This window comes from Echiichthys vipera (genome assembly GCF_963691815.1).
Source record: "Echiichthys vipera genome assembly, chromosome: 15".
NCBI lineage: Eukaryota > Metazoa > Chordata > Actinopteri > Perciformes > Trachinidae > Echiichthys > Echiichthys vipera.
The window spans coordinates 13412253-13484341 of NC_139840.1; positions in this window are offsets into that span (position 1 = coordinate 13412253).

The following is a 72089-nucleotide window of genomic DNA, read 5'->3' on the forward strand; positions in this document are numbered from 1 at the left end:
GAAGACTGGAACCTGGACAGCCCTTCACACCTCCTAAATGCAGCAGGAGGCTAAGCTTTCTCCTCCACTTCATTTTTACCTCTTCAGCACCCCCCTGGAGATCAGCATAATGCTCTCTTTCATCTGTGCATCACAAATTTTATGAAATATTTTGCAAACTTTATCAAGAAGGTGTTGAAAAAAGAAACTCTTTCGGGTCCCACTTCCGACCCATCATAAAAACCTGCAGAGTTTCAACACCATTTTAGCACCTTGAATTTTGGTCACAAGCAACTTTTCATTTCAGAACAGAACCGACTGTGTTTGCCTCAAAGTCATTGGAAACAGAAGGCCTGTTTGATGGTGTTTGGTGATTGATATAAATGGCCATTTGTGGGGCTTTTCACTGTACAGAGCTTGTTGTGAGGCCGGGCCACTCTGGGAGCAGCACGCCTTGGTCATGTGATTCTTGACAAGATGGAGGTGGAATAAGCTGATGAGAGAGAAGAAGGGTGGTTGAGGGGGGGGTGAAGACAGAGAGAAAATACTGAAAAAGAGACCAATCAGCTGTGGTTTGCTACTGAGACAAATTGGTAGATTGGAGGTTGTGTTTAGTCAAGTCACTTAATCGAAGACAACAGGGCTGATAGATCCATCCATCATCGCCTGGAGAGACAATACACACAGCGTTGTATCACACATAATTTTCTGGATAATTTAAAGAGGAAAACAGTTTAGCTATGTCCTTTAAGTTGCAGTGTGTAAGAGCTGGACTGATTAGTTTTTGTATGGGATGGTTTTGACTTTGACTTTGACTGTGTGTGTGTGTGTGTGTGTGTGTGTGTGTGTGTGTGTGTGTGTGTGTGTGTGTGTGTGTGTGTGTGTGTGTGTGTGTGTGTGTGTGTGTGTGTGTGTGTGTGTGTGTGTGTGTGTGTGTGTTGTACTTGACAGATTGTGCAACTTTAAATTTAGCTTCAGGTTCAATGACGCCACGTAGGTTTCCAAAAATCCCAGTCATGGGTGGCAAGTTAACATGCAGAGGCACAGTTCCTGCTTTGCATTGGTTGTGTCATTATCTAAGAGATGGAAAGACAAAAATGTCTGTCACAATATCGATGTGCTTATCTCTGCTACAGAGAAAAACAGTTTAATGTGCTGATGTGACCATATAACATTTCAAGAAATATATTTTTCAAAGAGAAATTATAAATATTTTCTGGTATACAGAGATATATTGCGAGTTGCTGAATTGAAAAGATGATAAGTCTGACTTAGCTGGGATTGTGGGGAATAAAATGAAGATATTGCATGTGGGATAAAGAGAATATGTTTTAACAAGGGCACCAGGGGGTTAATGAGGTACTGAGGTACTGTACTGTGCGATAAATACTTTTCTCTTTAAATCAGATTCAATTGCAAGCACATTTAAATGTGAAGAGAACTTAACATTAGATGGTGAATGATCCTATGTGGCAGCTGTTCCCTTTCATTTCCATTTTATCAATATTGATATAAATAGCAAAAGTAAGAACAACAAACAGGCTGCGAGGGGCTCTACTGACAATGATTGGTGAGGGAAAGTGCCACACCTTGCTCCTTGGCAGCGGGCCATTGCCTTATCAGGCTTGATGAATTACACTGACACCCAAGCTATCTTAATGACTGCGTCTATCTACCCATCTCCCCTCTCCTTCCTCTCCCTTTTTCCAGCCCTTGGCCTTGCTCCTGCATCCTCCCACTGTTAAAATAGCCAGAGCTGAATTCTGTCGTTACATGTGAGTGTGCGTGTGTTTGTTTTTACTAAATGGGAGTGTTACTAAGCCGTCTTATAATTTGCAGTGAAGTGTGATTTAAGAGCATAAGACGTTATCTTTTATTGACAGTGAATGTCAGCAGCGGTCGATGACTAATGACAAGTGAGGAGGAAAATATGGCATGTTGTCTGAGAAACAAATGCGATACAAATACACACCTGTCGTAACTTGAAGCACACTATGAAGGGCACATAGTGTCTATTTATAGAATATTCATTACCTTTAGTACTGTTTTTTCATCCTTGATGAGTAAACCTGGCATTCCTGTGGGTTGTGTTGAAATTAGATGAAGGTTAAATAGACACCACAGAGTAAGTAAGTATCTCGCTGTGTGACCTGATCTTTGGTGGTGAGCAGTTGGCATCCTGGAGTCTCATTTCCTGGTTTTTAAGAGGGCATCCTTCCTTCTTTAAGTCCAACTTCCTCTGCTCTATAACACCCATTGTGCAAAGCATTGCTTCGCAGGTTCTCCCAGATAATTGCGTATTAGAAGGTGCTTCAAGTGGCCCTTGGACTTCGGCTTTAATTTGTTTAGGACAAATGGCCTCTAAAGGCAGCCGTTCTCACCACCTGTCCCGAGACACATTGGGCCCTCATTTTAAAGGACAAATCTCACATTAAGTCATCAGTCAAAGAAAACTTGTGTCCTTGTTGGGATGGTTTGTTGATGTTTACTTTGGTATCCTCTCCTCGAAATGGACAAAAATGGATGATGCCTTACTGATAGAAGACCTGGACTGTTGTTGCCACGTTGGTGAACACAAATATTATTTAACTGATTGTCACAAGGCCATCATGTTCCAGGAATTAGAAAATCACGTGATTAAAAGAACAACTTTGCGCGTGGGAGAAATGTCATAGATTTAATTTACATATATAGAGCTTTACTACCTAATGGCAAAATGTGGAAAGTATATAGTAGGGAAGTTGATGGTACTTGATGTGTGGGACAAAAGAAACGTTTTGTTTTTCTCCTAATATTTCATTGATGAGAATTTAGGCATAACACATCGCCCTAAATTGTAACATTTAAGCATGAAAACAGCTTGGTCGACAAAATATTTTTGACATACCAGATAACATGAAACTATAGTTAAGAGGTAAGATCCACACCACAGGAAATACAATTAATTTCTCTTGCAGTAGTCCTATATATCTTATTATCTTATAACTCAAGGTTCTATTTTGTGTTCTTTTTAATGACTTTTTCAAGCAATAAGTGCCTCAGAATGGCAGAAAAAATTGCTTCACTACGAGAAGAAAATTCCTTAGTTCTGCAATGGTTTGCAATGTTTTATAAGAACATTTTAATGGCACAGCTGTTCAAATGCAGACAGAGCAGTGTCTTCACTACAAGAATGTTTCTCTATGTTGTAGATGTTTGTTCACATGAGTAATGTTGTAAGCAATACTGCAAGCAGGTCTATGTTTTGAACCAAGGCCAGTAGAGAAACAAAGTTTTCTATAATTCAAACTTTTTAACTATTTACTACTACAGCATACACTTTATCCATGTGGTACAAAAATGACTGATTGGAATTCATATAAGCACTCAGTACTAGCTTGAATCAATGTCAATATTTTTTACAGTGTACAGTCGAATAGCTTATAACAGCTTCCTCACTGTCATTAGCTGAAACCAAGATGAATGTTTGAGACGGTTAGGGGAGCGGGCTGGGAACCTTATCCCACTGTTCTAATATTTCTACCCACAGTTGAACCTCAGCCCCAGTCTGCCATTGGCTGTCTCACATGAACACCAATTAGGCGTGATGCAGGACAGAAATAAAGGCCGGTGCACTTTGCTACGAGGAACATTTGTTTTTTCATGTCTTCTCGACGTCAGAGCGGGTAACCGGTGTGCGGTCCAAGTATTCTGGTCGTAATAGTAGCTCAGTGTTCCGGGAACTCTGGGATAAAAAGTGAAAAAACAAGGCGGTGAGGTTTTCTGGGTAATAACTCCATCTTTCTGTATTGCAGTGCAAGAGGGAGGAGGAGCATCTCTCTCTCTCTCTCTCTCTCTCTCTCTCTCTCTCTCTCTCTCTCTCTCTCTCTCTCTCTCTCTCATATTTTTTGTTCTGGCAGGTTCCATAGCCTCCTGTCCATGGAAAGCACACTCTGCACATTCTGCAGACAAGGGTCTTCGGGGAGGAAATAGAGAGGAAATTGTGCAGAAAGTGTAAAGAAAAAAAAAGTGAGTCTCTCCTTCTCTCTTTCTCTGCCTCTCTGTGGCTCACTTCACACAAAGAACGACTCCTTGTTTTCAGATCACTTCTAATTACTTATATTTATCCTCAGGGGGCAAGTTAAGGCAAGAAACAACAACATACATTATGATTCATAGAAATATTATACATTTGATTGTTTATCGTCATGTTTGTTTTTCTAAAACAACTAATTATTCATATATCTTTTAATTACTGTGGTTTTCTTCAGTGTGAAACTGCACTGCCAAATGTCTGTCCTCCTTGACTTCTCTAACAAGATAACATTCAATTAACATTCTCTGCACTGGTGCACTGGTGTTAATGCATGATCAGAATTTTAAAATGTTATACAACGCAAATTCAGCAAGACTAGATCTCTGACCTTTTGCTAACTCCTGGAAAATGATGTTGATTTTCTTTATAATCCCTGGCTTCGGGAAGAATGTTGGGGACAAGAGGAACAGGAAGCTTTAGCAGCTTTTCAAGATCTTGGCAGATCTCATCCTCTACCCCCTGTAGCCAAATAATGGCAAAGCTCATCTTGCACACACAGTTTGTCACTTTTACACTCTGACACATTTGTTTCGAGGAGGGCTGGGGGAGTCTGTATGCATTTGTGTATATGCAGAGGAGGTCATGGGAGTATTTCTGCATGTCAGTCAGTGTTTTGTTGCAGCAGAGTGGAGATTTAAAATGGGCGAAGGAGGGTGGTATATAAATATTAAACAGAAAACTTAAATTCTGGTTACATCTCAAACTGAGCCCTCAAGACACACTGAGATTTCAGGCTACAAACCCAAGAACTATACTCCCAAAAGAGTCCCTTCTGTCAGCTGGCCCTGAGACTTACTGATCAAATAACACACACCACTGTTCAACTTCAGACCAGCACTGCTTTCCAACCACTAATCAGAGTCAGCCAAGTTATTAAGTTAACAAAAGATGCCTATCTGGAACATTGGAGAAATCAACCCAAAACTCAAAACATACTCAATTGTTATCTGGCCCTAAACCATGAATATAAATTGGCAGAGTATGTCTTTACTGTCAGAGACACAAAGCAGAGACAGATCCTGACCAAATACAGACACAGTGACCACAGTCTAGCCATATAGCGAAAGGACGACACAAAAAGAGGAATGAGTTTTTGGTCCCTGCACGACAGGTGAGGTAGAGACAGAGAGGCACTTCCTCTTGTGAATGTGTGAATAATATAGTAAGGTCAGAGTGTAAATTTGATTCCTTAATGCCTAATTTCACTCAATTATACTTAGCTGCACAATATACATTATTATCTTGTTCTTTCTCAATTTAAAGGCTAGTTTAGTTTAGGGGCTGAGGTTTCAGATGAAGGGTTTGTAAATCTTCTCAGAGGAGCTCATTTGTGCCATGCGGTCAAACTTTTGGTAAGTTGGTCACTAACCTCCACCACATGCTGTCACCTGAATGTGAAGTTACGATGCGGTTTCATTAGGACACCTCCCCCGGCGTCCAATAGGTGGTGCTGTCTTTGAGAAAAATAGACAGCATTTGATCATGTAACATCCTTGGTAACAAACTAAAATACTTTCCCCCTTGGCATTATTTTCAATATATGCCATCCCAACTTTTTCCTCTGACAGTATATTGAATTTGAATCTGTGCATACTTCCTTATCCAAACTCAAGTAATGCATTGACATTAAGAGAGGTTGCCTCCCTCTGAAATTCAGAAGCATACAGTTCTTTAAGGGTTAGATACAGTAGAGGACCTCTGGCCTTCACTCCGTCCGTGATGAATGGTGTTCAAGCAGATGCATCTGCCAATCAGCCCAAGATGAATTTAGGTCACTTCCTTTTCATGCCATGCCGAACTAGAAATAGAACTATGGCCAAACAATCCCCTTGTAATCAAACACTGAGGATGGGATTTCAGAAAAGGTTACTCAATTTTTGTCTGTCACATACAAGTGTGCCACACTTTCAGGACTAATATGTAGGAAAAAATGTTTTTTACTGTCTATGTTTGTTGTCACCTTATGAAGATGATATGACAGTCAGTAGCATTGTGTGTTGCCACTGTGAAGTTAAAAAATGTTGTCACTCTGGATCTAAGGTTAATAAAGCAAAGACAGAGGGGAAAACACTTCAAAGGAACTTCTAAGTAGTTTTGGCAGCGGGGTGCCTTGCCACAAAGACCATATTTGGGATGAATGAAAAGGAGCATGTCACCGGAGGGAAATGTGGTCACGCATGTTCAATGTATCAAAAGAAAAGAACTGATAAATAAATGGAGGACGGAAAGGTTGTAAACTTCACAGCCTGAGCCAAAGAAGGAAGAGACCCCCGCAGTCTGTGATTATTTAACCACAAAGCAGTTTCTGTAGCGGGCTGCATCCTCATAATAAAATCACACAAACACACACTCGGATGTACACGCAGCTCCACAGAGAGAACCTCGTGCTCAATAACTGGATCACATCTGACTCAAACAATGTGGGAGTTAAACTGTGGCGTTCAAGATTAGGCTGCCTTTGATCATGATGATATCTGATCTACACAATGTTGTTCTGAAAAAATTAATTCTGTAAAAGACATTATATTCAGATGACAGCTCACAATTTATAGCATAACTGTTTAGTATGCAGGTACAGACACATATATGTAAGTACATGGATAGAAGGCAATATATTAAGGAATACAGGGTGACAACTTTGTGTTTAAGTATTCAGTGCCTATTCAATAATTACGCTAATTATTTTACAGTGTATTTGCAATTAAACTAGCTATGATATCAATGTATCAATGTTTCCACCGCCCTCAGTATTAGTACAGTATATAAAGCTTTTTTTGCAATATGCCCCCCACCCCAATTTGTCTTCATTTCCACTGGATGTAAACGCATGCACGGTACTTGAGAGTTGTACCTGGGTCAATACAAATGTTTTCTTGAAAAGACACACCTTATCTAACGTTCTTACCAAAAGCATTGTGTATCCCAGAGGCCTGAAAAACATGTTGCATGCAGTTTCTTCTTCACAAAAACATTTGCATAGCCAGATTTTTGGAATATTTTCAAACCTGCATTGTTTACTTCTCTGTTTACGTACGCTGGCACGTTACTGTTTCGTGGCCTTTTGTTACTGCCACCAACTGTCAATCAGTGGAAGAGTGGCAAACTATGAGCAGGAAATTCTTATTGTGCACGATATTTGTTGATCCCGAGACATAATCAAAAGAAGGACTTGTCAAAACATTGCTCCATATAGCCTCAAAATTGTTGAAAAACTCCACTGGGTGCCTTCAAATTTAGCTTTCAAAATGAAAGTTTGTATATGCTTGCCTCATTTGCTCTGAGATCAGAGGGGAAAACTTAATTGGACAATGCTGCTTCAAGGGAGCCCCCCCCCCCCCCCGGTCAAAAATGTCCATGCCAAATGCCCTATAACAAGCATGGATTAATCTGCATGTTGTGCGTTGACTTTGTTGGGCCTGACAGTTCTGGTAATGGAGCGTACAAATGGTCCAGATTCCACTACAGGTAGAAAACCCGAGGCCAGGAACCTTTCAGAAACTCAGCTGATTACAAAAAAGGAGACCACTTCCACCGATGGCTTGGTAAAATAAACAAATATGCCATTGAAACCCATCAGTTGTAATAATAGAGTCGGGGGGCACATTATTTTCTCTCTTCAAAGGCGAAAAACCGAATGAGGGAGAGAGAGAGAGAGAGAGAGAGAGAGAGAGAGAGAGAGAGAGAGACTACCAAAGGGTAGCAAAGACTGAGTTGTTTTACATGTCAACAACAGGGCCGTTCGTCTCAGAAGGTGAGCAAATCTGGAGTCTGTGGTCGAATATTCAAGAACGGGAGGAGTCGAGAGCTGTGTTAGAATTTGAGAAGTGTTAATCAGGGAGAGGATGTGGGCCTTCTGGCCTGTAACTGATTACCACCAAATGTGCCAGCAGCAGCAACAGCTGGGCGCTACAACAGTGTGAGGGCTGGAGGAGGTGGAGGAGGGTAAGACATCACGGAGAGGGTTAAAGGACAAAAAGAGCATGAAGGGACTTTCCAGAATAATTCAGATACGGCCTCGTACTTCACGTGCCGAGGCTGACCAGAGGAATTTAGCTTGTTTCTTCAGTATCTCTATGACATATTATGTGTTCAAGACAAAAAGGGTTGATTGCTAATTGTGCTGTTGGGAATAACTGACTATTTAACTTACTTGTATTCCTCTTACTCCATTATCTGTGGTTGTCCCCCGCAGGTGCCCCATCATGTGCCTCTAACAGAGTTTGTCAGTTCATTAATACCAGCTGCAGTAGAAGAATGCTGTTTTCTCCTCCTGGATGATAGGTCCTGACAGTGAGAGTGAGCCGGCGACTATTAAGAGATAATCAAGGTTTTTCTCTATATATTCTTTTTTAAATCTGAGCTCAGCACATCACTCACTTCTTCCTGCCAAGTTTAAGTACATAACTCACCATTGTAACATATCTGATGAATTATGTATCTCTCTGTCACACTCTATGTCTCTCTTGCTGTTGCCAGTTTTACTCCCTTTGGTTTGTCAGATATGATTTTACATAGTCCTGCTGCACAGCCATTTAAAGGCCAGTGATTTTAACAAGACAATAAAAACGGAAAGCAGGTTATATTTGGTTTCTCATGTGTGTCTTTGGTGACCTCATTTACTGTAGCAGCTACAGTGCATTGCTGGATGAGACTGACAATGAAAATGACATCGGTCAAAACAGCATATGTTATAAGATTTTCCTGACAAGCACCTTCTCATGCTTGTGTTTATATCTCTTTCCCTACCAACAGTCAATGTTGGTTTCTTTTAACCATGACCACAACCAGTGGCGGACTCAGGCTGTCTGAGGGGTAGGGGTAAAAATAAATAAATAAATGAAAAGAGAGGCACCCAGCACACAGGAAGTGAGTTTTCTGGCATGTAGGCTAGCCTGTATAGCACTGCATCATGTTTTCTAAATTTTAAGGCCACCCTAGAGGACAGTTTATCAGGTTTTATCTACCACAGGGGCATCCAAGAGGTCACCTTTGTAGAATTTTTTTTCCTCTTTTCAAGGGACAAGTCTTTGTTTGTCAATATGAGTCTTCCCTGTTAGACATTCTCCCTTTTCCCCCCTATTTTGAATAGTGTAGCCTTAAAACATTTTTACACTCTCAATATTATCAGCTGATATTATCAGTATTAAAGAACAGTATTTTGCTGATATGACACTGAAAAACAGTAAAAGTTCTTAACTGTAGAATATTCTGCTCTGTGCATATCTGGGTCATTGATAACCCAATTTAAGTGATATCAAAAAGTTAGTGTCCTCTACAAAATAAAAGCACAACGAAATTTCCAGTATAACACATGAAACAACATTTTCAACGGTAATGAATTAATGTACAGGCGTGTGGTTTGCGGACATTTAACATGTGAAACATCATACTTCAAATGTTTAAACATGAATTTTGCATGCACCCTTTTCATACTGTAAGGAATGTGTTTATGTTAGAAACTGAGGATCGTATTATTGTTATTAGTTTTTTTGTTTTTTTTAAACTTTGAAATATAAATATTTGCCGCAAAAGCCTGCCTCCAATCAGGGAACTGTAACTTATATTGAACTAAAGAAATGTGATATAAGGCATATCCCATTTTTTTTATTTAGGTCAGTAAAAAAGAAATATATTGTGCAATAATGTAGAATGAATTGTTTTTTTTCATTCATTCGAGTATTGTAAAAAATAACTCATTCCCCTGTTGTCTTAAAACTGGATTTTGAAACGCAGAATAGTGGGAGTGCTCCTAAGCTATTTATGTATTTGTATATCTCACTAAATTATAAAAAGACCCTTATAACACAAGTTCTACTTATTTATAAATGTGGTGTTAACATAAACTGCAGGGAGCCCAAAGGACCGTCTGTGACCTCGTAAAGATCAATGTGAGGGTTTCACAGCAAGAGAAGGAAATGTAACAATGTAACAATATGATTGTTTTGCACTTCCTCTAACATGAAAGCCACACAGAAAGAGACAAGTCTATTCTGAGCCATAAAAGGCTCATTTCTTGTTTTATTTTAAACTTGTTTATTTCTGTAAGGAATATTTAGAATATTTTTAGACTAAATGAAAAGTGCCCTGGGCTTGAAAAGGGGTAATTTTCTTGAGTAGGTGCCTGAAACAAGCACACACACACACAGCATCACACATTACAACTGTCTGCGCGTCACATAATGGACTATATCACAACATCCGGCTTTGTAATTTGCTCCCATAAAGCCACCACCAGAACACCTCCACCTGTGAAATGATCCAACATACGATAAGGTGTGATCTTCATGTGCTGTGGTTCATTTTATCATGGCTGCCTGAGGCCAGGTGAATGTTTCCTTCCCTCAGTCTTTCCTGTTCTTCTTAAAAGCCAGGCAGGTGAGGCAGGCAGAGCCCACTTAAGATAAGTGGATTACATAGCTTGAATCGTAAGCCTTGCAGTGACCGTGTCAGTCTGCCGTACAGACACACTTGGCATGTTTTTGTACTTCACAGTAAAGCAGGGAAGATTATTGCATGAGTTCCAACAGAGCATTTTTACAAATTCAACAAAAACTGGGAATCACACTGCTTCCTGAGCAAATGTCACTTTGTCACCTGTCACTTTATATCACTTTATATCATCACTACATCACTTTATTTAGATGTATTGTAACTTACTTCAGTAAGAAATGCTGCTACACTTTACTGTACTTTACTGTAACTTAGTTCTGTCAGAAATGCTGCTACATTTTTAACACTGTTATCACTTATCACTCCTTATCACTTATTTAGTTTGTTCTGATCTTATTTCAATTTGCTGCTAAACTGCACGGTGCATCTTGTTGTATATTGTATATACCTACGTTTAACCACAATGTCCGCTGCACTCTGTCACATTTAGTTATTGTTTGATTTATTTTATGTTAGCTTTATTTTGAATTGATTTATGTTAGCTTATTGCTACTCTGATCCTTTCCCATCTTTATACTGAAACTTTTGCACAATAATTTCCCTCGAGATAAATAAAACTTCTTGAATCTTGAATTGAATCTTTTATAACAAGGCCTTTGGAAATCAAAAATGAACTGAGAGGGCCCCGTCTGGTGATTCCAGGCTAGTAATGCATAATTCTGAAAAGATTACAAATACTTTATTCCTCTTTCATGTTTTTTTCCCATGAGTTTTTGTGCAAACTTTATTTTTTTGCCACTGGGGGGCAGCTCAACAAGCTGTCAACATAGTTGTTACAGCTAACATGTTAGCAAACAGATGTCTTTTTACACATACAGCCAACCTGCTCTGATCGAGATGCTCTGGGAATGAGAACAGGTCTGATCCAGCAGATACAGATACAGAGCAAGATTAGCGTCCACCTGGAGTCATGTTTCTTGACATCTCACATTTATTATTCACTTTTGTTTTAGCTTAGCTTTGGTCTTCATCTACTCCTCTTCTTTGGTGGGTTAATGCTCCACTATGTTCTTCTTTGTCTGCTGCTCGATGCTGGACGGTACAATGTTTTTTCAGAGAAATCAGCTGTCTGCTGTGGACACTGAAGAGTGAACCAAAGAAGTAACAAACACAAAAAATAAACAAAAAAGACACTAAAACACACCATGTCGGTATCCCTTACACATACACATATCCATTTGATCCATTGTTAATACAGAGATATTGATCATAATGACTTTAATGAACATACTAAACCATGCTTGCGTAAAGAGAGCACAACTGGAGTGAGTTGTCAGCGCCATTGAAAGCGAAGGAGATGGAAGAACAGGGAAACAAGTGAAGTTTGTTTTGGGAAAGTGAAAGTGACCTCTTCAAACTCTCCGTCCAGAATAATAATTTTCACCGCCACAAGAAAAGCTACATAATTTTAAGGAATGCTCCGGCTTCTCCTAAGTACTGGTCGATTTATCCTGTCATTAAGCTGTGATCCCCTGATGCCTCTCTACAAGTGATAAAGTGAGGAAAAGAAGAAGTCTGTTGAGTGAAACATGTAAAGACAGTACAGGGGGAATAAAGACAAACAATCACTTCCACATCAAAACTGACAGAGCAAATGGAGCTCAGTTTACACAGATATCATATTCAACTGATTTTCACATTCCTGTCTTCCAAACTTCTCCACTGACAGAAATGAAGCAATTTAAACTCAGAAGCCAAACTGAACTAGTTTGTCGATGTAATCTGCAATGAATGTTGTTGAGCGCTGTCTACACAATACCGAGCGCTGCAGTGGCTTCATAAATTAGTACGAACAGTGTGTGCTGTTTTTGCTATATAAGGCTCTCAGCGAGTAATCATTGAAAAAGCATGTTCCTTTAGTCACAACCTGGGAATTTGGAGATTTTCACAAGACTCTGCACAAAGTCACAGGGCAGGCACCAGTTAGACTGACACATGGGTGGACTGAGCAATCAGACAGAATGAAGGCCGTCCTTTATACAGCTATTTGCCTCGGTTTGCCATCTGTTCCTGTATGTCCAATTTATTCAGTATTGAGAGAACCCTGTAATGTAATGAATGACAATAAGAGGTGGGTTGACAAGGTGGATTGAGATCAAAATGAAGGCTGAGATGGGTGTTCAAAGATGGGTGTGGTTGGAGCAAGGGCAGCAGAAACAGGGAGTAGGAAGTAAGTAAGAGTAAGTAAGAGTACTTTATATGTATTTCTCTTTTATGACAATGAAATGCTATAACACCATGTGATTTTACCTTGTTATACAGTAACACAAAACTTTGTTATTACTATTATACCAAATGTATCTTTAAACCAAAAAATATCTCCTTATGACATACTGACTGACGTGAAAAGACAAGCAAACCCATTTAATATGATTTATTTTCTATAAAATTATATTTACTCTGGGCTTCATATTCTTGTTTGTGTAAGACATGTTTTATCAGTTCTGCTCATGCCATACCTTGCATTTTTCTTTTAAATTATCTTATGATTATGTGAGCTGTAAATGTATAGCCTGTATGATCAAGTATAATACTGAAGTTACTCGCTTAAAGTTAATGTTTTAATACCGTCTCTGACTTCCACTTGTATTATAAAGTAACGGTAATTTCACTTGAGGACATTATTTGACTTCTTCACCTGTGCAAATGAAGCTTAAAATGTGTAATCCATATATACATCTCGACCATCTCAGATCCTCCCTTCATGATCAGTGAAGACGTGTCATCTTTTTAATTACAAATCAAAATTCAAACGTGCATTAACAAAAATCAAACTGCAAAACCTGTCTCAGACTTCCCTTTTATGTAATAAAAAAATATATGAATGGCATGCACGCTGCCTCCCACACGTGGGTGTTGTCCTTCATTCCCGTAATACATATAAAAAAAGGGTAGAATATGCTTTTTTTTACATCTCAGTCCTGAATTCTCTCTGGTGGCCGAGGAACCCCCATATATCCCCCCAAAAAAGTTAAAAAGCCTCTCGCTCAGCTGGGTTCTCCCTTTGTACGGCGAATGTTCAAAGTATTACACTGTCACTAATCATCCATGTTACAACATTTTGAGCAGCGAGGGCTCTCACTCTGACTCCACCAAACCATTATGGTGCCACAGGGTTGAAGGAATAGTCCACTTTGATCTCCTCAGAGGAGAGCTATGGAGACATCCTTCAGCCTCTCTCTGCTCCCCCCCTCTCTGCTCTCCTCCCCCTCACTCCCTCTGGTGAGAGACTTTAAACAGTAGGCTGGAGGCTGTTATTTTCGGAGAGCTTAGGGGCGAGGGGGCGAGTGAAGAATAATATCTTGTACTCCAGGGCCCGGACGGCTCCCCCAGCCCATCAAACGAGTAACAAATGCAGTTACAGACCCATAAAGAATAAAGGGAGGGGAGAGAAGAAGAACGAGAGGGCAACATTTTTCTGACACAGTTTTACGGCTCTGCTTATTACAAGGAGCAGCATAAGCTCTCCCTCCTCTCCTCGCTCAGCTCAGCTAACCGCCTCCTTTATCAGTCATATCTACACATTCCTGCAAGGATGGAGGGGTGCAGGACTGAGGGATGAACTTGGTGAAAGAGTTGAGAGTGGGCTGCCAACGTAAAGGAGAGTGGATTAATAGAATTGGTTTTTTTTTTCGTTTTATAAAACTGAAATTAAGTTTTAGGATTGGGTGTAGATTTTTTAATCTTATATTTGATTTAAATGTAATCTCAATCCTTTTGTGTGGTATTTCAGTGTGTCATCTTTTATCATTTTTAATAGACATCAGTCACTTCAATTAGAATGCATGGTTGTGTATATTTAATTATAATAACACAGGGAGGGAACTCATTTTTATGCCATCATTTTCTGTATTACACAAAAGGTTATAGTATGCTCATATCCAGATAAAAGCATACAATTTATCATTTACATGACCTATAACATACACTATAAAATATTGATGGGATGGACTGAAAATATAATCATAAAACTGCATGTTATTACAGTTCACTTGAACTTTAACGTGCACTTAGTGAATGAAAAATGTTATAACTTTATAAGAGTACATTACAATTTGTAAGTCAAACATTTTTGTTGGTACTTTTTTATTTTATTTTATTTTAATTTTATTGGAATTTAAACATCACATGAGGAATGCTGCTGCTTATGTGTTTTTATACTGTTATCCATAATTTGTAATTCTCATGCTTTTATTTATTGACTGATGTAATTTAAATTTTTGTGTTTTTATCTGATCTCAGCACTTTGGTCAATATTTTGTCATTTTTTAAATGTGCTTTTTAAATATATTGACTACATGTTAGGATACAGACGTGTTTTCCAAACTCTTCAGCAATGTCTGAATCTGAATAGAACAACGGTATACACACGTGTCTTGACTATAATGACACTTTGAGTTGACATTACTGGTACTTCTTATACATTTGCAGTTTTACAGACTTTTGTACGTAAGTGAAAGACGGTGGCTGTGTCTGAAATCACTCCCTACTATATTTACTATATGTGCACTGCTTTCTTCTAACAATCCCACAGTGGAATTACTCGCATTTTATTGATTAGAAAATTAACATTTTGCAGATTTACATACAATAGATCCTAATGAATCAATAAGTGCCTAAAATATCTACTTACTGTTACTTTGTCAACTGGAAGTCCTATTAAATAGGGAGTAGTGAATGAGAAAACAAGGGGGGATTTCAGGCACATTGCATGTACTGAACCCTTGATTTGAACATTTTACCAGTAATAGCAAAAAATTATAGTGATTAAGTTACTTCATGTGTTTTCCAGTAATTATCAGTTTTCTCTATTTTAACATTGCTCGGTAATAATATTTGCTTAACTGCCTTGCTGAATGGAGCTTGGTTAACATGCCTGCGGCAGCAACTTCCATACGCCAGCTGATGGCTCAAATCCTATGCTTCTGTTGTGGTCACATTTCAGAGCAGTGGCTTTAGATGATTGATTTTCACATATTTTTCTACAATTCAGATTATTTAAGGAAGACGTGTTTCAGTAGCCCACACATTGTTTGAATTTCCCTGGCCTCTCGATCAGGTAAGAGACATATAAGCCAAACCACAAGCTGTTTTTGAATCTTAATCAAGTCGCTTTTGTGCCTAAACTTAAATGTTACCTTTTGTTGCCTAAACTTACCTGCCACGGTCACCTACTCGCAGTTTCACAGTGTTAAATGGAATGTCATATAATGTAAGGTATCATATGAACCAGTTTCCGTCATAATTTTTAAGATATAATACGAATTGTTGTGCCTTACTTTCTAATAAGATATAATTTGAAACTGTTGATGAGAAAACGTTGACATCATATACTCAGTAAACTTGGCGGTACTTTCTATTCTGGTGTTATTAAGCCAAATTGTACTTTTTCATAGTCCTTTTCTTACCCCCTGACATTATAGCTATCTGCTGAATAACTGAGGGAATGGTAAAAAAAGAAAAGAAAGGTTTTTACACTGTCTACATTTGAATATAATAGGAGTGACAGAGAAACCCAATAATGGTTATTCTGATACACTATGAATGTTTGAATTAAATTATCATTTTACATTTTCTGCACAACTCTCCGTCTTTATGTCAGCTCATTTCTTCTCTCAGCAGTCTAATGAACTACAGTTCACTGACCAGTGAGATGCGGCTGATTTATTCAGAGCCGGATAGGCTCTGGTCCCTCTCCATTTCTCTGAGGGCAGCAGGGAGGATGGCTGGACATCTCATCCTGTCTCACTCAATTAAAGTGAACCGCCGCCCCACACTTTACCTCCCCGTCTCACACATTTCACTGCGCTACTTAGGACAGACTTAAATCACCAAACTAAAACAGTAGAGTACAATTAACCTATTGTGTATTTACAGAGAATGAAACAATGTTTTTACTTTTGAGTTACAGGCCTGTTCAGGCAACAAGTACAAATACATTTCATACATGTGTCCTATACATGTGCTGTATATTAATGAACACAAAAGCACATTAATTGGTCAAACCTCTATGTAAAATTTCAAGAGGCAACTTACTTAAAAGGAATAGTTTAGCTTTTTGATAATACCAGAATAAGAAGATTGATACTGCTTTCTCTACATATGAAGCTATCATTATAGTAGCCAGTTAGCTTTGAATAAATACTGTAAACGGAGACAGAGGCGCTGTCCAAAGGTCACAAAAGGTTTGTAAATAGCATGTTGAACTTTGTGTGTTTAATCTGTACAAAAAACAAAGTTTATCGGGGGGGGGGGGGGGGGGGGGTTATGTACCATACTATCTTTAGTAGATATGAGATCGTACCCACCGAACCCTAACATGATCATACAGTACAGACATCAATGCAGATACCTTAGTAAGTAAGGAGATGTAACCCTAACCCTGTCTTTTATCCTAACCCTGACCATAATCCTTCATAGCAAATGTTAGCTTTCTTGGCTGGGCACAGTAACTTCCTTGACTCTTGTTGTGTCCATGTTACCAGGTAACCAATGTAGATTCTTTGGATTTTGTTTCATTTGGACAGAGCCATGCTAACCGTTTCCCCCTGCTTCCACTCTTTATGCTAAACTATCAGTATAAGTGCTATATAAGTGCTTCACTAAAAATATTGAACAAGCCCTTTAAAGATGAGTGTGCTGTGGGTACAGGCCAACCAGGGTGATGGCATGGACATGCTCTGTGAAGTGTCAAAATGGTAAGAGTTCGGAGTTCTCATGAATGGAGATGGCGTCAGCGCTAACACATATTAAACCTCTAATCCCAAAGTCAACTGATGCTTTGAGGAGATAATACCAAGGAGGCGATTAGGTTTCATATTCTTTGTTGGCTAAATGAACCACTAACACCGGTGCATGACGATGGCGACATGAGATGTGTCAGACTATAGTATAGTGGTGAGCTTGCAGGAGATAACATTTCCACTATTGAGTCAGTAAAGATCATACACTACCTCCCCCCACGTCAATCTCCTCCATGACTACCCCACTAATTAAAGGTGACCTGGAAAACCTGGAAAAGTGATTTCAGCATTTTTAAGGAATTTTCGGGTGGGTGCATCATTGATTATGTATGTTATGATAAGAATCTGCTGATGAACCAGGATAGCCATGAGAATAACAGCCTCCCTGCTCCTGTGGTATCTCCTCTCAGCCGTGAGTGGGGGGTGGGGGGTAGGAGGTGGGGGTGCGGTCTAGTGAGGGCCTGGGACCTCTCACTCATCTCCCAGCCATCCTCTCTGCTTGTGGATGTTATCATGATGTGGACATCTCTTTACCTGTGAAATATTATCGCCTTTCTTGTCTCCACAAGTGCTCTTTCAACAAGGCCTAATAGTTCTCTTGTTTCACTCATGGATGCCATGGCTTGCCTGTTATTTATACCTATGACTGTCTCTCTCTCTTTACATGTATGCATCTGTTACCAACTCCTAGCCCTACCTCCACCCAACACACAGCTATGCTTTGGGAAGGATCCAGCTCCCCCATTTACTGTCAGTGCTAGTCTTTTGTAAAGCGGCTGGCAAGCAGCGAGTAGATGAGGAAACCCTAAACCGTTTATTAGAAGCACTTTGCACCCTTTAAGCAGAGTGGAGCCACTGTAAATAACGGCAATAGCAGACCAGCCTGGATCCGACCAGCCTGATAACTCAAGGGATTTTGAGAGGAGTCACGCTTGTATGTGCATTGCAGGGTAAACAATTTCTAACCACAATACTTAGATATAAAGTGTGGTCAAAGTAATGAAACTCTCTGAAAACCAATGAATTACATTTTTTTTGGCAAAACTGTATTTCTTTTTTGTTAGTTTGTTTCTGAAAAAGGAAGATGCAACGCATTGGTATTTCAAGATAACATGGGCTTCATATTTTTGCACTTTATGCTACAACAAGAAAAACAGTTTAGTCAGATAACATGAACCACTTTATTTGGATGCTAATGGAAAAGTGATAATTGTTCATCATTGCAAATAAAACTGTGCACAAACAATATATGGTAAGTATAAGTCAAGGTTAAACCAGAAAAGCGGTCTGTAAACTGTGAATAATAACTTCATCATTCACCACTGTTTTCTCTTCCAAATATGTTTCATTGTTTAACACTTGTGTTCTTCATCTTTCAAAACATACCTGGCAGGTGATTGGATGAACCATCTGTCTATCACAGACTGCTAGTCAGTCGGGTGAAGAGTGAAAACATCTTTTCCATTGATAAAAGCATTCAGTACCGTCTCATGCTCTTCTCTTAGTGAAGAAAAACAGCATCTTTTCATACTGTGGCATCTAACCTCTTTAGGAACCTTTAAAGGAACAGGCGCTTCTTGTGCTGCAGCTATTTTCCAGAAAGAGGAAACACAGTGGAGCTTTACCCTGAAGACCAAACCAAGTACATCACTGTCAATTTGACCATGTCCGTTTATCCATCCAGCACACCCCCATATCGGGCAGTAGTGGTACATTTCCAATCTGCTATTTAACTACACTGGAGATCAAAATTAGAGAAAAAAGTATTAATACTTGATTAATTCTGAAATATTGTTATTTTTTAATTATTAATTATTTAATTATATTTTTTTCAAGAATTTCATAGAATATCTGCTTTGGCTATACCACTGCATGTTTTTTCTTTAAATAACCAAGGCACTTCAAAAAAACCTTTATTTCGTGAAAAATAAAACGGTGAGCAAAATTAGAGTAACCACTGTGTCAGACGAGAATATTTAAACAATGTTTTCTTTGGGCTACAGGATTCAAAATTGAATAGGAAGTGTAGAGGCCCTTGCTTTGAATGACTTCAGCACATCTGCGCCCACAGGACATCACTAGTTTCTCACTCTGCTCTGGTTTGATCTAGATCAATTCTTCTTCAGTTTCTTCCACAGTTCAGTAACAGTAGTGGGTTTCTTAGACATTACTTTGTTGCCAAGTATTTTCCGGAGATTCTCTATGGGGTTCAGATCTGGACTCTGGGCTGGCCTTTTCATTGTTTCGATATTCTTAGCTTCAAGGAACTGCGTAACCCATTTTGCAGTGTGACAGGGGACATTGTCTTGTAAGAAATTTGCAGCTGATTGGAAGACATTTGCAGTAAAGGGCGAGGTAGAGAAACTAGTGATGTCCTGTGGGTGCAGATGTGCTGAAGAAATTCAAAGAAAGGGCCTCTACACTTCCTATTTATTTTTTAATCCTGTAGCCCTGAGAAAACATTGTTTAAATATTCTCTTCTGACACAGTGGTTAATACAAAATAAAGGTTTTGGTTATTTTAAAAAAAACATGCTAGTACAGCATTGGTATAGCCACAGCTGATATTCTATCAAATTCTGAACAATACAAAAATAAATTTTTCAGAATGAATCAAGTTTTAATATTTACTTAGTCTTATTTTGATCTCCAGTGTAAAAGGGAGAGTAAAAAGTTCTTCTATTATTTTAGTGTGGTGAGCAATCATTTTAATAAACCCTCTGAACAAGCGTATCTAATGTATCCATATTAATCTGAACAAATTAATTCACACATTAAACATTTACTATCATTTATTATAAGGTGCATTTATCACTCCCAGACAAACTGTGTCCCAGCATGAAGATTAGGAGAAGTCAATACAGCACAACTTTAACTTTAAGCGCATATATGTCTCAATCTGAGAAATACAAGTCTAGAGGGAAAGTATTCTATGAAAAGTGAGGATATTATTACTGCCCAGCTGGGGCCACTCTGCTAAGAGTCACCTACCTGTGGCCTCAGTGGTACTTTACAGCACTTAGCTTGTAGGGCTGAGGTAACAACTATGACATCATTGTCTCCAGAAATTCTGGGGAGGTATGGTGCCACACAGTTACCAGACTTCATAGCCCACATTAGTAGGAAATTACTTCATCCTTGCAGTTTTGCACGGAGCCTGTTTACCAGTTTTACCCATGGGAGGTGGTCAGCATGGGGCTGGCACATTTGAGACATTTAATTAAGGTAAAGGACACCTCTATAGGATTTTGTGAGCTCTCCCAGGTTTCTACACCTGTATTTTTGTTGCAACACCTGGTTGCTATAGGAACGATAAATGTGTAGCACACATTAGGGAAATGCTTTGTATAAACAGGGTTAAGAGGCACATATACAAAACAGGTTTTCGTTATTTTGTAGCACTAAGGGACTTTTTTGTCAATCCTGGTCTGGCCTTTAGAAAATAGTACAACTCTAAGGGAGAAAAACAGATAAATCAACATTTCTAATTATCAGTGCAAATGACTACTATTATTATTATTATATCTATATCTATTCTATAGGGGTATGGAGACAAGCTGAGGGCTATAAGGGAAGCAAAAAAAAAAAAAACCCACCAGCAGCCAGCAGAGAAAAGGAGACATTACACCAGTGTTTTTAATCACTTTGAGCACTGTAATTGCACAGAAGGGAACACGCTGCAAAAAGCAAAGGTTTTGAGTAACTGCATTGATTTACAATGGGCATTTTAACATACTGACTATTCAAATGCATGAAGGGTATTTGCTTCAGTTATATTTTGCATAGAAATTTTGATGCAAAATGGCATTATTTGTGCATAACTGGTCACATTTAGGCTTTTTAATCTTTTTTGTTTTTTTTACATTCCTGTCTTGTTTCCAGTATGTACGTTTACATTGAAATTGTGGGATATTAAAATGAAATTGACATCAAAGAACACCAATGGTCCTTTACTGTGTGACTACCTGAAGTTCAGTAGTGTTGCTTTTTGGCAGAGTAAAAAAAGCAAACGATCTGCCAAACAAAATATTGTCATTATTTGTCTTTATTCCAGCAGGACTCATATGCAAATGTGAATTCAGGGCATTGCTGTTTAAAAGCTCAATGCTCAGTCAATGTTTTACACAGATTTAGACAAAGAAGACCAGGGACACACAATTGCAAAAAATGAATAATGTGTAATTAATTTTGACATGTAGCCTATACTGAAAAAAAATGCGTATTAATATAATATCCCCTGTTGTGTGTGTTGAGTTCTGCTCATGATATAAAGCAGCAACAGATCACAGCTCCGTTTCTGTATCTGGAGGATATAAAACACATGTTTATTCTACATTAGCCTCCATCATTAGATCAATTAATATTTAACGGACATTCCATCTGGATGACTACTTGCTGCATGTATCTGATATATAAAATGTCATAATTTGATTTTTACCTTTTTAGAATAAAAATGCTATTGTTTCCATCCACTCTCATGGTCTTAAATGAAGTGAAATATAAATGACTTAAATGCATCTGTTTTAATCTTGCAATGCACATTTTGATAAGCCTTTTCAAATAAGTTACGTAACACTGAAGAAAATTAAATCAATTTTTTTTTAAATTGATCAATATTTAAATCTACAACAATAACAATACTAATAATGTTGTAAATAATTGCCAGTGAAGTATCACAGCTGATATAATGTTGAGCAATGATCAGTGAAATCCAGTGGGAAGAAGAAAATACTGCAGCTTATCAAAAGGACAAAGAATGATGTTGCAATAATCAACAATAAAGACAGTCCTTTACAGCATCACAGCTTTTGGACATAATAAAAATATAATATTACTCATTTATTTAAGAGTACACAAGCTTCCATTAAAGTGCTGATGTTTTAGTCTTTATTACAATGAATAACAACATGTCTCATTAGTTCTGGTATCGTTAATGGCACAGTCACCTACTCACAGGACAGTTTGTCTTCCTACGCATTTGTTTAGACCTTCGGCTGGTTTTAGCGGCCTGAGCGTGCAGATCTGTTTTGCTGGTTCGAGACAGCCATGGGCTTTTGAGATTGAGATTTGAGATTTTTGGTCTAGTAAGAAATAGGGGAGTTCAGCGGTTGGGCGGCATGGTTGTTTTCTGGCCTGTGGGTAAGCTTTAGGAGCTTGAGATCCAGGGTGGTCTTACAGGCCTACAGCAATATAGACTGATTTACTCACCACCCAGCACCCGCCTCATAAAGCCATTTGTGTTACTCTACATTTTCCGTTGATAAACTTAAATTCCATCATATTTTCTTTGGCCACGAGCCCTACGGCTGATACTGACCTTATACAAATGTGTTGTGTAGTTGGATGAGGATCATGGAAGTGAGAATGCGTAGCTTTGACTTTTCATGATGAGGCCTCTGGACTTTCTCTCACGATAGGTTCCGGGAATATTTGATGTGAGGGCTTTTAAATCTTGTCTCTGATTTCATTCCTTCTGAAATATTTTAATTTTCATCTGCTGCAAAAGACCTTGTTTGGGTTAATTAAATCAAGAAAATAATCACAGTGTAACAGATAAGTCCTTTGGAAGAATATCTAAAACGGCAGGATCTGAAGCGCTCTGAGCCACTACAGTCAGAGGTTATAGACAAATAAAGTCTAGTACAGAACAGCTCATAAACACACACCGACACACACAATCTCCCATCCCTCACAAGTGAACATACAGTACACGCCCACTTTTAACCACCCAGTGGGAATGTGTTTTTCTAGATCATTTGAAGCCGAAATATTTGAGCTGCATGAGTCCTCTTATGAAGTTCTGCCAAGAGGGAGTGCAGAACTGCTGAGACCCTCAGACAACAACTCCAAAATTCCCAGAATTCAGCAGGGCCAAAAACACCCACTTTTGTTCCAGATAGTAATGCTGCACAGGAAGCGAAAACCTGGCCAGACAAATAGAATGTGTACGTCACAGTGTGTCAGATACTAAAGCCATTATCTTTAAGAAGTCAATGCTTATGTTTTAATGTTCTTAATGTTGTTCTTATAATAGGATTGTATTTGTTTTCCCATTCCCTTTTCGTTCTTTACTTATTAGTCTTAAATTCTAAGTCTTTTTATATTCTATATATTTGTTATTATCAACAAATCCCATTAAAGAACAATACTGAGTTGATCCTACTAATATGTATTGTCAATGTAGTCAAATGGGCACTGTAATGTATTTTGAGTTGATCCCACGTACTGCAAAAAGTACTGTGCTGTAATTTGTGCATTTTCCCTGTATTTTTTCATCTGCATTCTATGTCATAAAAGCAGGGGAAGTAGAATAAGACAGGAAGGTTTGGGTGGTGGATAGATCCCAATCAGAGGACTTTCACCTGGGTGAACAGGGCTTGTTTCCCGTTGCAGTTCACGTCCCGGACATACTAAGTCAAAGTTGTTTTAATACCCTACCTTTCATAGGCTAAAACTGCTCACATAATGGTAGTTTTGGTACCTAAACCTAACCAACACCAAAAGCAACCAATATGGCCTACTTCTGGCTCGTTGCCGTCCAACACAGTCTCGTTGGGTTTGTACGTTTAAGGAGACCTTTTTAGTCAGTAACTAACGCCAAAGGCCCTTGAGCAAGTGTCTGTTTTTGACGTGTTGGATGTGAGACTGTGTTGCGCCGTCACACGGTTGATTTTTGTTCACCATTTCATGAGATATTGTACGAATTGCTGTGCTATCTTACAGAGTTGTTGACGAGAATACGTTGCTGTTGTAAATACTCACTGGCACACCAAAAAATACACTATTTACTCCTTTTTGAATGGTATGCTAAAAACTAAAGTGTCCAGATGCTTCATTTTTTAGATGGTACTATATATTCACGATACGTTTTTATAAGTAAACGTCCATAATTGGCCCTGGGGCTGAGTAACACAAACAGGCTAATGGGAGTCAGAAGAATTGCGAGATGAATAACATTGTTTGTTTTTGTCTTTTGATGGTATTTATTGACAATTACAAAAATAAAGACCACTTACAGTAGCTCTCAATTACACTATGTGTGTTTGTGTGGCTGTTTAGCCACAATCAATCAAACGCCATGAGATCAGTAAGCTATGTGATAGAATGTATTCACCATAAAGCAGAAGACCTGTACTTCTTTAGTGATTAACAGTGGGAACTTAAACTGTTGACATGTAATATTACAAATCGCCATATAATGTTAGATCAACTGAAAATTCCACCAAAAATGACCCTTTTGTTTTTTGTTAGTTATAGCATTTCTGTCTCAAAGGTTTCACGGTAAATAAAAATCTGTGTCTGTTTTTATGGTTGATGGTCGTATTGGTCAGCGTTACGGCTGAGGGTTTGGATCTTCATATGGCCAAGCATCATTTCATTTCATCTTTCCTCAGTCTCTCATAGCAGGCTTGGAATCAACCCAATGAGCTCCCCAGATATAACAAATAGCTAGGGCAATATACAAAGCAGACCTGTTTCTTAGTGACCAAGCATAAAAACAATGCTGCTTTTTTATTTCTGTAATGGATATTCCACACCAATATTTTATATTTACAATCAATAAATGCACGGTATGCTGCAGTGTCACATATACAAGAGATGAATGCACCTTTGTTCAGAATGACAGCTTGGGAATTCCTAAACTGTGACTCCCACAGTAGTTTAGAGTATCGTTTTTGCCGCTTGTTCCCTTCTGTGCAATTACAGTGCTCAAAGTGATTGAAAAACACTGGTGTAATGTCTCCTGTTTCAGGGCTGCCTTTACGCTGAACAGTAAATCTGTCTTAGCCATTGGTCCATTTAACCAGATAAGGAGTTATTCCAGGCCTCACACAAGTCTGATGTCAGAGCCACTAATGACTTTGCTGGCTTTCTGTGTTTTTATGGACATATTATAGGAAATAAACTGTTAAATGAGCCCACAAAGCACTGATATTTATAGGTTGGTAAAGACTGAAAATATTGTATTGGTATAGCTTGGACACATGTGACCCTCACTTTTTGCAAGGTGCAAAAGTGCTCAAATCATACATCTTTGAGTATGAGAATGACTTTTCCTAGAACTGATCGCTTCATAATATTTAGACTTCACTTAGGATGACCCTTATAAAGTCTATTTTACTGTATGGATCCATACAGTGGGTCAGGTTTTAGTTATACTTATTTTGGTAAAAATCTTTATAAAGCCCTTTAGATATGGTTTCCATAGTAGTGTTACAATTATTCCATCCGAATCTCCAAGCTGTACATCACTTGTGGCTTCTTGACTGTTGAAAACATTTGGCTTATCATAGTTTATTGTAGTTTTCAGGTCACACATCTATTTAAGGGTCAAGGGTATCTTATTTTTCTGTCTTTTCACTAAATTCATATTGGTTCCCTAAGCCAAGATGCCTATTTTTCCCATTCATCCTACAGTCAGGAGAGGGGAGAAGCTCAACAGTGAAACAGTGCTGTGTGAAACCTGAGCTACGTTTAAGCTGTCGCGCAATAAACCCTGGACTGTAAAGTGAAAGCCTCCCATGTTGATGGGCAGTTAAAACACGTGGGGTCTCAAATCTTTACTGTCAATGTGACTTTGGTTTCTAACCCAGCACCGAGATTGCAGCAGAGTAGGACGGATAAAATCCATTTGCTGTAGTAGTAATTGTTTACGTGATTGCTTCTGTTCATCATTGTACATATAGATGGGATTTTCTATTATTTTCCAGGTCTTTCCGACCATTATTGTTCAGAGGGTTTCAGTGCCTGAGCAAAAGCATCAAGCGATTGGTGCATTGGGTTGTCATCTGGAAGTAAGCCATTGGGGTGTTTCAGGCAGAAATAGGCCATGTCATTGTTTTTTTCCAAGGAGGCCTCCCTCACTGAAAAGTGCTTTTCTCAGCACCGGCCTGTCTGGCTGCGCTTCCTGTCCCTCAGCTCTCCCATTCACGTTGTTATTAGGCCCACCAAATGGCCCTGGTTCACCGGTGGTCTCCCCTAATAACTGCCACTGATGGACAGGTCTCGCTGCTTGTGGCCTTGGGCTTAACTAGACATCCAGCAAGCAGGCCAAGCGCACTTCACTGTAACATACACAATAAAATGCTTAACTGCTGTAACATGAGCACGGAATGAAATAGATTGTAATGACTTAAAACACATCTAATTAAGAGAAAATATTGTAGGGCCACCAGTTGCTTTGGGATACTGAGATTGGTTTCCTTAACTGCGCTGTTGAGGGACGTCGGGGAAGAAAGGGTAATCTGATCTGCAGAGTTAATCTGGATAAGTAAAGACATGTTTACACCACAAACGAGGTCTGAATATTCTCCAGTGCACTCTACTGAATTAGAGTTTCAGTGGTATAATGACTTGTATATGCTTTTTAAATGTGATTTACACGATTCCTCAAGCATGTAAAATGACCTAAACAGAAATATGATCTTGGTAATTTTGACGGGAACAGACCAACTATTTGTGTAGCCTATTCCAAATGGACACCAGATACTATGAGTGTGCTAATGACAATAGTGATGACAGTGCAGATAATCATAATGATTGTAGGGATGATTATGGTGATGATGATGATGATTATGGTGATGATGATGATCATGATCATGATGATGATCATGATCATGAAAGTGTAGATAATGATGAAGACAGTGGTGATGACAATGATAATAAAGATAATGATTAGTGGAAAAAAAGTGTATTCCCAATTGACTGTGCATATGCAGTTTACAATGCTAATGGGAGATTTGCTACTCAAAATGTACAGTCATTTAGTAGTAGGCAAATTAATAAAGAGTTTTGCTAGCAGATTTGATCAGTTGAGCTAGCTATCGTAACCTAAAGCCAAAGTCATAACCTTTCAATATGCACATGGTGGCAACACACTGTACATGCTATAATACTAAAAGACTGTAGCTAAAGTGTCATCATCATCTTCCCCCGCTGATAGCTTATTTAGAAGACATAGGAGGAGCATTGTTTTTTTTTGTTTTTTTAAATGTACGCTTGAATGTAACAGTATGCTTTCAATTTGATAACCCAACAGAAAAGGAGGAGGACTTACTTTCTTGGTATTATTAGCTTCGGTGTAAACTTTCCCAAATCCAATACAGAGCAGGACAGAGATGCAAACCTTAGTCCAAATTCTGATGGCATACATTCAGAAAATACTACACTGTGGACATGCAGTTTGGGGTTTGGTACCTTGCTAGAGGGCACCTTGGCAATGCCCGTAGGTTAACTGGCACCTTTCTAGCTGCCAGCCCACACACCATACTTGGTCCGTACAGAGACTTGATCTAAGGACCCTCCGGTACCAAAGCCAAGTCCCCTCGGACTGAGCTACCCAAGGCAGACACTGTTAACAGACACTGCTCCTAACTCTTTTGCGCTCATTTCTGTTTTTGGAAAGAATCAAAACAGAAACCTAAATCTAAATATGCTATAATTGGACAATCACTGTTCGGGGGGGAGCTGTTTAGTGAATGGTCAATTTCATGATTAATGGACTAATTAATATAGGTTTGTGAGTCCAGGCAGTCTCACAATATTTGCTCCAACACTCTCAGGGTTTCATGATACATTTTATATAATCCCTAAAATTTCCCTTAAGGGTTTTTTAAGTCTCAGTTTGTTGCTGGCCCTTAGAGCTGCTCCTGTCTGTAATTCCACAAATCCCCTCAATCTAAACAAGGATATTTGAGTAAAAGATTAAACAAAACAAAAAAGTCCCTCTCTTTTTTGGCATTTTCTATTTATAAAAGCACATTCCTTGTAATATTAGCGATTATATGTCTATGAAAAGAGGTCTTGCTTTAAAATATGTTCTTAGGGGGTGGCAGGCTGAATTCTGCATTTCCCATGGGCGCACTGAAAGTGGCCGTCTCTTGCCGATGTGAGGGAAGGGGAAAGGGAGGGAGATATGAGTCTGCGGTACTCAAAAGCCCCAGCGTCGACCTCACAAACAGCCCAGGCTCATTCCGCTCTTGGCAAGAGCGTAAACTCTGCTGCTCTGTTTCCCCTCTGGCAACCGTGAAGTGCTGGCGGGAAGATTCGGGACAACATGAACCCTCTTAGCTTTGAGGCCAAATTTTCAATGCAACAATTCAGGTTGTGGCCACTGGGTTGTAGTTTCTTCTTTCATTTGTGACCTCCTCAGATTCTGACACTGAAGGCTATATCCTTAACCAGTCAGACATAATCGCTTTGTTGTAGCAGTGCTGCAGAAACTGAAAGAGGCTGGCAGTAACATGTCTGGGCTCTCATGTGAGGGTATTTCCTGTTTCCCATGAATCCTTAGTTCACTCTCCAACCAGCCTATGGCCCGCTGTTTAAATTCTTTAGAGGCTATATCGCATTAAAACAGCTTGACAATTTTTCATGAAAAAGTAGCACTTTCTGTTCAGTTCACTTTAGAAACCTACTTTCATCTCAAAAACATGTTACCTTCAAATTTAGCTTTCTTATGACCACTCCAATTTGAGTATAAAAATAAGCTTTGTTTCTACCAGTGGTGTGCCCGGGAGTGACACATGCCATCAATCTGATTGGCCACCCCATTATCCTAAACTATGACAAGCTATCTGCACAGTTACAGGAGGGGCCTAAGTCTTATTGATTTGAACATATAGGTACTTCATAGCATGACTATATTTTTTATGTGCCCTACTTATTGGAAGTTAATTTTCTTTTTGAGGACTCGAAATGGACCGGAACAGAAGTTAGAGGCGAAGATGCATTACTTTTTCGCAGATCACCTGTCTCACTGTGTTGTGAAGATATAGTGACACTTTCAGCAAATTGGAGAAAAAAAACATTTTTTTTTCTTCATAGGACAATGCCCACTTCAGCTCAAAGAATAAAGTATAGAAACTTAATTTTACATTTGCATGTTGCCAGCCTCAAGTGGCCTGCGATTTTTCCTTTTTTTTCATCCCTGGAGGTTTCCGCTTCTTTTAAACACAGGGAGGTATGTAACTGCAATATACTGTTATATTAGTAATTAAAGTTCATACTGTATGAGTAGCGGCGACATAAATGGTAATTGAATGTTATTATTTGTTTGTACACCACTGATCTCTGCATCATCTTAGATTATTACATTAAAAATCACTTTGCATATTGGAGTCGTTTTGTTCAGTTCAAGATTTGTAGTCAATGACTTGCTCTGCTGATTGTCTGACTGTCTTCAATTTAATAAATTATGTTGTTGATTTAAGCTATTAGCTTACTTAGTTCATTAATAGAGTAATTTGGACCTATACAAGTACTGTTTATAAGGTTGATAGCTCACATGAATAAAGAGGCTGCATATGTGACTTTAGTAAGAATCATCTGAACCAGATGAACCAGATTACAGATATAAAGAGATCACTTATCATAATAAGTTGATTGTCAATGACAAACATTGCTCATTAGTCCACTGAGTTCTCTACTATTTTGTAAAGGTGAGGACAAACACTGAAATGAGCAATGGGTAGGGACAGCAGCCCTATAACAGCAACAATGTGTCCTTACGCCCCAAGGTATTTTGGGATTTGACCTCTAGACGATAGTGCTATAAAGGCTGGATCCTGTTGCTGGATTCAGAGCTGGTCACCGAAGGCAGAGATACACAAACGGTAACAAGTAGATTTTTAGGAGTCAGCTACAATGAACATTCAACACAGCACTCATGTTAATCCTAATCCACTTTCTTTAAAGTGGTGCCAGCTACTTTTTTGCAATTTCTTGACAAACATAAATTAAGTCTTTTTTGTATATCCATAGCTTTATTATTAATAAAAGAAAGAAAGAAGAAGAAATAGTTAAATGAGATTTTGAGAGCGATTAGTTTTTTCATCAAACTGATTTCTTATTTAATGTTTTTATAAAGTAATCAACAGAAATGTATATAAATGTTGTGTGCACAATAAAGGGGAAAAATTATTTGTTTCCTCTGATCCCATATACTCTTTAAGCAAGAAGCTGTCTATTGGTATAAAAGTTGACTGTCATAAAAGTCCTTATCAAAGGGAAGCATGTTGGTGGCACACAGGCTCATAAAAAATCAGCCACACTTGATGTTTTGTCTTCAAAACGTGAGGCTGCGACAAGAATTACAGATTCAGTTAACACAACAAGAAACACTATAACTATTACAGTCCAAAACGCCATAGCCCATTTGTGGCTTTACTTGATGCATGTGTAGATAATGAAGAAGAACATCCTTTCTTACATACTCCTTGTGCTGTCCTGCAAGGAGACCTGGGGGAGGTGAAAAGGGGGAAGGGAAGGCTTTCCTGTGTTTTGCTGAGTTCAGATGACTTTCATGATTAAGTCAAATGAGCAGAGGAGGTTTTTACAGTCCCCCTGTGTGGAGAGATAAGGCGAGAGGAGTCACTCTGACTGACAGCACATGCCTGGGAGGGAACATATCCCACCTGATGGAGAAAGTTTTTTTCAACTTCCAAAATCTCTCCCTCTTCTTCCATTACATTCATCATCCTATGCTCTCTCTTTCTCAACCACTTGACTGCTTACCAACAGTAAGATGAGCCTCCAGCGATACGCAAGGCCTGCTTTTAACACAAAACATCACAAAGCCACCGCCTCCCAATGTCTTCTCTCCTGGCCCATCAGTCTGTTACTCACCTTTCTCAGTCACTCTCAACTTCAGTGTCCCCCTTCCCAGTGTAACAGTGCTGTTTCTGTGTCCACCCCCTATCCCCTTAAACACACCCCCTCTACTCTCCCCTTTCCTGAGTCTGAAATAAATCAATGCTGGTTGGAGCTCAGTTGTAATAAATCAGGCCCTGTCCTGGAATGGAGCCTGCCCAGTCAGCCTGTCACTGCCTGGCCTTCACTCAGGATTAATTAAAGGCCTGATATAAAGCCCAGATGTGCTGGAGCAAGGGAGCCCTGAACCCCTTTGCACAGCTTTAGGCTCTCTCTCCCTCTCTCTCTCTCTCTCTCTCTCTCTCTCTCTCTCTCTCTCTCTCTCTCTCTCTCTCTCTCTCTCTCTCTCTCTCTCTCTCTCTCTTCACTGCACACACATGCACATACAGTATGCATACACTAAATGTGCACACACAAGTTTACCAAAGGGAGCGTGCATACACCGTCCAAGGCACACTGCCAGTTACACACAGACTCAAGGAAATAAGGTTATCCACATGTGTCATGTCTTTCTTGTAATTGTCATATGGCCGTATTGTGTTCATCATGCCCTTTGTACTTGTCATGTCCTCACTGTCAGAAAGTCTCTCTCTGTGATATTCCTACATAAAGTGAGTAGAGGCGGGGATAGCGGTGGGGCCACAGCAGTATGTATTTGCCTACTTAAGTTTGCATCTGTCCAAGGCATCTTAAAAATGAAGAATGATGAGATCCTTGGTGCAGGTATCACCTTTTTCAGGAGCAGTCGGAGATGTGTGCAGCTGGAGATATAAAGAAGAGAAGTGGAAAGAGGCGTGGAAGCAGTAGTGCAGGTGGAGCATGTCCAATTATTGAATAAAAGTCTCCTGGTTGAATCATCAGCTCAAAAGAAGCAACTGAGCTATATAGTTCTTTAAATGCAAAAAATGGTATAAACTTCAGTATATAATCTGGAGGGAAGTAAACTCAAACAGATCAGATTTGTAAGAAACATCCAGTCACCACGCTTAAAATTCTGATGCGTGGTGGGCAGACATTAAACTTAATGTTCTGCAGAAACCTGTAATAATACAGTCAGCAGTTGAAATTCATCCACTTTTGGATTTCGGGTTAATTTTGCATGGGTTCATCAAGTATGCAGTGGTGAAAATGATACACAATAAGTATTCTGAAGTTCCTACAGCTATACAGCTGCGTTTCTGACATGATTTCTTCTACAAAGCAATGATGGCTTACTTGTATTGTACTATTTGTATTATTAAGAACCATCTGCCATACAAACCTGAAGAACAAGATATCTCAGAAAGTTAAACTAACAGTTGTCTGTAACATAAATTTATATTATCAATAATTATAGTATCATTAAACTATCCAATGTGTATAGGTTGTTGAATATAAAGTTAAAGAAAATGTTCCAATGAAAAAATAAATACTTTCCCTGCAGTTCCTTACATAGCAAAGTGTTTACACTTATATACCTAAATATACTTGTACTGAAAACTTTAAAGCACTGTCATTGCCAAGGTAGAAAACATCTGAAACTCAGGCTTCAGAGGCTGTTAATTGTGGTTCCAACCTTCTGACTTTTCTCTTCTATATAGGTCCCTTGGTGGGAGTTGGCAGGGTGGTGTTGCTGGCGGGTGGAGGGGTTGTACTGACTTGTGAGGTCAAGGGTTGCAAGGCATACTTTATTGCATGATGACTGAGAGGGGGATTAGATGAGAAAGATATCACTCTGTTTTCTGGTCACGGCTGAGTGAGGTTAACTCACAGTGGCCCTGAGGCCTGGGCTAAGAGGAAGGGGGGGTAGGGGGGATTGAGCGAGGGTATCACAAGGGCAGGGGTGGCTCCGGGGACTATTGGGCTGATTTCTGATAGTCGCAGAGCGGTCTGGCCTTCCCGTTCTACAGCAAATGCTCACACAGGAAATTAGAGGTCTGGGCTTCCCTTTTTCACACGAGCTCCTCTTGCACACAGCCTCTTTCTTTTATTTTTGCAGATCCGTTTGACATTTCAATGCACAAAAGACTATTTTGACAGAATTAGCATATGCTGTTTTATGAGAAAAAATATGTCGTTTTATAGACTAAAATTTCACCTCTGTGGAGCTCATTTATAGCTGTTTTTTGTGGTCATGTGAACGTCTGCAAAACGTTTGTCCTGCTCCACAGCTACACACAGCGGAGCCCATTTATTTGTCTAGTCTGTGGGATGTCTGCACCCATAACACATTTATTGTTTAGAGTTCAAGACATATAAATGACTACCATCCCTCTTCATATCTCTGCTTGTAGAGGCCAGTCTGAAGATGTGGGGCCCATGCAGTCAGAGATCATGGCTTAAACAGATTGAGGCCATTCTCTTGTGTCAGATATGATATAGCCGCTTGGTGCCTAATGGGCCTGGAAAAAGAGGTAAACATGTCCTCGACCCTGTGAATTCCATTACATAAAGAAGTTGATTTGCAACTCCGGGTACACTAACAGCAAAGAAGGAACTGAACTTCCCAGGTATGCCCCAAAGCTTGAAAAGTGAAGGCCACAGAATTCACTGAAGTAAAACTCTGACAAATAAACAAACTGCAGGGCTTTTAAATCGTTCCAATGACATAACATTAACATGTTTGAGTGCATTATCAGATAATCGACAAATGACTCTGCAAAGTGTTCTCACTTAGACATTAAGATACAATCAACACCTCGGATGGATGTCACTTGGTATCCAGGCGTTAAAGCAGGAAGAAAAATAAACCCTGAGAGTAATTACTGATATGTTCCTAATGTGCCCCCTCACCCTTACCTCCCCTTCTCTGTACCCCCTGCTGATAGGCCACCCCTGATGGCTGTCACACCTGGTGTTGAAGACGGTAGGGTGTATTTTATCTGCTCAGGGCCCATTGGGGGGCTATTCGTCTTCCTCTAGACTGGTGTTGGGAGGTCAGGGACAATCCCTCTGTTTATCCCCCTGTCCATCAACGCTGCACACATCCCTGGAGTTTCTCGTGCATCTCCCCCGAGAAAGTGAGGCACACTTGCACTGCTGGGATGGAATTCTGAATTAGGGCAATCGAGATGCTTGACAATAAATTCAACAAGGATGGAATGATGTTTTGAAACATATGTAATGCCCATGTGAAAGTTATTTTTACTGCAATAATCCAAATTATGACTCAAGCGTAATCTTAAAGTAATCCATGTCATGACACAGTGTCTGATTGTGTGGTAAAAAGTTTTTACTCCAAAATTACATTCTTAAGACAAGCTTGTATTGGTGTTTGCTTTTGCGATATGCTCCTGCAAAGTAGTTAACTTTGCATTGTTTAGATGTGGAGTGTGCCCAGTGGCCAGTAAGAGCACTGTTTATCTACTCTGCATTGCACTACTGCTTCTGCCTGCACACGTGTGTCTGGGATTCTGGGATAGGTCCCCTGGGCTGACAGACCACACATGTGGAGAACGTGAACTCGCTCTCGGTCCAGTTCCTTCATGACAAAAAACAGTAAAAGCAAGAAATTGGAGTCAAAACTAGACAATGAAACAAGTATTTAAAATACACAGTGTGCATAAAATGATACCTTAATCACTGCATAAAATTGATAGTTGGGTGTGGAAATAAATAAATCTTCTGCATTTCAAGTTACATCACACACAGATGAGGTAATGTCTTGCTTTAGCGAATTTTTCAGCTGTACATCAGGCTATCTCAAGACAGATATTTCTCTCCTGGCAAACCATTCCAGTTACATCAAACGATTCCAATAAGTATTTATTTGTCCAGCATTATTGGCATTAATTAAACAATGTTTTATTTCCTTAGGGGAAAAGGTATTGTTGCAAAAAGAGTGCAAGTTAGGAGATAGAGCGAGAGGGATGGAGGCAAAGAGAAAATTAGTGAAATACAGGAGGGAGGAGTGTGTGAGAGTAGAAGTTGAAATATGACTCACAAGCTTGCACTCTTGCCTCTCTCTTTGGGACTCCTCTACTTGGCTTCGACTTAATTGCGTCCCCGATATAAACAAGGGGGTTAGTGTGAGAGCAGACCAGCAGCTGAGGGGCTCAAGCAGAGGGCCAGACTGGGGATTGAGTTCAGAGGGGAAGGACTTAACGCAGAAACCGATATAAAATATGCAAGGGAGCGAAAAGGAGAGGGACATGGACAGAGGATTAAAGAAATGAAGGGAAGAAATGATAGCAGAGATGACAAAATTAGACGTCTGGACAGAAATGTGCCAGTTTCACCAGTTCTCATCTCGACATATTTTGCATCAAAGCCGGCTTGACTAGCGTATCAAGTGGTAATGCTGCGCTGTAATGCCAGAACTGGGGCATCAGACAGTAGCCCTTCTGGCTCCAGTGCAGTCAAAGCTGCCTCTCTGAACATCTCTTTCACAGATGCTCCCCACTGATCGATTAGTTCCAGTCCTCTCAAACAGACAGCTAGGGATCGGATTCCATTATAAGTGATCCCTGCTCAGTCTAAAGCCCACCAGTTCTAGGCAGATGCTGCTGAGGTGTACCTCTGGATTAAGCTTCTAAACTAACAAAATAACTGAGGTAAGGGCCACATACAGTTTGCTTTACAGTAGCTGCCCTTAATACTTGTGGCTGATACAATTTCTGGACTGGTATAGATTGTTGGACCCATGCTAGAGAAAAATACTGTTGGTATTCTTTAAAGCTTTGGTTTAAAGTAATACCTCAACCTTTTGGGTATTGCGCTTTTTAACTCTCCTGCTTTAACTACCATGCGCTAAATCAAAACATGAAGCTACCACCCGCTGCTGGTTAGCTTAGCTTAGCATAAAGAGGGGAAACAGTTAGCTTTGTCTACTGTTTCTGCGTGGATTAAACAAACAGTATATAATGTGTTAATTAGTGAGCTTTATAGGTGCTGGTGGGAGGGTTTTGTTAACTTTGGAACTAGCTTTGTATTTAACAGACAGACCCATTTCTCATCTAACTCTTGACAAGAAAGTGAACAAGCACACTTCCAAAAACAATGCCTCACTATTACTTTAAAAAGGCTTTTTGGCTAATCTGGTATCAACAGACTACTATATTGGGTGGACCTACCAGACAGTGACATCTTCTTCATCTTAATCCCACTCCTCGAGATAAACGGTTGTGATCGGTCCCCCCAGGGCCAGGTCAGCTAGAAATATGTCTTAGCAGGAGGGGGAGCAAGAGCAGGGCTGTAGAACTTGAGTCTGGTTTTGGTCTTGAGTCAGGTCTTGATGTCTTGCACTGGTCTCATGTCTTGTTGGAGTCAGCTATTGAGAACTGGCCAAGTTGTTTCTGGCTGCTGATTTTGGGATCAGTTTAAGCAAGTTTGTTGCCTAAATTCTACACATTGATTAGTTTGATGATAAAAGATATATCAGTCTTGTTTTTACAGTAGATCCATCCTAACTCCTCAGTCACTATATTAGCATTGAAATACACTATTGCTTACTATGGTCTTTAACAGGACTTGATTTGCTCTTGATTTGGTCTTGACTTGGTCTGGACTGAACTTGGTCTTGGGCTAGACTGAGACTTGATTAACCTCGTCTTGACTACAGCCCTGGGCCGGACAAACCTGCCAGAGCAAATGAAAAATGAGCATGCAGATTTGTCTGGCTCCCAAGCTACTTTTTGGCAACGCTGCCACACAAACTTTATCTTTTTCAGTAAAATGTGGTGTTTCTTCCTGTGTCTATGCACCTTGTCCATGTACTGTTAGTCTAGTATTCATATCATACAACACATGACAAATGAGCTGGTACAAGACAAGTTATCTACATTGGCCACAGAGAGTAAAGCTGCACCCAACACCCTTAACTTAACCTTGTATAGTACCTATCCAAGTGTAATAGAAATGCTATTATTATTGTGACACCAGAAATCATACTCTGTAACTGCATGTGCTCATGTGTTCTGCCTTTTTATATGAAATAACATCATGCAAACTTTTGGAAGGAGAACAATATGCCACAAAAAGTTCAATAATGTCATACTGAATATTTGAAATCTAGCCTAATAGGGGGAATAGGGAAAAGTGCTTGTAGAGATTGTTGCACTGAAATTCTAAACTAAGTACTGGATATTCTACACCAACTTTCAATGCAAAGTGCACAGAGTGATTTATCCGTGCTGATTCAATGTCATTTTGCTGATAAACACAGTATTTTTATTTAATTCACAGTTCTTTACAAAGTGGGATATGAGACTTCAGGGAACTGGCATTTGACGTGGTATACACTCAGGCCATCTCTTCCTCTACACTGGGACAAATTGTGTCTTGGGCAGCTGCCAGGGTGTAAAATGCCCAATTTCAGTCTCAGCTATTTAGGCGGCAATCATCCACAAGGTCAGACCGGTCTCAGCACTTCATTTCTCATCTATTTTGTTTCCACCTCTGACAACTAAATGATGGCTGACATCGACTCCCAGGATTTGCACATTGGCTGCAAAGTTGTAGCAGACCTGAGTGTGTGTGTGTGTGTGTATGTGTGTGTGTGTGTGTGTGTGTGTGTGTGTGTGCGTGCTTGCATGCATGCGTGTGTGTGTGTGTGTGTGTGTGTGTGTGCGCGCGTGCATGTGTGTGTGTTTGTCCTGCAGCCCTGAACCCTCTGCTTCTGTCCTGCATGGGATAAAGGAAAAGGGCAAACACATGTAACATCATTCTAAAGCAATACTACTGGCCACTCTGATTTTTTGTGTGTGTAATTGAGTCCATAGAAGCATATCTACTTTTTTTTTTTACCAATGTTCCCATGAACTTTTTTCTACTTCATCTGGATGCCACCCTATCTTAAATTAGATCAACTTTCTACTTGGAGCACTTGGAGTATGTGCCAAAGCGCGTTATGGGTCAAAATCCCACAAATTTTCCAAAAGAAGTGTAATTACTGTATGGGCACAATCAAGTGGCCCATTAGCAAATCAGTGTCAAAACCTTGCAGCCCTGCAGCACTGACTTTTAACTGATGATGATGATGGTGATTATGATGAACTTAGAGTACAGTTACAGGCAAAGAGTCCCCGTTGCACCCCATGGTCCCAACACAAAGCCCCATTTTATGTAACAGATATATTGCTGATAGCCATAAAGTATCAAAGAGAAGGGCATGATTAGCATTGAGTATTTGAAGCTCAGTGGATACGATGCGGTGCTGCTGCATCTCTCTGAAGTTGACTTCAGGGGGAAGGGTGAAGAGAAAAAACAAAAGGGTAATGACAGCAGCTTCCCACACACACAAGGTGAGACCGCTTAAGGTGTTCCCTGCTGAGAGCAAGATGATAACCGAGGCTTGTTTTTCACTGAATGTGTAAGCAGAAGCTTTTACATCAACTGGTATCAATCTATCAGATACTATCAGACCAGTCAGACATAATATAATAAAATTAGCAATTAAGTGTGTGTAAGTGGTGAGTGAAGCTCTCTCTGCCTGGTGAGTTGAGTTAAACAGGAGCTGATCAGATGCTGTACTCATGGTGAGTCCCTCAGTTTGTGGCAGGCAGATACACATTTAGCTGCCAGGGGAGCTGCTGTCCCTTCACCCAAGAGAACAGAGAGAGTTTCTCCTCTGGACTGAACATTACAAAATGTGGAATTCTCTTCACTATTTTTGTTCAGTGGAGGTCTCTTAGTAAAGAGTGCTTTTCTCTGTCTGTCTGTCTGTATGTCTCTCTCTCTCTCTGTCTCTCATTTTGACAAAAACAATTATCTTAAATTATTGTAGAACAGATTGCTGGGAAACTAGCATTGTTTTTAACGTTGTTTAAATGAGGTGATTGTGTTTTTTAAAATGATGACTTTTCTCCCCTTCGTCTTTGCCTGCCCTCCCTATTCAGGGACTTTTGACTGCATCTCCAGCCTTAAAGTGTGCTGACAGATGCCATTCATCAGAAGCAGCAGGGACATGATTACCACCAACCACCCACCACACCACTTAGCTGGAATAAACATTTAATGTGTGAAGGCTTTAATGCTTGTCAAGGGCCTTTAACAACTACCTGTTACTAAATGGTGATAAGAGGCATTACTGTAAATGGAGTCATCCATATGGCTGTTACTATCAAACAAATTAAACACACAAAAACTACGGTGTGGAAACAGGCAAACCTGCCACAAAAAAGAAGCCAGCTCGAAGGCTCAGTGTATTGATCTTACAACACTATAAAACATCTGCAGGCATTGTACTGTATTGTGGTCATTCAGTGCTGTGGGATTGTAAAGACCTCACTTATTGCACCTACAAATCACATTGTATTGAACAGTTGTGTCTCGACATTATTCTGGACCTTTGAATTACGTAATTACTCTGTGAATTATGCAATCTTTGCAAAGATATTAAAGGCTCTTTAGATATGTTGACTGTCATAGTAATCAGCTGTGAAAACCTATGACATCAAATTAATTATTTTTTGTAAAGTTAAAACCTATCAATCAAAATACATGATACATATATTTTTTAAAGGATTTATAGCGTCAAAAATGTGCTATGTAACCATTTGATTCTGAGTTTATCATTACAAACGGTTTTGCTGATGTGGAAACCAAAAGAGTGTTTCTTTCTTCTATGTAGAAACATTTGAGTGTATGTAACTTAAAAACTTAAACCCAAATGTCCTGATTGCAAGAATGTAATGGTTTACCCAGAGTTATTCTCAGGTACCCTACACTCACTATGACTCTAAGCACGCAGCTACTCATTGGCCATCATGGTCAGACAGTAGCATAAAATCACCCCATTAAAAGAAAGCTAAATATTGACAGAGGGTTTAGGCTTGGCTGACTGGAAGTCAACATTTAACATGTGTGAGCTGCATTGTTTGCATATTTTTTGAAAACTTAAGATGCTATTTGTGAATCTGTTATTTTGGAATCAGGTTGTGAAAAAAATCACTGTCATCCTGCCTTCTCCTGCCTCTTTAATATCACAGATGACTTGAAAACAGTTGACCCCCATCTCGGGTTGATTATTTAGCTATGACTTCACTCAACACTCCACCTCTCTCCCCTCACTGACCACCTCCTTTCCCCAGAAGACCGCTATTCTCTGGTCAGATTTACTGCAAAATGTGTGTGTTCCACCATATTTGTGAAATTCCCCATGTGTCAACCTCCAGCTCCCCTACGCAGGGCTTTGAACCTGCCCGCTAGCTCGAGAGCGCACATAAATCCAGCACACCCGATGCAGAGGAGTAGACTGTCTTTACATAGGAGCCTAATTGCTGAACTTTGCCACAGCAGAGTTTGCTAAGCTGAATGATTTGTCAAAATTCCTGTCTCTTGGTAATAAATTACCCAGCTAGGTTGGCCAGCCAGTTAACATTTTAAATGAAAATGGGTCCCATTTGGATTCTGTTGGTTGGTAACAACATTTATCTCTTTTTTAAAGGTTTAACAAGGGCACGGTTGCTTGACAACTGAGGAATGTTTTGACATTTGCGACCCTCCCCATTAATATCATAATGTACTGGCAGTGCAGAGCTGTCAAGAAACATGAAACACAGCTCTTAATCTATCATTGTCACTCTGTGAAAATATATAACATGCATTACTTATATGGCAAGAAAAGTGGACATTTTCGTGAAAATTAAATTACATCTGGAACATTTTGTTGTGATGAGTTTCATGACCACCTAGTTTGTGTGACTCTGAATTAAGCCGTTCAGGAGAATTGTGGGAAAAAGTGAGCGTGCCGTCCCATCAGAAGCCAAAGTGAGTCTTTGTTTTGACTTGGAGTTCGCTTTGCACTTGGACTGACCCTCTAACAAACTGACTTAGCTTAGTAACAGTGTTGGCTCACTCTCACTGTTCTTTTTGCTCATTTCCATTTTGTCTATCCTTACTTAGTCAGCTTCTTAAGCCTGTCTATGAATTTTAATATAACCCTGCTTTATTGCATTGGCAGAGCACATGCTGTAATACTGCAGCCAGCATGCATGTTCATTTGCTACTACTTCTACTCCACTACATTTCAGACGGAAATACAAAAAATATATATTTTATTTCACCACATTTTTGTGACACCTGTAGGAGTTACCTAACGATTTAAAATATAAAACTGATTATTAGCTTATAATGACTGATTGTTACAGAATAAAACACCTAACATAGCTCCATTTCCACCAGCTACAACATTAAAGTGTGACTGAGAGTGACATTCAGCCTTTAAAATGAGTTGAATAATGTTTTCTGTCCCTCTGGAGGAGCTTCATCAAGTCTGACAAAATAACCCTCATGATGTTGGGCTTGTGGACTATGAATTAGTAATGAAATGATGCTGGTTGCATTATGGGAAATGTACATACCCCTTCCTCTGTTACTTCGATTTGGACAACTCTTTTGTCAATTTGCCTCATGTAAATCCCCCAACTTTTTGAAAGTGCATTCTGTTTACGTACACATGTAGGTGCATAATAATAAAACAGCATTCACTAGTTTTACTTTGACACATTAATTTAATTTTGCTAAAATGTCTGTATTTCTAAGTACATAATGAATATAGGACTTTTACTTGTATTGAAGTATTGTACTTTGAAGTTTACTTTTAATAAAGAAAAATATTTTGATTCTTTTTCAGGACTGAAAAAATGCCTACTTCTGTTTTCAAAAAGTTCTAAACAGAATATAATGAATTGTCAATCAATATTGTCAGCTCTTTGGTGTATACCCCTCTTTGGAGTACACATTTCTCACATTTTGACTGTATTTAAATCACTGTAATGTATGTACTATAAAATTAAGACATCATATCATATCAGTCACGATTGTGCTACATATAGATCTTCCATAATGTTTGTCTTTTAAACTCATATGTTCTTGATCTGCACTCTGCTGGGCTTATCCACAGGTTTTCCAGTTTTCCAGCCACATCAAACTGGGAGCCAAGATTCTTCACCCCGAGTTCCTCATGAGTGAAGCACTTTGTGCTCCGGGCTCAAAATAGCATGCAGCTCTCAATTATTGGGTAAGGAGCAAACACAGGTGTGGAATCCCAACCACCACCACTGGTGCCCCCACCACAGAATAAAGCCACTCTTGTCCCAAAGAGCCTGACAAGGAAGGCTAGATCCATGCCAGGCTTTGAACTGCAAAGACCACTTGCCTGTTTGGTGCCGGAGCTAAAAGGGACCTTTTAAAGGTGTAGAAATGAAACGCCCGACATCAATCATGCATTTCCACCTCTGAATTATGCAGCAGTCCCTGTTGCCTGCTGACTCCCATTCCCCTCCATGTATGTGTGTGTGTGTGTGTGTGTATGTTGATGATGATGATGATGATGATGATGATGATGATGATATTGTCTGAGCTGAGGTTAAAAAACTTTTTGGGGGGCTTATTAAAAACTTCAGTTGAATAATCACATCCCTTATGATCTCATCTCATCTCATCTCATCTTCATCGGCTTATCCGGGGTCGGGTCATGGGGGCAGCAGCTTTAGCAGGGGACCCCAAACTCCCGTTTCCCCGGCCACATTAACCAGCTCTAACCGGGGGATCCGGCGTTCCCAGGCCAGTGTGGAGATATAATCTCTCCACCTAGTCCTGGGTCTTCCCCGAAGCCTCCTCCCAGCTTTACGTGCCTGGAACACCTCTCTAGTGAGGCGCCCTTAGAGGCATCCTTACTAGATGCCCGAACCACCTCAACTGGCTCCTTTCAACGCAAAGGAGCAGCGGCTCTACTCCGAGTTCCTCACGGATGGCTGAACTTCTCATGACCCAGCTTTCATGACCATAGGTGAGGGTAGGAACAAAGATTGACCCGGCTGAAATCAAAAATGCCTTTCTTAAATCCTTGATATAGATTTGTTGAAGAAAGAAGGTCCAAACACATATGCTATAACAATAATAAGCCGTATAATTCTTCCTTCCAGCATAGCAGTAGTGTGTGTGGAGGTGGGAGGGGGGCGACAAAGAGCAGAGCTCAGTGGTGTCTACCACAGACAATGAGTGCTCTGTTTGGCTGGCTGTGATACTGCTGGTGTGGATCAGGTGGCCCCGCTTAATTCCAGGTTCTTGGCCTCACTCCTGCTGCTCTGCTTTTCTCTTCTCAGCACGTGTTTTGCATTTATTGGGCAACCAGGTTCATCCTGTGAGATGAGTTTCAGCATGCTGACCGACACTGTGCACAGATGGATTGCTAACTAACTGACTCAAATCAGAAGATGTGGACCTCGTCACACAACCAGGTGTTTAAAGTAATATGTGGCGGTCACTTACTTACATATCTATAGAATAAAAACATATGACAATAAGGGCAAAGAAGGTCATGTAACTACTTTAACTACTTAAATTTTGAATGAGATGATACATTAGAGAATGAGTTATTTGTTTATTGGTTGCTAAACTATTTAATTCTATTTTAATCTAATATCATTTAATATCACTTTTGTATTATTTCTATTAGGAAAACATTCTCCTGCTCAGGGATTGTGGGAAAAATTACATTCATCAGAAAATTGCGGGGCACAGAAGAACAAGCATTACATTAATCCATTAATTATTATGTTAACTTTTCGTAAGTGGGAGACAAAGCCCTTCACTGAAATCTATTTTTACAGTAAAATAATGACAGCGGATTCTGCGTCTTAGTTTCAGAGAGCAGTCCGCAGCCAAAAGATCTGTGTAGTTGTGTGTGGCCCACACAGGAAATTAAGAAACCTCTGCAGCTTTAAGCATATTTGTGTCTGAATTATCTTGGAACAGTGGATTTAAACAAAAGTGAAACAAGGTTCAGCATGCGCTCGTTCTGGGCATGTGTGGTCAGTAACGGAATGTGAATCTTATTTAGAGGTTTAAAGTTCACACATCAATGAATACAATTGTGTGTTATCTTCCCAAAGATTTTATATTTTCAATTAATTGTGTAATGTATCTAAATTGATCTTCTGTGCGACCTTAACCTGTTTTAACATGTCATTGCATCCTAATATGATAAATGAGTATTTAATGATTGAATACTTGTTTAATGACTACTACTTCATAAGAAAAAAAGGAAACAAGGAAATCTTGCTTCCTGACATACATTTTTTTGAAGATGACACTAATAATTGCGCATTCTTCAAGTTGGATTAAAGTACCACTGGCTACTGAGTGTGTGACAGATAACAGTGTAAAGCTGCTTATATTTGGAGAACCAGAATAAAACATACACCCACGTACACATGTGAGAATAAAAGTGACGTCAGTGAGTGCTAGGGCTGCCAGGGACCCAACAGAAACAAGACTTATTTATGTTAGGGAGAAATATGAGGGGCAGAAGGAAGATGAGACGGATACCCCTTTGAAAGAGCCAATCACTGCAAGTTCATCACAGTCTTCTCACTGCCGTGCACAGCAGATACAGTACGCTGCAGCCGGCAAGTGTCCATCCTCTGTGGGCAGGGATTTACACAGATGGTTCTTATATCAGTGGATTAGAGTGCATGTTTCCTCAATAAGTGAAAGAAACAAAGGCTTCACTGAATTTATGATGTCTTAATTGAGGAGACCTATGTCAATGTGTATTTGTGTGTGGATGAACCAGGATTTTTATTTTGTTTTATCAGTGGAGCTTTTATGTGGGGTTAGATATTTACAAACCAAAATCCTCAGGTAGGTTCCCTACACTTCCAAAGCACATTGTATGTATTGTATCCTGTAACATACACACACACACACACACACACACACACACACACACACACACACACAAACACACACACATATATATATATATATATAAATATATATATATATATATATATATATATATATTTATATTATTTTTGAGGTTGGAAATTGCATTAAAAGGGCTATAGTGAAACAGAACAATATAACATTTAATGTAGAATAAAATGTTCTTTGAAAGGATAAGTATTTATAATACTGTATGTTTTTTTGTAAAAATGCCTGTGTGCCTCCTGGGATTGGCCGGATGTTTGGCATGAAGTATAAAATAAATAGCTACGTTTAAAATACAGTTAATACAATTCAACCCTGATATAAAGTGTTGTATTATGGCAAACATTTAAAGTCTTAGACTTACAGTATGCCATGCTGTATATTGCTAAATTTTTCCTTTCTTCTAATTTTTCTATTTTTCTACTTTTTTTAAATCATGTTTATAAATGTCTTTTTATACTAAGTTGCATTTTTTTAAATCTTATATTAATGCCTTTTTAAGTTGTATGTAAAACACTTTTTTACATACAACTATTAAAGAATTGTTTTGTTGTTGAAATGTACTATACCAATAAAACATATCATAAATTGATAAAAGGAAACATATGCGCAGCTTGTATTTACACATGTTTATAGTATGCTCAAATTAAAGATAATATTATATAATAATATTACATTATAATTGTGTATTTTTTTACCTAAACACATGGAGACAATACACAAGACAATATATTTCATATGTTGGTAAAGGATTTTTTTAAATTTAATATATTCTGGTTGTATCTGCAGATGTTGATACATCTGTGAATCTGTGACGACTATTGATTAAAAGTAAATAAACATGTTTTAAAATGCCCTACATGTCCTCAAAAGCCGTGCAAATGTCATCTAAAATATCTGCCACATGTAGGAATAACTTGTATACATTAAACTTTACTTGTCTCAGACTGTTAACAGTGGTGGTGTAGCTGCCTGGACTCCCTGTGCCCTCTAAGGTGAGCTCTGTCTCCACCAGGCGAAGGGGACCATGGGAAAGCTCACATGCCGATTAATCACGGCTAATGAGCTGGAACAGTGTAGCTCGAGCTGCCTTCCATGACCATCTAACCTCACTCACACGCACGCAGGCACGCAGGCACGCAGGCACGCAGGCACGCAGGCACACACAGACACACACACACACACACACACACACACATACACACACACATAATGTCAGACATGGACAAACGTGTGAAGGGCAGAATAACAGCCACATTTTTACTTGTAGTGTCTGCCATTACATTTAAACATGATCCATAATAGAGAAGACACATATTTTGCTGTAGGTGAAGGCAGCATTATCATGATTAAAATATTACTTTTATATCATTTATATCTTAGATTAGATACAATTAGTCCTTTTTTAATTACATGGATAAATCATGTTAAAGATTAAAGTAAAAAAAAAAAACAGTCCATCTAAGATTTTTCTAGTAAAAAGAAAAAAGGATTTCTGCCAAATTTCTTTCTTCATTAATGTTAACAAAGTTGCCAACTTACCATTGTGTATTCACAGCTCTTGGCATCAAAGTGACCCCTGTAACCAGTGGGTTGTAATGAACAGAGTTCAAACAAACAAGAAAGCAGAGTGATGAATGAAAGAAGCAGGAAAACAGAAAAATGTGATGTCACGTATGAAAGTGACGAATGACAAAGTTGATGTTGACACACATACTCAAAGTATATATTTTTCAGTGCTGAAGGGCATCCCATGGTAAAATGTATGACTCCATTATGTGTGGGTAAGAATTGAATCTCTCCATATAATACACTCTTAAAAGTCTATTATTTGCTTTATATATTCTGCCTAATACCCAGTTATCACATAAAAAACTAAGTGAACCAAAGTGGCGTAAGCGCAAAAAATAATAAAAACATCACCCCTTTTAAGGTCCTACATGGTGCAGCTGTTATTATTTCATGTTACACATGGCATACATAATGTGGTTTCTTGACCTCTTTCTGGCTATTGAGGAAGCTACAGCTGTTTGCCTCTTACTGTAACAGTAACCCTTGTGGCACATATATCTTAACTGACGCTTGTGAGTGCACATTTCAGTTATCATTCCTGGAGGCACATATATCTTTAGTGTGACTTCTGTTGCGTCCCTTGTCCTTGAACCCTGACAGGTGATGCGACAGAGAAACCGGGGAATGTGATTGTCATTTAAATTCTTGCTGTTCTGAAAATAGATCCATTTGTTATGTGATTACGGTCTCTGTGGGTGGAGGTCAAGATGGTTTGGTGGTCTGTATGTGATAGAGAGCTATTCAATAAGCTGTAAATCATCATGGGTAGAAGTGCTAAGGTAACGGGTGTGGCCTTATTCCACAAAATCATCTCATTATGAAACCTCTTTCTGGGATTACATGTTAAGATGTGGCCCGATGCCCACATTAAATAAGGTATCCAAGCCTGCAGACTGCACTGTGGAATGTATACCTGAGCAGCGTCACATACAAGCACTTATGGATATACACACACCTAAAGATACTCGCTTTTAAAGACAACACACCTGTCTGCAGTTTCAAAAGTGACGAATGGAAACTTCAGTAAGTGATCCCTCCCAGAAATCTGTGGTATGGGTGTTCATGCATATGTCATCCAAATAAAGGAAGATTTAGCCAAATACACCAACTGCTTGTGGCACATATCCCACTGTGCAGCACCCAAGCCACAGGAAACCTCCCACCATAACATGCTGTAGTTAAGATGTTATTCTGAGTTTATCTGCTACAGTAGCGTCACAGTCTTGAGGGTTTAAATTTGGTTTATGGAATCAATCTTTAATTTGAGGACAGATGTGAAGGGTTTTGTCCACCAAATAATGATAGATATACATTCCCCATTCAAATAAGTAAGAACTTGTAGTTGCTCACGCCAGCAAATGCGTTGACTCGGTATCACCAACAAGCTTGAGTAAAAACATCCATCTGCATCCATACAACCTCATTATTCTCAAATCAACCCATGCCATTAGTTCCATCAGTGTGGGAAGAGGGGAGGGTGGGGTGACCTATCTGGTGTGTTTCTAATATCTCCCCAAAAATCCCTGTGGGAAGAATCGTCTTGGGTGTTCCAGGGTGGATTCTGGTGTTGTTATATTTAACGGGTTCCCAGCGCAGAAAAGCAGGAAGAAGAAAGAAGAGGAAAAGAGAGGAAGAAAGAGAGCTGTGTGATGGCGAGCTGACTGCAGCGTATTGGCCTGACCTGGAGGAAAAAGCACCCTCTGTGCATGGATTTGGGTAAGAGCTACGTTGCCCTTTTTCTTCTTCTCTCACCCTCCTTTTTCCCTTTCTTGGTGGGGAGGAGGGATGTAGGTAATGAAGCTTAAGTGAGCCTGGTGTCTGGTAATGTAATATACACAAAGCCCTTGTCAGGTCTGGATCCAATAATGTGTCATTTACCACGTCTGGAACAGATTGGCCCAGATGATCGAAGTGAACCTTTGCCCGGGTGAAAGTACTCAGCATCCCTTGGCCTGGAGGCCTTACAAGCAGGCCCATCTCCCTTGCACCTTTCACCTCCGCCCACCCTTCTCTTGCAAAAGCCAAGGCATGCTTCCAATGAGATAGTTCGTATGACGTTTTCTGTGAACAGGTTAGACAGTTTGTCTCGGCTGCGTCATTCATACCTTTTGAAAATGCTAAAGTTGTCTTCAGTAAGCAGTCCCGTGTTGGAAGTGTGAAGAAGGTATTGAACTGAATTTGCAGAGACTCAACATCCTGCCTATTGTCACACCAAGGCACAGATCCCAGAACATGGGCTTTGGGCACAACACTCCCATGTCCGTCAGATGATTCTTATACTTGAAAAAGCACTTTAAAGCATCCAGTAGCATTAAGGCAATTGGAAACAAACTCAAGGAACAACACATTGTCACAAAACCTCAAATAATAACCATTATTCAAGGTCAGCATCACAGGGGTCACTCTCATAATCAAGCCTTTGTGCTGAGTCAAGTTCTCTTCCCATTAATGATGGGATCCAGCAGGGGTCTATTCTTGGCCCATTGCTATTTCCATTACACATAAATAATATTATTCCTCCTATTCCCTCAATGTCAGTTTTTTTAAGATGAAACAGTTATATATGCCCCTGGCTCTTGTCCCCCCCATCCTCCAAATATAGAAAAGATCAAGTGCAGTAGATGTTTTGCTCTTCATCTACCAATATATATGACAATCTAACAAAACTTTAAACGGTATCTCCACCTCTTTTGCCGCTCTTTTAAAGTCATACTTAAACATTTTACATAAACATGTTTATTTTTTGACCTAAACCATGTATCCATAAAGTTTAATTATTTATTCATTATTTTGTTTAATATTATTTTCTTCTCTCTTGTAAATCTTGTAGCTACAGTTATTTCTAAAAATTAACCAACCAAAGATATTTTCCCATATGTACTGCATATGCTAACCATAGAAGAACTAGTTTCAATGCAATTAACTAGATTTCATTCCTCTTGGAGATTCTTCTTAATTGCTGGTTGTCTAGCATTTAATGTGTTGCTCTTTCATGCTGGTAGTATGGTTGTCTGACTATGAATGCTTTTTGTTCTCAAGTCTCTCTTGAAAAATAAATCTTGATCTCAGTGAGACTACCTGATTAAATGAAGTTACTAATAGTAGCCCGCATTGATGATTAGTTTAGATGTCCATTTGTATATATGTAAATAATTGTCGACACTTTAAAAGAGTAAAGTATTTGCAAGATAATTACATGAATCACCTAATCTCCATGTTTGAGTAACTGCTTGAGTTTTAGAAGGTTTTGTGCTGGCTAAGTTCAGAGGGCATGTTTGCTCAGGTAGATTGGGTAACTTTGTGAGTTCTGTTTATAAGTCACAAATGGCTATGCTACTTGCCTATTAGTAAAAGGTTTCAGTTTATGATTTACATGTTAGCAGCAAGGACTTTATGGGTTTGTGCAGTTCTGTTTTCAATTCAGGTCAAAATTGAGTGGTAAAACCAAACTGAACCCAATCAAATTTCGGATCAGATTTAATTCCAATTATTTGATATTTGGCGGTAAATATTACTGCCACTCTCAGACTGGGCAAGAACAGCTATTTCTCATTTCAAAAATTAAGCCAGCCATCATGAAGTTTCCCTCACTTGGGGCTTGTGTTTTCACAGGCACCAGGGTGGGCATAAGGTATGAGATCATGTTGCTAATGACTGGTGGTAGTGGACTGTGTTTTAGAAAAGCAGCTTATCAGCAATTTGTAGCTAAGGGAGAGTGTATTTGCTCACACTGGTAATTACAAAAGCAGGGGCCAAATGGAGTTGCAGAAGAGCAGGAAGTGCAGGGCTAGAAGGGCATGTGTTTGAATTGCACTTCGTCCCTGGTTGCCTGGGTCCTGGGTGCAGCCCTGGGCCCACACAGAGAGTGGGGGGCCCTGGAGGTCTACAGCTGTGGATGAGAGAGAGAGAGAGAAAAAAGCCAAAGAGAGATGCTTGGTGTGGAGGTAGGTTTAGAATAGGTGCAGCTTTATTCCTCTGGCTTTTGCTCATTGTGAGGAGCCTCTTTACCCGTTTTCCTCAGTGGTTCAGATTTAATATATACTATTTTTTTTCCAAAATTACTAGCCTGTGGGAAAGTGGACAGCAGTGAGACATAATGAATGAGAGAAAGGCTGTGGCTATTTATATCTTTTCACCTTCCTCACTCCCAGAGGAAATTCCTAAAAATGTATGCATTTTGACTAAGCTAGACACAGAGGATGAATAAAAGGTGAAAGCAGGGAATACAGAAAAGATTTCTGTTTTTTAAACTCCCACCCCTCCTATTACATACTCCAAATGTGTAATGTTGTGCTCACAGGCGGAGTCATCTGGAGGCTCCTCAGGAGTATTGTAGCTCCCTTCCATGGCACAGTCTCTGATTTAGTACTGTTAATAAACATGATGTAGTGCTTAAAGTGATTGCTCAGACAGGAATGTTTCTTTTTTACTTCTCTTTTTCATACCTACACACAGTTTCACATGTTTGCATGTGGCGGTGAGAGAGGAAGAAAACGTGGGACCGTATGGTTTATTTCAGAACCTCACTGCTTTAATTATTTAAGTAGAGGACACAGAAAAATATTTTGGGGCAAATTTAGCACTGGGAAATGCCACCTCCATTTTTTAGAATTATTATTGGGCCTCCCATTCTGTCCTGTTGCTTTCTGGAGCAAATCCAGCAACTTGTTGGATCAGAACACCAAGGTGACAGGGCTCAGACTTTAATTATACTTCATCCAGTTAATTCTGTGGTATTTTTTATTCTGTTTTACTTGTAATGCACATCTATTGTTGTTGTGTAATACCATACCAGTGTAAGGTTCACTGTCACAGGTTGTTGTCACAGTCAAAAGAAACTGCATAATACCTGCAGCCTTGAGGAAAGTCAAGGTTTTGCTCTTTTATGTACACAGCTTTTGTGCTTAAAAGAAATCATTTTTTCTGATCATGCTCGGCAGGGATCTCTCACTAATAAAAATATAATTTGCCTGTTTCAAGCATCCTCAAAAGCAAACCAACAAGCTGGATTTATGATGTGCCTGCCAGCTTCTCCCTGGTGCAAATCTTCCAGCAACATGCTCCCGGCACAGAGCCCACATGGCCAGCCACAGCTGGCTCTTATTACAAACCCATACAGTAGCCATTCTTTTTCACTTACCCCCCTCCCTGTTTGGTGACGCTTATTAGAAATGTAACATACTAGTCTGGGAGTTTGTTACAGATTTATGCGTCACAGGTGCTCCCTTTAAAAAGCAAAGCATGCAAGGGTTACCGTACAATCTGCACCAAGACAACGTATCCACATGTAAGAAGGGAGGAGTGTGACTAACACTGTATTTTTAATGCTAGATTGTAAATAAAAGTATGTGTACTGATATTGGAATGCTGATTCTGGAGTGACCCAGGTTGATGAGAAATATGCATTTAAGATGCACAAAGATTTGTGACTTTCTCACGAGCCCAAGAGTAACAATTAATGAGGATACATTTAGCAAAATCTCGCATAGTTTTAGAAATGTGTTTGGTCATATTGAGTGAAAATGTTGTTATGTAATGTTTTTTAAAGTACTTTTATAGTGTTTGTTTAAAAAGTTAGATGCATTTGTATAGAAGTAAACATATGTCAAATAAATTATTTAATTTCTCATTCTATATTAAGAACTATCTCTTACCATTTTACCCTGGACTTATTCCATGAGAAGTATGGCTTGACATAGCGTGAATTTTGTGGAAAAAAAAAGTATTTTAAGCACATTTTTCATTTTTCTTTGTGAAATACTGCAATAGTGGATTTTAATGCTCAGTAATATGAGCATTTACTTTCCACTTTAAGGATTGTTTGTATTCGAATGAATTTCCAGAGCTGCGTCTTGATGGACTTTGACTGGTACCTGGTGTGTCTGCTGCCTGTCTGTCAACACCAGATACCCTGAGCGTGAGCCGGTGTGCCGCCAGACCGTTTCACCCAGAGTCTGTAACTGCCGCCAACACGTAGGGCTGGATCACACTCCTGTCCAGAACACATAACGGGGTCTTGAAATTGCTCCTGGCTGACTGCTGGCTCTGAGCTTGCATGTACACATTAGGAAACAGAGAGCATTCTTGCCCAAGCTACACAACATGTGACCAAAGGTGATGAGTTCATGGACTGAGCTTTGAGTCGTAAGCCGGGCTTCTGACAATGTCTGTCTCTTTCAATCTCTGCCTCTGTCTTCAAGTTTCATAGGACACTCTCCCTCAGAAACTGCCATCCCCTGCCCCTGTCTCGACTTCTCACTTTGTCTCCACGCTCAGCTACACTTCTCCAGTTACTTGGCACCACACCTCCTGGTTGTTATCCCCTCATCCTCTCTCCTTTGACTCCATCCCCACCCTCTCATGCTGAGGTGGGGGACACTCAATGCCTTTAATGTGGCCTTGGCCCCATGTTCCTCCTGCCTGTCTGGCTGATCTGGGAGCAGTGGGTCACAGCTCCAGTCTGGTTGATTGATGGCAGTGATGGCCTCTCCTCTCACCCTCCACGCCCTACCCCCGGCTAGGCGGACAGCATAGCGTTTCATGAGCTCATCTGTGTGGCGCCCAGGAGCTGCACCTCAAACGCAGGCACCACTCTTGTCTCGTCCCACAAGGACTCCCTGGGGGACACAAAGCATATGTGACCTCCCTTTACCCAGCCTGCAACCCCATCTCGACATGACCCTCCAGTACCCTCACTGTATCATCATTGTCTCCATGCTCAATCCCTGTAACTCTTTAACCAGAATATATATTTATATATATATTTCTGGTTAAAGAGTTAAAGGTTGACTGTCATATATATATGAATATTTATATATATATATATATATATATATGTATATATATTATATTGGATGATTCTGCAAAACCCCAGTTTTCATTTAATGACAACAACTTAAAATACATAAATAAAAAAATCTACAATATATTTATTGTTAAGTTCTCTTCAAAAATAGGAGAAGTCAACGGCAGTTGCATCAAATTTTCTGAACCATTCAATTCTGCTCCCAGGTGTTCTGAATGATGTATCCCACTTGATCATAATTGTTTATTAGTTTAATTGACGCACCCTTAACAGATTTCACCACAAAAAAGGGCTGTAAGAAAAAGAACTTCAGCAGGATTGTAATCAACATGTTAAGTAGACCTAAACAAAGTAAACTAAAAGTTATTTTCCAGAACATCAGTACTGGTGTTACAGGAAGATCAAAAACATATAAATAAAAAAATAATAATTAGATACATAAATATAATAAGATATAGTAACTGAAATTTGATTATACGATAGGATAATATTTATTGCAATGTGCACAACATTTAAAAGAAGCAGCTGTTGCGCTCCCTCTAACAATGCTCATTAAATATGTTTTAAAAGAGAAAATCACAGTTAGGTAATAGCAAAATGAGAATCCAAGACAAAATGATAGAGTTGAATTATAGGGATAAATATAAACATAATAAAATATGATTAAAGTATAATATACATATATGAAGTGAAAGTACTATTAACTGAAAGTAAACAGAATGGTAACAGCGGTAAATGTAAAGGCATAACGAGAAGTTATATACAGAGGTGTAAATAGTTTGTATGAACAGTATAGTTTAGAAGGTAAAATGACGAGTGATGAGTGATTAGTGAGGAGTTTTAACATGCAGGGACTGTGACTGTACAATTTGTGGAGAAGATGTTTTTTCTTGTCTTGGTAAGAGTGCTCTCAACCACTTGTAAAGTTTTGAGAAGAGCACAAATCAGAAAACTCTGGTGAATCCCAGAAATCAAAAATTAAAACAAGTTGTAGATATTAATAAAAATAAGAGAAAATGTTTCTGTATAATGCTTCTTCCATGAGGCCCAATGTCTCTCTAATAACATCACCTGACTTCCTCCTTTGCTCCAGTCATATGGCCACTTAAGGGCTTTGTCCCTTGAAAGCATTTTGGGGCACTTGCTAAAACGACTGATGCTGTTTTTCTTGGTCAGTCTCATCAGACAATATCAATAATAATAAAATCATAATAACTCAAATTTTAGTTAAAAAGCAACAGTCAAATGTCATGATGTATCCCAGTTATTGGGGATTAATTAATTACATAACCTTCTCACATCCTCTTGAATATGTTTGGATTACAGTTTGTTTTGCCTTCAATGGTCCAAAACCCCAAAAATTCAAATGTTGAATCAGTTATGAAAATAGTTGGAAATTAATTTTATTTGGCCTTTACTAACTGATCCATCGCCTTATCGCCCTAACGCACTCACCCTTTCATCCAGCTGCCCACCTTACCTTAAACTCCCCTCAGGAAGCCGGGAAAGGCTTGTCCTCCTCCTGCGTACATAACATTCCAAGTGGGAAGGAATCTGAGGACACTGCATCACCTAATCTCTCCGATCGAAGCAGCACCTGTCGGGGCAGCGCTGTAGCGGAGGGGGGAAAAAATCCAGATCAGTGGCAGATCTGTGTTGACCTGATACATCTCCCTCTATATCAGATAGTGCCGGCTGCTTCTCGACAACCACTAATCAATTTGGACAGACAGGATTGATGACGGAAAACTTTATGTAGACATATTTATGTCGTTATTCTCTTATATTTGATTTGAAAATATAAAGACTCTAACCAGTTGTAGTGTAGAATTTTTTTTTAAGAAATATTATAATTTTATGGAAACACTGGAGCCTGATGGCTGTGAGGGCATTGCTGAGGGAGACATATGACCCAAATGAAACTAGATCATTCATGTAAGAATAGAGCACCAATGAAAAGACATACAATACAGTCTACAGGACCTGACAACAAATCAAATATCTCACCCAGCTGTTCCCGAGGTGACCATGTGCTGAGGAGGACCCTGAGATAGACTGTGAGCAGGGACATAAATCACAGAGGACGCTGCAGTTGCTGCTTTTGTCTGCACTCGGTGAAGACATCAAGATTTTTTTTTTTTCTTGCCAGAGCTTCTTATGTCATTAGACCTGTTTGTGTTATTGTTCTATTTACACTTCGGTTTTGTAAATGGGCCTCTCAGTGGAATATCGTGTGCTGCTTATAAGCACTTCTGCTTCTTAAAAGTAATCCACTACAACGTCTGTTCAATTAGAGCTGACAAACAAAGGATTTTAAAAAAGCTAAGATAACAAGCTTGTTTATTAGTTTCAAATCAATTCTAAAACTGGAGTCTATGATTAATGTTCACCACTGACCTCTGAAAATTGACTATGTGATATGCCACATGTGTTCTTTGTGTAGACTACAGTATGAGTGTACTCATGCTCTGGTTCATCTTGATAAATGATCTGGATTGCTCTTGGAGTGAGATTGTTAATGTGGCCAGAGGAGGTCTAGTTTTTCCTCTTGTCCAAGGTTATTCAAACTAAACCAACCATTCCTTTAAATGTCTCAAATCCCTTACAGCGTGGGCCACAGCCTTAATGCCTGACAGAGGAACGCTGCTTTGCATGTAGCCTGATTATTATCTGCTACACAAATTGCTAGCAGCTGGGTTGTTCATGGTTTGACGGTCCCATAGTTTATGTATTGAAACTGTTGGAATGTGGACAATTACCACTTTCACTTTCTCACAAAAACCCTAATACAGTTTACACAAACTATTCTCTTGAAAATCCTACTTTAAAGGGCTTTATGAGCCTCCAGGGCTGGTTCAAGTAGATAAAGAATTTGCTTCCCATTTCATACAGCTTTCAGGTAGCAAGGACAAACAAAAGAAAAGACCATTTTTCATGCAGATAGAGAATTTTTTTCATATACGTTCACTTGCAACATGCAAGTCCTAATTGAGTTTTAACAAGTCTTGATGTAGGTGAAATATGTTGTACCACCCACCACTAAGGTCTGCTGAAGGTTAAATTTTGCCAGACTTTATGCTGGACGACTATATCTCTGTTGTGATTTAGGGGTCACAAGAAAGAGGAAACCGCAAAGAGGTTAGCCAGCAACCTCAGAGTTTTTGCTGCCCATCATATGCTGATTTGTCACACTGCACAATATGGCAAAGCTATGTTCCAGCAAAACAAGGCAAAATGTTGGTGGATAAATGAGAAATTTAAAGTGTTATTTATTGAATAATCCCAATTGCTCATTAAAGTAAGAAAGAAAAAACACTTAGGATAATTACAAGAGCAAGAATTGATCCATCTTTTGAAATACAATAGCATAATAATGAAGTACATTTAATATGGAAAATCTTATTTAGATTTTCAGAGCAAAGAAGGAGAAAAGGAGAGGAGAAATGGACTGAAAGGAGTCAAGTTGTCTTCGTCTAAAGCTGCTGAGCACCTTGCGAGCGGTCGAACAGTTTAACCTATAATTACTACAATTAAAATAATACTCATATTAACAAAGAAAAATTGCTTCCAAATGTTCTTTCACATGCGCAAGAAAAGAAAAACAAAAAACACATGGGCACGGTTCAGCTTCAGAATTTTGGCACCAGAAGATGACGTGTCAAATCTGAATTAAACTTGCATATTAATCAGTAACTGTAGCAGTTTTATGATACAATACACCATACAAGAACAATTTCTACTGTATGACAGTGTGTTTTTTGCAGTCTGACTTCATTGTAAGTCCAAGCATCAGGATTCATGCTTTTATTTGGCGATAGAGATATATGCAGGCACTCTCACAGTGCATGGTGGGAATTCCCCATGTACTTTGTTGGATATGAATCCAGAGGAAAATATATTCAATGTGTCTCAAACCACTAAGAGGATTCAGAAAGTTGTACATGGACCGCATAACTAAAAGGTCAAGGCAGGGAGTGGAAAACAAGATGGGGTGTGAACACAACACAATGTGTGTGTGTGTGTGTGTGTGTGTGTGTGTGTGTGTGTGTGTGTGTGTGTGTGTGTGTGTGTGTGTGTGTGTGTGTGTGTGCGCGTGCGTGTGCTCGGATTAAGGAGATTCAGTGATTGATCATTTCCATTCTAATCTCAGACTTAATTTGTCTCTCTTGGGACAGTGAGTAAGGTACAGTGAGGGAAAATACAGTAAATATTGCACATACCACCCTCTACGTGTCTACCTTTTTTTGCAAGGAAAATTGCAGGGGTTGACATCAAAGTCCAAAGTACACTGCCGAAATCAAAATGTCAGCCGTATGCCCTATAAAAATCACTGGACCCCTCACTCCTGTGTTGAAGAGAAACAAGGGAGACTCCAAAGTCAACACAATCTTCTCTCTTTCTTGAGAAAGAAAAAAGCCAACTCGCAGGTTTTGCCCTTTTGCTGCTCATAGACTAAGGAGAGCTGTTAAAGAGACCTCCAGCGGTATTACTGATTGAAGATATATTTTTTTTCATCTGGCAATAACGACCTCATGTCCAGTAAGTGCTCTCCCAGTGAAGTATTGATGTAGAGGCCTGTTTTGCTGAGGAGTGTGAGGGAGTGATCAGAGGAGTCCTGTGGACAAAATTGCACTTCTGACCCTGGACATCGGTGATTGATGTCAAATGTGACCATGAAACCCAACAGGGGTTGTTGTACTTTTGATTTTATTGGCCACCATGTCAGGCTGTCTGTTCTCTGTGGTTAAAAAGACCTGCATGGCTACAGTATACATCTGTATAGAGACACTGCTGAACAACAGTATAATGATACGTTAGGGTTTGGTAAATTGAATTCCTCTCCTATTTGTAGAGACAACAATATACAGAGCGATTCCCATATGACTCTCATCTGACCACAGTGATATGGGATATTATGCCCTGGGTTATTCTAAGTTATACTATGAGATAAAACTCAATGTGGCTGAGTTTTTACATTGCATTACTCTGCTCTTTTAGTTGTGGAGCACAAACGATTTCTGTTTAGTTGTACATACAGGACTGTACAGATTGTATACTGTTGAAAACATACCAATAAAATGAGTATACGCAACCCTTTCCCAAAAAGCCCATTCATATGCACGTAGTCAGTTTGGAGAAGCAGACAGGAGTCCAGCCACAGAAGCTGCTGTGTTTAAAAAAACCCAAAATGAATACAGGTTGAGGGCATACCCCAGTTTCTTAAACACCATACCCTGGGTAAAATCTGGGTTCTTTCCCCCGGTTAACAGACCTAGAGAATTCCTTCAGTTGCCCAATTATTTGCGCATCTTAACAGCGTTCTCTGATTATTATCAGGTTTCTTGTCTGCGCATGCTCCCCACCCCGCGGCAGTGGCTTTCGACCAGGAAATATCTATCTATCTATCTATCTATCTATCTTGCTACCAAAAAGACCCCTTTTCTGGCCTAATTCTGTCCAAAAGTCGGCTGTTTGTGATTCTGACAAAGGTGAACCGTAAAATAAGTTTGTTCAGACCAGTTGTGTTGGCGGAGCGCCACCTACTGTACTGGAGGTCGAGTTACTCTGTCATTTCTCCATTCAAACCCTGCTCACGTATACAAGGGGAACTTCAATAATCCGACCGGGGTAAGGCCGTTTCCAGGTCACCGATGTGCATGTAAACGTCAGTTTAACTGAGCCCTATATCTAAAATATTTTCACCGCTTAATCAGCGCTTTCCTTTGGCACTACATTTACTCAATCTCAACATATTCCTACGCATAAGTGCAACTGGGCCGCACACTGTATTATGGTGCAGACCAGCTGGGAAAGGCTAATAAAAAAATAAAAGAAAGAAAAATGAGTTATTATGGCAGTGGCGCTGATATGCAGTTCAATCTTGAGACAAGAGTATAAATTTAGTCCACAAAAGAAGAATTTTTGCAGTATATGGAAGAGAGAGAGAGAGAGAGAGAGAGAGAGAGAGAGAGAGAGAGAAACTTCTTTGGAAACTGAAGTAAAGCCTGCCTGACAGCAAGGTAAAGCAGCGAAAATATTCTAAATATAGTATACATTTGAACTGAAATACATTTTTTTAGGTGTGCCATTTTTTTAAGGTTGGCTAAAATATATTTGGCCATTGCCCCCATTCACAGCAGTACATTCTTAGCTTTCATGTTGGGAATCATGTCTGCTTCTCCAAACTGGTAGCCTGTTAACCATCATATACTGTATGTAATACAATGGCTATCGATAAGTATCTCATACAACCCCACAAAATAGCATAACTATGCCTTCAAACCTAACAACATTTGGGATGCAGGACATGGGCCAGTCTCTGTGACCAAAGTTCTGTGCTTTGTGCAGCCAACCATTCACCCCGAACCCCTCTCTACAAAATCGAAATATTACACTTCCCCTTGACTGCCAAAAGTATTGCCAGTGAACATAATCCATTCAGCAATTACATTTCTTCCAGTACTTCTTCGCCAAAGGAAATTAATAATCTATGAACATATTTTGAGGAGACTGTTGACGATAAGTATAAGGTGAGATATTTATATCCATCTTACAGAGCTTTATGACTAAATGAGAGCCTACAGTATAAAGTAAGTTACATCTTTCACATTCTCCATTAAAAATACTTGTTTTGGACGCTTCTCCTTCCACAGGATGTTACCTTTTGAACTTTAACATCGAACTCCTAATATCATTCTACTTTTACATTCCTAAACAGCAGCAAACTGTTGAAAGAAAGCTGTAGCCCTACTTACTAACAACGGGTATACAGTGAACACAGACTGACTGGGTTTGTGAACAGGAACAAATCAAAGTTCACAAAGTTACCACCTGATGCCATGTCGAAGCTTCAAATGCGCAAAGTTGGTATCATTGGCAACCGGTTATCACTGGTCAGGCTTGGTCTGACCAGTGGTAACCGGTTGCCAATGAGCCACAGCCATTATGTTTTACCAAAGAGACCAACAAACTTGACTTGACAAGGGTGGGTCTCTGACAAATGCTGTTCGGGGAAAGCCGCCTATCTGCTGCCTGACTAATGTGCTGGTTCTTCATAGAGACTAAACTGGAATATCCCACACATCACCATCCATCTAAAAGTCCACCTCCACCCCTGTTTTGCTTGAGCCTGTATGCACGTACAACAATTTGTGGGAGGCATATTTATACACATATGCACATAAATCCACATTGAATAAACTGGTTACACAACATATCAAGACTTTCAGACATAAACTTTAGAGTATTTGTTTTGCAAATAATACTTTTATATGGTTTAGCAGGGCAGCAGAGGAGGTACTGTAGTGTTGAGTCTAAAATGATTGTTATACAGAAAAATACATCTCAAACGTGTATGTGTGTGGGATTACTGCAGAGGCTAGACGTGTAGAGAAAAGCAGCAATGTAGAACACCCTCCCCTCGGTGTCCACAGAGTGCAGTCAGAGCAATGGGGGAGACGTAAAACACTGGCTGCATTTTTCTCCACGTTTATGCATACTCAGAGAGGAGAAAAATAGACCCGTGGTTTATAATTCCCTGATTTCTCTGGAACATGCATTGAAATGTAAACGAGTACAATAAATTCACCTTTAACTGCCTTCCTGGGAATTAGTCACGTAGTCTGGACTTAAGGAACTCTCGTACTTTCATTAAAAGCCACATCATTCCTTGTTAAAGTAACAATGTCCATCTCATAGAGGCTGAAGCATGTGTGTAGTGAAATCGTGTGATAACATCTGCGCTCAGAAACGTTTGTGGTTAAAACATGGAGGTAATGAGTGCATTGGGTTTTCACCGGTATCTCTTCACACTTTCCCAAATTGACCTTTTTATAGCCACATTGTTGATTACTTTTCATATGGTTCACCTTGTTTATGTAGTGTTGTTTCTGCTGTGGGTCAGCTTACTGAGAGATGAGGACTATGGCTGCATAAAAGCTTTCAGTAATGACATTTTAATATGGATCTCAGGGGAGGATGACTGGACCAGGTCAGACAGAGGAGAGGATTTCAGTTATGGATGCATAAATGAACTCTGTCTTCAATTGCATGAAGTTCGCCACAGAAAGCTCTGTTGGGCCTGCAGGATGTAAGCTCAGTCCCAATTTCTTGGATCTAGGGTTCATATTCAAGTTCACACAGTGAGTGACCAGTGAGTGAGCCACAGCCAGTGGACATTATGCGCATTAGCCTACTCATGGACACATTCATCGAGTAACAATTTATTTTGACATACATCTTATGAAACTAGTGAGGCATAAAAAAATAGTTTGACATATGCCAATTCACTTTCATGCCAAGCCTTGGGAAGATTGATGCCACTCTCACGTCTGTAGGGTGACAGTAAATTTAGGCTAGCTGGAGCCAGCAGCTCGTTAGCTTAGATTAGTATAAAGACTGGGAACAGGGAGAAACTGCTAGCCTGGCTCTGTCACTTTATACCCCTCGTTTGTTTACCCTCTACATAAACGGAAGAGTACATGAATTTTGCGTTTTACGAAAGGTAGGTTAGGTTATTTCTTGGTCAGCAGTAGACTAGTAACTTACTGGAGTTTCAGCTGGTTGCCTGGTTACTGACAGAGCCACAAAATAGCCTTGCACATAACAACATTTAATTTTCACACTTTGTTTTTTAGGTTAAACAAAGAAGAGCCAAGCTAGCTCGTTTTAGTTTCAGAGCTAAGCTAGCTAAGCTAGCTAAGCTAGCAGGCTATTGGCTGTGGATTTCCATTTACAATGAGCTTCTCATCTAACTCGGCAAGCAAATTGACAGCAAATATGCTATTTCTCTAAAACACAAAGCAAAACAAATATGCATTTGTTCTTTTTAAGCTGTTGTCTGAAGCTTGCAGGCCATCAACACACAATCTACCATGATGTGGCTTGGGCGGCAGCAAGACCCAATAGGGATGGAGAGAGAGAGAGAGAGAGAGAGAGAGAGAGAGAGAGAGAGAGAGAGAGAGAGAGAGAGAGAGAGAGAGAGAGCGTAGCAGGGGAACTCTGGGAGGCACTGGGGCGTAATTTAAACAGGCGACGGCTGTTGTGCAGACAGGAAATGAGAGGAAGGCTAGTTCCTGGGATGGGACTGAATTGGATGTTTCAGACCCAGACCGGTATCAGAAAGAGGAGACTTATGTGCCGTTGTTGAGGGTAACAGTAAGGTCATTGAGAGCAGCATTTCCTTTTCTGATCATTGGGAGAGCTTGTCAGCGCCACTATCTCAGTTCCCACATCCCTCTCAAATCATTTCAATGGGTTGGATTCAAAGTCTGAAATTCAGGCTGGAGCTGAATAAGACCTCCTGTTGCTGTGCATGTTTATAAGCTCCGCTCCACTCTTATATGCTGACTGCTTTGATTTGGAGTTTTGGGTAGTTTCATCCGATGGGAGGAAGTTGAGTTGAAAAGGCACAGATTATTTCAATATTACATCAAATACCAGGATAAAAAAATATGCTTAGGACTGGTCTGAGAATGCCCAATGCGACTGGGTCTTTTTTAGTCTGCGGTTTTGATTTAAAACAGGCACACAATACCATAGTCAGAACCCCACTCTACATAACCGTTCACATGTCAGTGCACTGGAGGAGCAAGCAGGCCTACGCTGCTCTGGACTGTGTAACATCCAGCCATCTTGTGAGTTCTCACTGCTCAGCCTCATGAAGTGCGGAGTCCAGTGCCAGCCCGCCAGATTACTGCCCCTAATCAATCTGATTAGCCCAAGAGGGCGGACACCTTGGCTCACATCTGGCCTGCATGCTCTGACTCCCCACAGTTTAGTCTGACAGCAACAGAGCCGAAGCATTCAGCTACACAGGAAGCTGATTCTGATCATTCAGATGACGTTGGTGGCAGAAACCTTTGCACGTCTGTATATGCAGTTAGAAGAGTATGTGCCACGCTGTTGGTCAACCAAGCCAAGTCCTGATAAATGATGGATAGTGTATACAATCATTGGAGGGATTTCTCACGTATTAGATTTTAGGTTCAAACTTAATACAGTATAAGGTTTGACTATGACAGACTGAATCAAAGGAAATTAGGGAACTGAGGTATCTGCACGTTTAATGCAATCCCAGTCTAGCTGTTCAAATGAATTAATTTCTAGAGTGAAATTTCATAACACTCCCTTGTGAGCACATTTCAACCATGCACTAATGTTGGTGAAATACAAGGCCACACGTATCAGCCCAGTTCCCTTCACTTTCTCTGCTCACGGGCAAGAATAACAGGCACATAAGTCATTCCAGGCCTCCTATTATAAACAGGTGTCACTTTGGTGATAAAAAATGACATCTTAATTCAGAGGCGAGACGCTTTGTCAGAGCAGATTAACACATCATCAGAAGCGATTTATTTTTATTGTGCCAGCATCATTTGGGTGGAGGTCGAGCATGTCATAGTTCTGGGCCTCTGCTTCTCCCTGGGGAAGCATTGGAGTGGCACGTTCAGCCTTGATGTCTTTCTACGGGAAGAGGAATCTCCTGACACAAAATCTGTGATGTGCGGTCGCTTCTGGGAACAGATGAGAGCGTTTAAGATGTGCTTTAAAAGAAGCTGCTTGACATCCAATTTAAACATCCATGTGTGTACTTTGTTGTAGCATTGTGTAAATTTACCGTCATCCACACTAAGCTGTCTGTTACCTCTATAACAAGATCTCCACTACAATCAAATAGAAATCATGGAAAAAGTTAAAAATTATCGTATCAAAGCAATATTACAGACAATTACAAAGGCCTGTTTGCTCCAGCTGTGCGTGCATATTGCACATTAATGATGAATGGTGATAATGTCACATTATAAGATAAGATAAGATACAATAATCATTTCATTAGTCCCTCAGTGTGGGGAATGTACAGTGTTGTACAGCAGTAAAAAGGATTTATTACAAATAACAAAAGCATCAATAACAGTGCAAAATACAAAATATAATGTACTAGTATGTAATCTTTTGAGTTTTGTGTTTTATTGTTTACGTAGGCACTAGAGCTGTCACGGTGGTGTGGTGGTCAGCACTGTCGCCTCACTCTAAATTTCCTGTAGGTGTGAATGGTTGTCTGTTCGTCTCTATGTGCCCTGTCATAGAATTGCGTCCTGTCCAGGGTGTACCCCGCCTCACGCCCGATGTCAGCTGGGATCGGCTCCAGCCCCCCGCGACCCCGACAGGGACAAGTGGTTGAAGATGAATGAATGATTGAACCCACACAGCCTGCCATATCCTTTACTGAGGCCATGCAGTGCATTTTAGGAATACCCCCCCTGCTAATGCTGATTCATGCACTTTTAAATTTGAGTATGTGGTTACATATCAAATACTGTATTTAATTTATCAACACATTTTAACAGTTTCCTGTCTTCTTATCTATTGTAAGGGAAATCTTAATAAGCAGTACAAAATTAAAAGCTCAATAATTAGTTGCTGTTGTTTATTCATTTTGAGTGGGATTATAGTGGATTCCGACACAGATATATTTAAATTAGCTCATGTAGCTGGATCACACAAACCTACACTTTTTTTTTATCCACGCATACTGCTTCAAACTCCATCATGATAATACGTTGAAAATCCTTCACCATCTAATAGCACAGGGGGCTGACATGCAGTGGCCTCCCTAGGCTTGTGCTTGCTGTGTTTATGGACACGCCCGGCACTTACCGTCTGTTTCTTATAAAGGATATCAAACAGGGAGAGCTGCCTGAGCCACAAAGCACCTGTTTCCGACACTTCCACTACACATGTTTGCCGCTGCGTTCAAAGAACCTTCAGAGGATAGAAACACCAGTCGTGCTGCCTTTGGAACTACTGTACATGTAAGCTCTTTAATCAAGACACTTAAACTCTGGTTTGGAGTTAATGTTAATTTCTGCAGCAGTAATATTTAGCTGTTGTCTCAAAGTTTTCTAAGCTGTTGACTTTGTTGACAATGGATATCATTCATCTGATAAAAGCACAAAGTAGCAAACATCCACCAGATTATTTAAGAGACCTGCTCTTGAAAACAAACAAACAGATGTTTGAACATTACAGTACATTATTATGATGGCATTGATGGTGGAGATGGACAGTCAATATTGTGGTTGTTACAGTGGATGAGCCATTTTGATAAAGACAGAGGGAAAACATTTTCAGGAAAAAGGCAGGATTTGTATGTCTCACAGCTCCTGCTGTATGAACAGATAATATCATTTCTAAACATACATGTGAGGTGATAAAGCCGAGCTTATAGGAAGGAGAGGAAACAGCGCTATCTCCCATGTTATTGGTGACAGCATGGTGTTTAAGGTAGAATGTGATTGTTTTTTTTCTTTTGTGTGTGTGTGTGTTAGTGTGCACGTGTGTGTGTGTGGGTTGGGGGGGGGGGGAGGTGGGTAACAAGATCTGACACTTACTTACTACAAGTCTGTCTGTACTGATAAACACTCCCAAAGTTTTCAGCCAGATCATTTTTCAAGAAGGAAAACAAACTCGACTGGCTTTATAAAAAAAGGGTAACAATATGTTTTAATTAATTTTAGTAGACATCTGCTTTGTTGGGTCCATTCACACTTTGTTTTATCTTTGTTTGTATTTTGCGTTTCTCTACTTTCTCCTTCATTTTTTGATATCACACCATCGCTGTTTACTAAATTGGGTTTCGCTAATCTCCTACCTGAAATTCGATATCAGGTTACTGCAGGAAGTCATCTGTACCCTGGTTACTTTTGTGTATGTAAATGTACTGAATCTTTTTGGCCTGATGCACACTGGATCGAGTGCTGATTCTTTCCACCTGTCAGTGAGGAGTTTCACCATGGGAGCATAATGCATGCAGAGGATTTTTACGTCGGTTCTGCATGGGCGAGTCCCTCTGACCCACCAGCCACCGATTTCCCACCCAAACAAACCAGTAGAAAAATAGAATTTTGGGTAGAAAATTCTAGTCAAAAAAAGCGGAGTATGAGCATTAAAAATGAAAAAAAAGTTCTTGGCCAATGCTTCAAATGTGTCCTTCTGTGTGCATGTGTGCACATGTAGATGGATTAGCACAAAGAAAGCCAGTACTGCAAAATTAGGGTCTTGAGAACGGTCGGCAGTTCATGAATGATAGCGGGAAGGTAGCCAGATCAGGCAGTGCAACATTATATGCATACAGAAATGTTCTCCTTGTGCTTTGTGCATTCTGTTGTGGTTCAGAGGCAAGTTACATACTTCTCAACCACATTATTTCCAGCGCAACATGTTGCTCTTCAAATGTCTAACACAAAATTTTTTCACAAGTAGAAACTAAAATTGGATGTTTTCTAATGTCATGTCAGATAACCGCAGTTCTTTGGCTACAGATAGCGCAGTGTAAAAGGAGGGTGCTTGTCATCTGGATGTCATCAGCTCTTTATTCTGTCATTGTCCAACAGGCTCTGAACCATCTCCCCACAGGGCTGTCACTCTGTGGACAATTACAAACACCACACATTTAGTGTGCACACGTGTACACAGAAACGTTCAGACAAACATACACTTTAAACTGCTACCTCCACTTTTCCCCTCCCTCTTCCTCTACCCTCCCCCTGCCCCTGACCGCCCCAGTAATGAAAACAAGATGTTCTTATTCTCCCAGGACAGAGGGTAGCAGCAGTGGAGCACAAGTTAGGGCTCCCTCTCCCCTCCTCACGACGGACGCTCTATAAATACTCTTACGACTTTCTTAAATATGTGACAAAAATACATTAACAGAGAGTTTATGGGCACACGTTTGGCTGGTGAAAGTAAAAGGAGTTGCGCAAAGCAAACTTCCATCCACTAGCCTGGCAGAGGCCCGAAAGCTGAGTTTTGTGGACCTGCAGAGGATCCACGATGGGGCTTGTTTAAGGGGGGCATAAATAAAATGGGGGAGTTTCTGTGCCTGTGGGCATGTGTGTGTATGTACTGTAAGCATGTGCAAGTGTGCAGTGTGCAAGTGTGCAGTTTCCACCTAGGGGGGTGAGTATTACTCCCGGTCTCTGCACCTGATCTTCATTTTTCAATTTGTAACCAATCGTTTCATAATTGGGCACAAAATTTAAGCATAAACATGCCAGATATTCATCTTGTTTACATCAAAGCTCCAAAGCATCACTAAAGCCGCCCTGCTCCACCTCCCTCACTTAAGACTCCAAAAGCATCCCACCCAGGCTAAACTCTGCCTTGGTGTATCACCACTTCTTTTCCCGCAATACATTTGTCCTAATCAAGGTCAATTCCTTTCTTTGAAGCCAGCTATCTGTTGTCTCTCTGCATTGAGTGTGTGATGAGGATAGATGGATCCTGCATTCATTTTTGTATACATTTAAGCAGAGGATGTGGCTAGCCTCCTAAACAATCTGTGACAGCCTAGACCGCAGTTCAGTGTTTTCTATGTGGCTGGATCTGTGCAAGTATGTTTAAAACCAGTGCAATTGTGCACTGTGTGCAATTAAAATGTCAGCGAGCCAATACAATAACATGGCTTTTCCTCATAGCTATCTAACTTGTCACAGAATTCACAATACCAGTGACTCCAGCAGCTATTGGTTGGTTTGAATTAAAAAGCAGGTATTACAAAGTCTATTCAAATATCTTCATAAACATCCAAATATAACTATTACCATATTATATATTTTTTACAATAAACTTAAGGAAGCCCTGCTTCTTTCAGTTGATTTTCCTTTTATCAGGGGTTCCCTCAAGAGAACCACTACCACCATATGAGAACACACTGTGCCTTATGGAGGAAACCTGGGTTAGTGATTAAAGCTGAAATCCCAGAGTGACAGTAATGTACCTTCTCAACCACAGCCACAGTTTACACTTCTGTACAGAGAGCTATATTATAGACGGGAAATACATGCCGTCCATACATGATCATCCACCAATTTGCTTTGCGGTGGATTGAGCCTATTGTTATTATATGGTGTGCTTAACCTCGTAGAAGCAGTACCTTTGCCACTGCATGCTGCATGGTTTTAGGGTCCAGACACACCAACAGAACTAGATGTGACAATTAACTCTTTGTTGCCTCACATCCCGTGTCTTGGCCAGAAAGCACTACACCATACAATACCAGCAGGTGGCAGTAATCTGTATATATCATTTAAAAAAAAGAAAAAACAGAAGATCGACAGTACGGACTCACGAGGCTAGTTAGCAAGTTAGCATATTAATGACACAACCTAATGTTGAAAAGAACAAATGATATTTACTGTGCACTATAGCAAACATTAACACAAACCATTCTGAACTGTTTCTGCTCAAGAGCTCAGTGGCTAAAAAAAGAATCTTACGATCTCACGCCCTCTTGATCTTAATAGTTTGTTTACTCTCCTCACTACTATTTCTCTTCTTGTGCACTGATTGGATTAAGGTGAACTGTCACGCAGCATAATTTATCTCACGGAAGGCTCCAAATCTGCCGAAAAGCTGCTGACAAGGGCCAACTTGTGCCAAAGGTATAGGACTCAAAGCAAAAACTAGGGCAACAGACGCTCTCTTGTCACAGTGTATCCAATCAGTCTATCACGAAGCACATTAAAGTCTCCAGAAATACAGTTTTTCCATTCACAACAGAGATGAATGGGGTGTCAGTGATTTCAAAAGGTGCATTAAACAGCTGGAGTAATACATTGAAAACGCTAAGTCTTTTGGCTAAATGAACTCTGCATACATATGTTTTCCAATTAAAAGTATATCTTTAGTGTTTTGGTGTTTGATGAGTTTTCTCTCCTGGGACACTTCTAGGTTTTAATCACACCAGTTCTATTTTTAGAAAAAACGTAAATTGCGTACAGCAAGATCTAGACAGATTATACAGTATTCATGCATGTACCACTTGTCTGTATTTGTTAATGTGCATGTGTGTGCATGCCCGTCTCCTTGTTTGTGATCTTTCAAGCGTGAGAGTGTGAATGTGCATTTACTTCGATTGACACTGCTGTTTAGAAAGCTGTCTCTTGACACATTTCGGGTCAACAGAGCATCTCCGCTACTTCAAGCCGCCTATTGTTCAGTGCTTCTAAACATTTCAACCTTGAATTCCTTCAGTACTAGTTTACACAACTTCTGTGTGTTGGGAAAGTCATTGATCTCAATCAGTAGTCCATTATCTTTAGCAGGCAATTATCCACGTTGTCACTTTTGCATTTAGCCCTGTGACTCTAAGGTCACAGGGGCCTAGTGTAACTCAAGCTGCATGGACGACTCCCCGGCCTCTCATATAAAGAGTCTTCCAGCGCAAAGCACCCCCAAGGGGCCTTTCAGTACAGGCACACAGAAAAGCTAGTTTCAGCCACTCCTTTATTGAACCTCCACTGCAATGCGTCACTGTTTGGTAATTCAAAGCAGCAAAAAGGAGTTTAAATGCTGAGAGAAGCTATGGCTTTGCAAACTCATCATTCTTAAGATAGTGTTTATGTTTCAGAGGTTATGAAGGTGACTGCTGAACAAGACTTCTAGCAGGATATGTAAAAGTGTGACCTTGAGTCAAGTGTGTGCAGCAGGTTTTTATACCATTGAGAGCAACTGATTTCACTGATCACCTTCACTCCAAGAGGAGAGATGGCTCAGTGAAATCACCTGGTTGGGTGATTAGAAAACCTACAGCCTCTTGGTCAGAAGCTGCACATTAAAGGGACACTGTCTAGCATTTTAAGTAATTTATTACCTCAAATCAATGTCTTCATTCATAAATAAATCCTTATTGGTGACTCTGACTTATCCTCCTGAACGAATAATGTCTTATCTGGCGGGTAAGCTCTGTGGAGGCTTCCATGTCCTTTAAAAAACTATGAACGGCCCAGATAAAAGGGACATAAAGCACTACGCGGTACCAGTAAGGCTAAACGGGTTTTCGCTCAGAGCCAGCGTGACTGGAGAAGATGCTCAGCGAGACATGCTTGCCACTGCCCACTGGCTTTTGAAAGCCTGAACTGCATTTTTGTTAAATTCGATTTAATTCAATTTTATTTATATGTAACCAGATGGTTTATATTCTGTATGCATTTCAATTATCTGGTGTCCCTCAGACTGTTTATTTTACCTCAGGCATGGCGATCACGGCAGGTGTGCGAAACGCCCTTTTCCGGCACCTGTAGTTTAGCCGTATCCTCACCTGCTAATGCGGGGCGGTTCATATACCCCCCGGTCGTTTAGTCTTTCTCTTATCATCTGCCGAAGCGAGTGCGGCCGGCTCGCAGCTCTGCCACGCCATAGTGTCCGAGCGTGTATGTATAAGTAATACAATTCTGTCTGATGAACAACTGCAAAATGTATTTATCTAAATTATAAGACAACGGAATTTTAGATATGGGGTTATAGGAAAGTTGGTCGCAGTTGATCAGCTAAGTGTAAGATGATGATCCGGGGTAACCTATATCTACCAATGAGCACTTTCTCATCAAACAGCAACATGCCGCTAAAGCTGCCATAAGCCTCTCAATGAATAAGTTCCCCCAGGTGGCATTTTTGTTGGTTGTGTAAAAGCAATAAAAGAGCCACATGGATTAAACCAGTTAAACTCAATCAGGTCTTATCCCTGTATTACAATAATTACCAAACAGTTTCTCTAATACGGCCCCTGCTTCGTAAACGCACAAAGACAAGAGGACAAAGTAGAGACACTGGAGGAAGAAACGAGAATTAACTTGAGTTTCTGGTGAGTTCTGAGATCAGTCAGTCTGAGCTGAACACAAACACACAGGGATACACAGTGTCTGTGCATCCCCTGCTAGCGAGCTCGGTATATTTATTGTTTAGGGCTACAGCACAAGGAGAACATTGGCTTTGCTTTCTCTTTATACCTTTACTCTGCAACAAGAACATTTTGAAAAAAGAAAAAGTCAGACCAATAAACAGGATCAGGGTGTCCAGCTCTTGTGTGGTTGTCCATTAGCAGCCAACGACTGGGGTTAATCGATTTAATGCCAGAGGTTGGCCGAAATTCATTGTGAAAATATCCAATGAATCTTGTCCAAAAGTAAAATATAGCAGACTATACCTGCAGGAAAAACATGAAGGTGTAATATGACTGTATAATATACAGTAGAAGGTGTTGAATGATGGCCAGTATTGTAGTAAGGCAATATGCAATGCACTCTCAGTTAATCACTGTGGTTATATTTCATTTACAAAAAATCAGGGGAATATTTAAAATAGACAAAAGGCAATCCAGCACGAATATGAATGGCTGACTTTAAACACCTTAATGGCCCTCAGACCAGGACTTGGCAGTGACTGGAGTTATGAGTAATATCCGTCTGCAGACGAGCAATAAATGGCTTGAGTGAGGGGTAGGAAAAATTGTGGGGTTCATTTTAAACAAGGTACGGACTTGTCCATTTCCTTTGTTTTGCCAGTATGGAAATCGTAAATAATAAATAATAGCCGGTATTTTGTGGTTTCATATTTAGCGTGGCACAACAAGGGTGTACTGAGAAAGGATGGCACAAAAGAAGTTGTAACAGAATAACCAATTCCAGATTTCAGGTTAGAAGTTCATAATGTCTCTCTTGTTTGACGCTCTTTGACCTTCTAATCGAGCCCTTGAGCTATTTAAAAGTCATCATGCCCATGCACTTCATTACTAAACATGTTCTTAAACATCATCTCTGCGGTGACACCAATTTTAAATAGTACTTGTCCATTTCTTCTTTAGCCCCTGTAATCTCTATGTGTCCCTTTTTAAGCCAATCTTTGTGTTTTCTCTAGCATTGCCTGTCCCAACCTTGGGAAAAAATACCCATTTCCTCCTCGTTCCAAGTTCTCCCACTGAGGGACCAAGTGTGTCCCTAAGTTCAAGCAGCACCCGAGGCAATGTGAGGGGTGAAGAGAACAAGAGGTGGACCAGCGCTAGAGCCAGGCAATACTAACCAGTGTGTGGGAGAAAATTGCAGGGTTACTGACCTAACAGGGAAATAAGAAAGGCTTGAGAAAATAGACAACAAACAGGAGGCAGATCAGTCATCTTCGGCTCATGGTCCTGATAAATATTGTCTGCTTGACATGGAAAGGTCACAGCATGAGCCAGCCATTCAGCTTTAATGGCCAGTGGCTATATTGTCAGTCTGTTTTTGGTTTAAAGTTTCTGCTTTAAAGGGGACCATCAAATGTTGAAGTTCTGAAGATGGATAGACAATTATAGTGCATTCAGAAAGTATTCTAACCACTTTTTTTAGCCGGTTTCTGCATTATGC